Source organism: Neolamprologus brichardi, chromosome 20 (assembly GCF_056152115.1).
Source record: "Neolamprologus brichardi isolate AB-2024 chromosome 20, ASM5615211v1, whole genome shotgun sequence".
Lineage (NCBI taxonomy): Eukaryota > Metazoa > Chordata > Actinopteri > Cichliformes > Cichlidae > Neolamprologus > Neolamprologus brichardi.
This window is the reverse complement of record NC_142123.1, coordinates 12,969,959-13,042,047: the sequence shown is the minus strand read 5'-3', so window position 1 is coordinate 13,042,047 and position 72,089 is coordinate 12,969,959. Positions and strand designations below refer to the sequence as shown.

The following is a 72,089-nucleotide window of genomic DNA, read 5'->3' as shown; positions in this document are numbered from 1 at the left end:
AACTGACATACTAGCTCGCTGTTTTTTCTAAGAAAGGGCATCAGCACTTAAACTTGTAACCAAGATAAACATTTCTCACAGATTGCCTCAGATAAGTTTGATTTGAGTATGCGATTATGTAACATTGCATCAGCTGTTATTTTTAGAGGTCATTTAACTAAATATAAAAGACCTTATACCCAATTTTCCAATTAGAATGATCAAATAAAGCAGCTTCTGAAAACATTTCCGCCTTAATCTTGTGTCGTGACTGGTTGGTTTTGGATGAAGATGTAGGAAGGAATCGATTTATGTCCCAGATTAGTCGTAGCCCGATGCAGGAGAGAAGAAAAACTTTATGGGCAGCTGATGTGGAAGTGATTTCAGATTGAACATGGAGAAAAGAACTACTACAAACGCATGCAGCAGTATTAGAGCACAGGAAGTATTGGTAATTAAATATGGTTATGACATTCCAGCAACAAAAAAACACTAAATGATGCACAGCTGTTGTACTCTGTTATTTAGTTAAGCCATGGTGACACCAGTCACGGAGGGCTGCTTGTTGTTTTTTTTGCCTCTGCCCTGTTTTACAGCCTTCCATGCTTTCTGGCCTGCGTCCCTTTGGCCTGCTTCCTTCACAGCAGGCCACTGGATCTGTTAGCAAAATCAAAGACTCTCATAACAGCACTGCTGCTTGTTATCAAGCTCTCTGACTTGTCACATGCCACTAAACCCACAACAAAAACAAGAGTAAAAATTGGATTAGATCTTCTCTAATATAACTGGTGGAATGTCAAATAGTTTTGTAATATTAAAATAATGTTTTATGAAATTTCAGTTTACTTTAATACAAAATACTGACTATTTAATAACTTTAAAAATGTCTCCAAAAATAGCAGCTAGATAGAAAAATAAAATCATGTTCACTTATTTTCCTCCCTTTGCTCACTTAACTAAACCTCTGAAATTAGCTCTAACTTAATAAAATAAATATCAGTTTCATTAAATGAAATTACTACAAAACAAAAAAAGAGACACAACTTGGGGACACAGAGTTTATACACTGACAGGTAGTGGCAGATGTTACACTGTTTTTGGATAAGTATTTTTTGAATTGCTAACTAAACTAATGACTTGTTTCATGCTCTGACTAAAATGTATCCTTTTCAGTTTCAGTAATGTGCTTTATTCCTACAGAGAGAACCACAAAGTCACCTTAAATAGTAAAAGTATAGTATTAAAAAGAAAGCTGTATAGTAGGCTGCCAACCATATCTTTAAATAAATTGGTTTGCCATGTTGTTCCCTTTGAACAGGTTTTGTACTTCCTAACATAATGATAATAATATATATAGTTTTTTTGGATTCCTTTATTTATCTGTATAAAGGCCAGGAATAATACTGTAGTCTTCACTTTGATCGTAGTAGTTAATCTGTGACCAGAGTCAATATTTTGACTGACGATGGAAAAGTTCAAAACAGCCCAGTGAACAAAGTTGTGAACCCAAGATTCACTGAAGATCAATAACGTTTAAAATACAAGCATTTACTGACACTACCTTTACTTATCTATACCTGTCTTACATGCCTGTCTCGTTAAATACGTAACACAGATAAGATATTTGCGAACAAGCAAAAGAAGCAAAACATAAACGTTTAAAATTAGAAATTATGGAATTTGTAAAGGTGTCATTTATATTTAGCCCAAACCAAAGACATGATGTAACACTATCATATTCTGTTAACTGTTGTTGTTTATATTGGGTTTATCTTTTGAGTGAGGTGCCTTTTTTTTATTTGCTTGAATGATGCAGAGGTCAATGTTAAGTGGCTTTACCAAAAAAAAAAAAAAAAACCCAAAACGTCATTTTAAAAATGATCAGGACTGGAAATGAGTCAAAAGCAGCCGATGTCCAAATCATCCTTTGAAAGCCCAGAGAATGATTGCTCAACTCTGGCTTCTTGGAAGCAAAACATGAAGAAATGAGCTCAAGACTTTTTGCCCAGCACTGTACTACAGTCCCAAGTGGCAGTCCTTAAGGGATGAAATATAAGCCAATGTAGAAATGTCACAAAACTGCAGTTCCTGAGATGTCCACTAGTGGCTGGCTATTGCTACTAATAATCTCCCCATACTCCAAAATCACAGCAGAAATTGACAAAATATGCACATAACCTGGCGCAAAAACAAAATAGGACTCTGTGACTTAATCCTGCAGCTGTACTCAGAACAAATTTCGTTTTAAGCCTATGTTGTTTTGGCATGTATTTGTATAGCGCTTTACTAGTCCCTAAGGACCCCAAAGTGCTTTACACATCCAGTCATCCACCCATTGGTGATGGCAAGCTACATTGTAGCCACAGCCACCCTGGGGCACACTGACAGAGGCGAGGCTGCCGGACACAGGCGCCACCGGGCCCTCTGACCACCACCAGTAGGTGAAGTGTCTTGCCCACGGACACAACGACCGAGACTGTCCAAGCCAGGGCTCGAACCGGCAACCTTCCGATTACAAGGCGAACTCCCTACTCTTGAGCCACGATCGCCCCACATCTCATCTCATTTAACAGAACATTGAACAATGCATGCATTATCTGTGCTTTAATGTGTCAAAAACCAACATGATGAGAATGAGGTGATGCACTTTGGAGCTTGTATATTGCAAATCTCACGCCCCTGTACCACATGAACAGTGAAGTCAGCTGTAGCCTCAAAATGTTTCAAAGGGATACAACTAAAAATGACTTCCAGGAATGAGACAGAATCTGGCAAATCTAGACTAAAACGCTTGTGGTTCAAACTGACGACACTTTCTCGAAAACCATAGCAAACATTAACGCCAACAGATAGAGCTGTGGGATAAGAGCAATAATGACTGCGGTAGAAGCATTGGTAATAGCTGGAGCAGCAATGATGGCGCCACAGGGTGACATGTGAGCAACATGAGCTGCTGTTTCTGCACCTGTGTCCTCACGGCACAGTTCGACAACTGGTGGAGCCACTAAGATTTAATGTGACAGCATGTGGAAATAAATCTGACACACACATCACGGCACATAATGATCTCACTGTGAAACGAGGTTTGAATGCAATATGCTCTTTATTACAAGTAATGATACAATATAATTAGACAGTATTGTGAACCGACATTTAGAAAGGAGATGTAGACAGAAAAAAACTACAATTTAATTATTTAATTCTTTTGAGACATTTTTACACAATACTACAATATAAAAGTCCAATGCGAGATTTATCGACCATTAATTTGTGCAAGAAGATTAACAAGCAGCACCTCCTGCTCTCATGTTCAGAATAGGAAAGTGCTGGAAAAACTGAATAAGAGGTGTGGAAAGGTGCAGAAAGGAAGTACAGCAGAGCAGAGAGCCAGTACAAACAGACTGTGTGTACACAGTAAACTGATAATCTATGCTTTGATTATGACGCTCGGTTTATGAAACAGTGGGCCCCCAGGCACTGGCAAGAAAAAAGGCCCACCACTGTTCCATCTTTGTCGTTATTTTGCATCCTTTCTTCAGTAAGTCGAGAATTCTCTGGAAACCTTTTGGTCATTTTTGCCTTGTTTTTGTATTTTCTTTCTTTCAAGTTTTCCCTTTCAAGTTTTTTGGTAGCATCAATTATTGTTTCAAGCATGCGTGTTTGTTCCTCTATCTGACAGATCTAACAGAATTGCTAAAAATGTTTTGAGTGAAATAAGAAATTCGCAATCATTAAAATTTGCCTAAGATCCACCAAGGTCTTTAAGGTCAACCTAAAAATGTCAAATTTCTTCTAACCTTCAGACTCAATAGGTCAATATTGATCTGATGGTCAATGTGATAAAAATGCTATGAAGAAGTATTTACATTATTTAAAATGACAATGGGTTTTATAGTTGATTACTTTTATTTTAACTTTAATTATGGTACAGTAATGGATTATAACCATTTCAGTAAATAACAACTGGAATACATGTACAATATTCCTGAATAAGTCTTTTTTAATAAGCATTTAAACCAATTTTACTAAACAATAAATTAAACCCTTCATGTGTATTATATCTACATACATAACAAAATAATAATAATTCATAATTATTCCCATTATAATGTCAAGTATATTAAAAAAATTTTTTACTGCACTACAAACTTCTTAAAATATGAAAAGAACAAAGAAAATAAAATTAATATATAAATATCTATAATACAATAATGTTCAATTAAAAGTAAATACTGCCCAAAGAATGCTTGCTGTCTGAAGCTGTTTTATGTCTCTATGAAATCTCGGTTTAGGGGGGTTTATTTATTATGACCCCCCTATGAGCAAGCACTGTGGTGCCAGCGGGAAGGAAAAACTCCCTTTTAACAGGAAGAAACCTCCGGCAGAACGAGGCACAGGGAGGGGCGGGGCCATCTGCTGCGACCGGTTGGGGTGAGAGAAGGAAGAAAGGATAAAAAAGATGCTGTGGAACAGAGCCAGAGAGTAATGTCATTCTCTTGTAATGCAGTTTACAAGTGTCTTCACAGCTGTAGCACTGAGCTTCTCTTTCTTCGCTGCCACAGCAGAAAGCCCCACTCCAGGTGGTGATGTCATCAACACCGCCATTCTGAAAAGGTCAAATATTTTGCATGGACCCTCTCACATGATCGTTACACAGATTTTAAAACCACAGGAAAAAGAAATATAAAGAACCTTCTTTTGTAATTTTTCAGGTAAATTTTGGTTGAATTTGTTCCAACTTTATTTTGTTTTCCTTTTTGCAGTCAGTCACTTGACTTTAAAGCAAAGAATTACAGCAGACCCTTTGACCCCTTGGGTTTGCGCTCAGCAGGCTCATATAGTAACCCTCATGCCACTTCACTACTTCCCGTCAGGCTAGACCTGTAGACTGACCCCACTCACATAACCCTAGCTAACACTTTGTGCACAAAAGTCTTTGATCCCAGTGTTTGAAGTAAGTTTAAACTCTTTGCTCTTGAAGGGAGTAGATTAGTAAATGAGAGTTATCAACTGACAGTTGCAAAGGTTGGGCCATGTCTGTTTAAATAACATATAGTTGTGTGAAAAACTAGAATCACTGCATTATAAGAAACATTCTTTTATTTATTTTTTATTTCTTTACTTTAGATATAGTGAATATAGGTATCACTCAATAAAAATAATTTTTGGTATGTTTTTATTTTTATTTTTTAAATATTTTTTGTAGTTGTCTGACATGTTTATGACATCATAAACATGCTGAAATTTGATCATAGCTTGTAACTATGTAACTAACAAATACCTTTTTGTTTAAAAAATATAATTTATTGTTATTCACTGTATGAAAAAGTTCTGCAGGGAAATAAAAATTTGGTGTTCCATAAATAGGCTGTAATTGTGCAATAAGCAATGTACACTTCAGCAGGATTATGCAAAAAGTCGCACTGTAGGTACTCGACAACAACATGATGCACATGCCTACTGCACAACCCCTAGGCATACAGGGTGGGACTATACAGTATGTCTGCTATATCCTGCCAATGATTACCACGTGAGCCATGTGGCAACTGTATCTGAAGAAGCTTGAATGTGGAAGCAAGAATGATTCATTACAGTACCTCAGTGACAACAGTTTTATTTTCATATATATATCCAATCCACACATAAAAAAAAATTAAACTGTGCAATAATGACAAATGACAGTATTTAGTAAGTAAATAGTATTGATTACATGAAGGAAGGGATGCATAAAAAGGCATGACACCAGCTGAAATCTATCAGTAATTAGAAAACAATCCTCCAACTTAGTGCAAATTAATATCAGCTGGTTCAGTCCCAACTGATTGCCTGTAAAAAGGTGCCTCGTTACAAAGGTGTCACACTAGAAACATCCCATGATGGGTGAAGCAGTGAGCTCTCTCAAGACCTTCACAATCTTATTATTGTAAACGTACTGATGGCAGTGGTTACAGAAGGATTTCGAAACTACTGAAGGTTCCAGTGAGCACTGCTGGGGTCATAATGCAAAAGTGGAAAGAACATAATTTCACCATAAACCGACCACGACCAAGATTTCATACATAGGACGGAAAAGAATGATCAGAAGAGTTATCCAAGAGCTACAGAAAGACCTGGAATCTGCAGGTACAATAGTTTCAAAGAAAACAACAACTAATGGACTCACTCACCATGGCCTGCATGCACGCTCACCACTCAAGAGTCCATTGCTGCAGAAAAATCATGCTGAAGTTTGCTGATCGACATTTAGAAAAGCCTGTGAAATACTGGGAGATTATAGTCTGATCAGATGAGACCAAAACTGAACTCTTTGGATAACGTAACACACACCATGTTTGGAGGTCAAAGGGACATGCATATCAATCCAAAAGCATCATACCAACAGTGAAGTCTAGAGGTGGGTGCATCATGGTGTGGGGCTGGCACACTTAATAGCATTGAAAGAAGAAAGAATAGAAAAAATGTGCTGAGACATTCTTGATAAAAATCTGCTGCCATCTACCAGGATGATGAAGATGAAATGAGGCAGGATGTTTTTTAACAAAACAATAATCCCAAACACACAGCCACGGAAACTCTCAGCTGTTTACAGAGACAGAAAAAAAAGCTAGAATGGCCCAGCCAATCAGCTGACCAGAATCCAGGATTTGAGTGGTAGAATGGGACAAAATCACAATGCATGTGACTATTTTTTTTTATTATTATTATTCAGAAGGCATCTTGAAGCTGTCATCACCAACAAAGGCCTTTATACCAAGTATTAAAAACATTTCTGTAAGTGTGTTTAATACTTTTTCCTGTGTCAATGATCATTGTTACACATAACTTTATGGTTTATAAGTTTATGGACACATATGGTTTAGTTTCTTTGTATGTGTGGACTGGATGCACTGTTACTAAGATTTGATGAGAATATCAAGCCAATAGCACTTTGAGAAAAATATTTAATTAGAAAATTGGTGACACATTTAACACAGAGAGAGAGAGAGAAAGAGACTATTCGTTAGGCAAAATTAAGGATAACGTAAACAAACGTTAGCTCATTAGACAAGAATAAGACAGTAGGTAACAGCCTTTTTAAAGTTTTTGCTTCTTCTGCTGTCTGATGCTGCAGATTCGTGATCAGCTCACATCAACTCACCTATCCAAGGACATTCAAAGCTCTTCTTTGGATCCTGGCTGTCTTTTGTTACATTCTGTACTGGTAGACAAGAAAATTGAAATTCAGGGAGGGGGAAAAAGGAAATGAAAATGCAAAGAAAGATGCTGAAAGTATTTGTGTGTGTGTGTGTGTGTGTGTGTGTGTGTGTGTGTGTGTGTGTGTGTGTGTGTGTAAAATATTTATTTCGGTCAACAACAGCAACAACAGATTATCATTTTACATAAAAGTACTCAATCAAACAGTAACCGAAAAAGGAATAGGCTGAAGCCTTGTGGCTTATAATTATCCTATCCTTTACCCCCATAGGAATAATCAAATCCTTAACCAAGAAAATAAATAGCATTGATAAATAAGTTATATAACAGTTTGAAAAGAAATCAATGATAACTCAAGAAATTAAATCAACACAAAGTTATTCATCAAACCAAATTTCTATAACCTTGTATGATACAAATTTATCACATCTTCAGTTCATCATTAAGTCCATTCCATAATTTCACTCCCAAAACTAACACATCTATACTTAACATTGGTTCTCACTTTAGATATTTCAAACACATAAGACCCCCTCAAATCATATTTTCTATCTCTTAGTTTAAACATACTTAAAATACAAATTGGAACATTCTTTTTCATCACTCAACATATCATTTCTTTTTCTTTTTTTTTTTTTTTTTGCCTGTCCCGTTTGGCTCTTTTGCCATCAGAATTACTGTCTAAAGGCGAAGAAAGATGCCCAACGGATTTACTTTACCAAATTGACCATCCCAGCTTTGCCGTAATGGTCCATTTGATTCACCTTTTATTGTTTCTTTTATTTTCACTTGCTGAATACGGGACAGACTTGACTGGGGGAAAGAAAAGGGAGAAAGAAAGACATATCATTTCTAAAGTTTTAGAATATATAATGCCCATGAATTTTAACATAGATGATCCTACAAAAAACTGAATGGTGCACTCCCTATATCCAACTTTATTTATTATTCTAATAGCTCTTTTTTGCAATTTAAAAATTGAATCCAAATATGTTTTGTATGTGTTCCCCCAGTATACAATAAATAAAGGCAGGTCTTATTCAAAAAATCTCGTTTTATAAAGAATAGAATAGACTTGGATAATTTCTGTTTCACATGTTCTATGTGGGGCTTCCAACAAAGTTTATCATCAATAATTACTCCTAAAAATGTTGTCTCATATACTCTTTCAATTTCAACATTATTTAAATTCAATTTTACTTTAATATTACTTTTACTACTTCCAGATAACATAAATTTTGTTTTACTTTCATTCAATGATAGTTTATTAAATACAAACCATCTATTTAACTTCATGAGTTTCCACTGTTTTCAGTAATTTCTTTATGTCATTTCCAGAGTAAAATAAGTTTGTATCATCAGCAAACATCACATATTTTAAAGTATCACTGGCTGTACAAATATAATTTATATAAAGTAAAAATAACTTACATCCCAAAACAGATCCTTATGGAACTCCACAAGTTACTTTTCTAAGTTTAGATTTCATGTTATTAATACTCACATATTGGAACCTATTATTCAAGTAACTATTTAACCAAAATTGTACAACACCTCTTAAACCATACCTTTCACATTTCTGTAAAAGTAAAGAATGATCTATCGTATCAAAGGCTTTACATAAATCAATGAACACACCTATTCCAAACTGTTTTTCATCCACAGCTGTTGCAATATTTTCAATAAATTCCCATCACAGTTAGAGATGTTGAACGATTTCTTCTGAACCCATACTGATGATCATTTAATAAATCATATTTATCAATAAAAGAATCTAGTTCGTTTGCAAATTATTCAAAAATCTTCGAAAATTGAGGCAGTAAAGATACCGGTCTATAATTTGACACAATCTGTTTATCACCAGTTTTATATAATGGGATCACTTTGGCAATTTTCATTTCGTCTGGAAAAATTCCAGTTTGAAATGATTTGTTACAAATATATACAAGTATAAAGAATAAATTGTTGGAAGTCCAGAAAGCACTAGAAGAGGAGAGCTTTGAAGCGATTGGAAGCAAAAAAGAAGCAAAAACACGATGCTAAAAAAAAGAAAAAACCTAAAAGAGATGAGGAGGGCAAAAAAGCAGGATAAGAAAGCTAAGAACAAAGAGCAGCTTTGTGTCCCAGCAACACAAAGTTTGAGGTTCATCTCTACTTTTTCTTCTTCTCTATCATTCACCTACTCCAACTTTTAACGGTTTCTGCTTCCTCCCTCCTTTCATCCTCCCATTTCCATCTCTGCCCCATCCCTGCACTCCTTCACTCCTAAGTTAGATGTGAAAACTTCCTTACTTCATTTTCCCTTCTGATGCAGCTGAGACAAAACTTTCTGCAAAGAAGACAAAAAGTATAATAAACAAGGGCGCTGCTTTAGCTCAGTGCATTGAGCAGGTGGCCACATGCCATACGGCTGAGCACAGCCGACCTGGGTTCAAGTCTGACCCATGGCCCTTTGCCGTATGTCAGGGGTGTCAAACTGACATATGGCAAAATTCAAAACTAGATCAAAGTTGCGGGCTAACATTAATATTCATTGAAAAAAAATCTTCCTCCAAATATAACAAGGAACCTTTTCCTATGGACTCAAACAAGTTTTGCTGAAAAACTGAGTATGGAACAAGCAAAGCTTAATACTAAACAATTTATATAACTTATATAAACGGATATATAACTTAATATTGCACATATGCAAAATCAAAATTCCAATTAAATAACACATCAGTGGAATTAATTTCTTAAATAAAAATTGTATTTGCAGCCTTCTGAATTAAATTTTATCATTTTATCATTCATCAGATTTTCATCATATTCTCTCACCTGTCCAGAAAGCTCCTGTTTTCTGCCTTTCTTTTTGCCATTTTGGGATAGGTAGCATGGCAGTATTTGCATGGTTGCTATGACTATGGTCAACAGAGGAGATGGGTACTGTCATGACTGACGTGCCAAAACACCAACAGAGCATTCTGGGAATTGTAGTATTAGCAGTACATGAACTGTATAATACCAGCAGGCCAGCTCTAATAGTAATTTTGTATGGCTTCGCGGGCCAGATTTTGACATGTCTTCCCTCTGCTTTTCTGTCGTTTCTTCACTGTTCACAACAAAAACAGAGAGAAGAAACATCTGCAGAGAGCGTTAGCACCACACTGTGGAATTTCCATACATGGAAGATTACTCACAAAAAAAATGTTTTCTTGTATGGTCAAGAGTGCGAACGTCCAGCGAACCTTTATATAAAGCCTGAATACAAGTATTAGAAAATAAGCAAATACATTTATTTCATCCTAGTGGGTCTACATGTTGCCATTATTGCATTATTTGACAACACAGTGATGAGTACAAACACCTCAAGTCTGAGATTCTCTGGTATCTCAGTCTCTATTATTGACATGAAAGACAAATTTTTGTAGCTTTTTCCAACTAAACACAGCCCCTTGCTAATAGGTTATATTGGCTACAGTATCTATATATATGTATCCAAAATGTCTGAGAGTTATTTTCCACGTTTGGGCTGAATCATCAACTTGTTTGACTTTAGTTAAGATAGATAGCATAAACCTAGAGTTCATCGTCTCTGGGTTCAAATACAGAACTGGTGAGGTCATTATCAGAAACTCTAGCTCATGGAGTTTTACACAGTATCCAAATACAAACTAAAAACACACACACACACACACACACACACACACATAAGACCAAAGTCCTCTTAGAAACAAATCTCACCACTCCGCAAAAATTTGTGCAAAAATTGTAAATTATCACCAACGTAAGGTCATAAAAGATAGATAGAAGAAGAAATAATCAAACACTATTATTGACAGAGAACAGAGCAAAAGCAGCCATCATTCAAAGAAGAGCTTTGAATCTCCTTGAACAAGTCTGGAGAACAATTGCTGAAGACTACTTAAATTAGAAAGAGTTCAGGCTGTGTTAAAGAATAAAGGTAGTCATACCAAATATTCACTTTCAAGCTTCTTAGAATTGTACAAGTATATACCTTATATTTCAAAAATCACTGCACCATTTTCCAATTTGTCTAGCAAAATATAAAAAATGAGGGGTGGCACTGAGACTTTTGCACAGTGCTGTATGTTCCTAAAATCTTTTCAGTAATATCACAGACTAACTGTGGGATAAAAATGGGACATGGTACAACTTTATTGATACCAGTATCATCATTAATTCTGCTCATTAATCCTGTTGAATAAAAAAAAAAGCCTACGCAGTACTTTACTACTGTTAATGCTAATCTAATACTAATAATTACAGAAAATTACTTATTTTCTCAAGATTATTTGATCTTTTCCTTCCTTTCCAGAGAGAACACTCACACAGATTTAGGTTAGAAATATTAGTTGACACAAGAGCACAGTAATGTGCGTGAGTGTAAAAAGAGATGGTGATAGAGTGTATGCAGTGGGAGTTTCACAAGGCCAACAGCTGCCCGTGTGACCAGCGACAGGTGCTCCAAGGTACATCAGAGGTGCACCAGAGAGTATAAGTCAGTCAAAACGAGATGTCTTTTGTGACAGTTTCACCTACGCTGACTGCCTGCTTTAGATATAGTCTTACTCTCCAGCTGCAGCTAATATCTTCATCTTCCATTATAGTTAAAGGTTATTAGGCATTAGCATTAAAAATCATTTAGCCCAACTTAAGCCAGATAGACAGCTGAAAAACAAGTATCCCAACAAGAAAGGCAGGACAGAACACAGACAGTCTGCTGACTGACTAAAGGACTGATAGCGTGGCTGGCAACAGAGGATAGGGTCATTTATTAATAGCAACATTACGAATTTCCATGATAGTTTCCACCACACAGTCCAGGGACCCTGGAAGCACATAGCTATCTATCAACCACTGTGCATATCGTCGCGCGAGTACTAAAGCACTTCTGTCGGCAGTAGCTTATAAAACACTGCATGAACCTGAATCACACATTAGTCATTCCTTTTAATTTTCCTTGTAGATGATATCACTAGTGCAGTCAAGAGGGTTTGCATACGTATATATGGGGTACAACACTCAATATCCGCTCATGTTACAATGTCAGCATGCTTCTGGGGAATGTTACAATGTATGTAATTATCATGGTGAAATCAGCTGCTCTCTCACCAACACACTAATGGCAAATGCTGAACTATCATTCACTTGGTACAAAAATCAGATGTAGCATAGAGTATGGTATGTAAAAAGCTGCTTTGAAACACTGCAGTCTATGATGTGGTGCTGGCATGTTTGAACTGCTTTGTAATGCTTCCACCTTTGGCAAGAATATTGTGGTTTTAGTCTGTAATATTAGCCAAACTACAAAAACTAACATTTCTATAATAAGTAGGGGTGTTGCTATATACTGGTAGCAATGGTGTAGAATCATTAATTGTTGGGGGACAGGCACAATAATTGGGTAGCAAACTCACAATCATAAGGCAAAACGTCAAAAGGCATTCTTAGCAAAGATTTAGTATTAAAATCTTAATTATTTATCCACTTTCTCTTTTAAATAACTTTTTATATTTTCCATGATACTACTTTGATCATAAGTCAAAGAAAAATGCAACACCAAACATTTCTAATATTTAGCAATGCTAAAACACATTTAGCTAGGCTGGCTAAAAGCCTAGCTAGCCAGAGTAGCAAGAGCAATCTTAATCTAATGTCAGTCACGTCTGTGACTCTGGTTAAATGACTTTTTCTTATTGTTTGTTTGTTTGGTATTGTGTATTAAGCTAATAAAGTAATCAACTGAAGAAATATTTGATAAATATGTGCATTTATTTACAGTCCTGTGAAAAACTAAGCACACCCTTAATGGAGGTTTTGGCAGTTGGCTGGTCTGTGACACAATGCCACAATCTCCCAAACAAATTCCCCCCAAGGTCAGACTGTGCAATGCTCAGCTAAACTGCAAAAAACAAAAGCAAACACTTCATCTCAGACTCTACAGGCCTCAGTTAGCACGTCAAATTTCTATGACAGTACAGTTAGAAAAAAGCTGAACAACTACTGATGCTTATTTGTCCTAAAAGAGCACAGCTTAGATTTGCAATGTCACATCTGAACAAACCAGATGATTTCTGGAACAATTTCCTTTTTATAGACCAAATGTGGAAATGTTTGGCTATAAACAAACCCCCAAACAAAACAAAAAGCATATCAGCAAAAATGTTTCATACCAACTGTCATGCAAAGTGGTGATGGCTTTTACAGTCACAAGACACGTGCACCTTACAGCCATTCTGATGACAAAATTCGTCCTTACATCAACATATTATACACTTAGAAATTAGCCCATCTGTGTGACAGTTATACGTTGGCCTAAAGTGAGTCACTGAACTGGACAATGATCCCAAACACACCACACACCAATAGCATTGTGGCTGAAAAAGAAAATAATCAAGGTACTGCAGTGGCTCAATCATAGCCCAGACCTCAACCTGATAGGTGGGAGAGGTGGGACCTTAAGAGAGCTGGATCTAAATGAATGCCTGCAAACAATGAACTGAAGAAATATGAAAGACTGATAAAGTCAAAATAATTACTTTAACTCACTGAAGTACATACTGTATACCTCCTGAGGTAACTCTGCGTCCTCATCAAAGGCCAAAACACAGATACCTTTCCAAGAAGTACAAAGGTATATGACCATTTTCGGTGTGCATTATAGATTTTCTCTAGTTTCATCCCACAGTGAGTGGCTGTAGGTTTTCTAGACTCAGATGGTAGAATGGGTCATCTAACAATCAGAAGGGCAGGGGATAAATTCTCAATCGTCCAGTCTGCATGATGAAGTGTCTTTGGGCAAGATACTGAACCCAGAGTTTCCCCCTGTGCATCCATCAGACTGCGCGCGTGTGTGTAAATGTTATGAAAAGTGCTTAAGCATAGATAAAAGCACAGTGTGATTGCATGCGATTGGATGAATGAGACTTGCAGTAAAAAGTGGTCTCAGTTTAAAAAAGGTACACCATTTACTGTAATTCTGACACTTGTGTGTTAGGATAATGTGAGGTTCAAAGTTGGCTCTAGCCTCAGATTTTGGATAGATAAAGCTGTCTGAGTGGTAAGCAAGTCTAGACAAGTGCTAAACTAATCCCAATGAATGAATAACAATACAATACCTCAAGATCTCTAGCGATTCATTTTTATTGACATTACTTTAAAGTGAAAACAGTCACCAGTTTTTAAAAGTGCTTTCTGCAAAGGGTACCTTCAGGGATACAATCCATTGTATCCCTGAAGGTACAGTAAATATTTTTTTCTGAGAGAGTTTAATAAATGCATCTTTGTATGTGACTGTACTGTATGTGCATGAAGGTGTTAATGAGGTGCTGAAAAAGCCAGGGCTCACACAGCCCTGATGATCTGAAGCCAAAGAACACCACAAACCATGTGCTGTACACATTAAAAGAGCACAAAAGGCAGAACATATAGGAATGCACGTGCAAGGCGAATCTCGGCCATTTCTGGTTTCGATTATAGTTAATATGAGTTGAAAATAAACACTGAGCAACTGGAAACCATATTTCCATAACCTCCAGGGGCTTTCCACCTCTGAACAGGGACATAAAGGAATCCATAACTACAACATGGATCATATTACTATAAACTTAAATAAGACCTGGACTTAAAGGCTGTTAGAGACAGATCATCCTAACAGACCACCATGTATTTGATGCCACCAAAATCCACTGCACCTGAATGCTTTTTTTTCCTTTCTTTTTTTTGTCAGCATTTTGGAAAATTACTCTTCGTTCTTGTCAACTTTAATAAGTGGAACATTTTTACAAGCCTGCTTTGTTTTGATTGCATCAGTTGAGCCGGCCTAAAGAGAACAGAGTTTTTATAGAAACAAAGTCTCTCTGCTGGGGTCGGGTTTTAGGGTCAGCATAATTTTGCAAGTGGGTGATAAAATCTGCAAGTAGCTGCCTATTTTAGAAAGTTCTAAAAGTTCTAATGATGTGAACAAAACCTTTTGCTGTTTTGTTTCTCATTAATCCATGCTGCCACCTAGTGGTTATGTTAGGACTCCAACTTAAACTAAATGGTGTAAGTTCCTTTAAAAAAAAAACATGAAAAACTGTTTACTGTAAACTAAGGATGGTGTGTTCGGTTCTTTGGATGTCAGTCCATCTATAGCCAATGTTTTATTATGCATAATGTCAGAAGGAAGATCTGGTAATGGAGTTAACTACATAACTGAACTTTCACCACATGGTCACATATTTAATACTTTGTCGAATACTCCCTCAGACCTTTCCTGCAGACATCTTCAGCTCTTGGGTATTGTAAAGTCTGTCTGCTTTTAATCTGCACTGAATTATGAAATGTCATCCAGTGAGATTTTATGCCTCGAGCTGAAAACACAGACAGAAACCTCCTGTACACTTCTGAATTCGGTCTGCTATTTCGTTCAGCAGCGAAATCATCAATAACTGCCAGTTCCATTGGTAGCCACTTTGACAAATGAGGTCATGAGCTGTTTCTTTTTCTTTTTTTCATCCACACTTTCTTTTTTTCCATCTCTTGATTGAGGCTGATTTTTTTTCACCAGTCCCTAGAAATTTGTTTCAAAACTGGTTTCTTCTTTCAAGTTTTTGTGAATCTTTGCCTGGTTTTCTTCCCCATAAGACATAAGAGATTGGATCTTGAAGGCAATCAAGATCAAGATGACAGACAATTCTTCCGAATATTGAATTATCCTTAAAATGTCTAAAACCTCAACTGTGGCAAGTATAGACAAAGAATTTCCATAATGTAAAGCTCAGGGCAAAAGTATAACACTATGTTGCATTTAATCATTAGTTATTGTTAATGTCTAGTTCTCTTCCATAGTGTGTCTTTTGTCCTGTCCTGTTCCCCCCTCACCCCAACCCCTCCTCACGACCAATCGCAGCAGGTGGGTGGTTGTGCTGGAGGTTTCTTCATCTTAAAAGGGAGTTTTTCCTTTCCACTATTGTTAAATGCTCACTCAGAAGGAGGTCATCTGAATGTTTCTCAATATCATTGCAGGATCTTTGACTTACAATATAAAGTGCCTTAAGCCAACAGTTTTTTATCATATGGGGCTATATAAATAAGATTGAATTGAATTAGTATATTGTCTATCCTACCACATCAAACAAATGACCAAGAAGGCCTTGGTCAGGGAGGTGACCATGAACCGAGTGGCCACTGTGACAAAACTGCAACAGTCCTCTACAGATATAGTAGAGCCTGCCAGAAAGAGTCAGCGGCGCTTCATCAGTGAGGCCTGTATGGGACTAGACAGAAAAAGAATCTAAAGGAACAATGCTGCCCACTTAGAGTTTGCCAGGCAGCACTGAAAGAACTATGAGATCATGTGGAGACAAAAAAGTATACCCATGTCTTAAGAATGAAAATGCAAGCATTATGTCTGACAAACACCAGACACTGCTATCCACCCAGCTAATGTGCAACCTGAGACTGGGTGGATGACAGTGAATCAAAGAGCCAGTACAACGTTGGAATATTTTCAGAAGAGGTCTCTGGCTGTCCTTAACTGTTCCAGCCAAAAAGAACTGAAGATGGCAGTTTTTGGATGGCTGACGTCCAACCTGACCGAAATGGATCTGCCAATAATAATGGCCAGGTGTGCAAAGCTTATATTTTATCCAAGAAGACACAAAGCTGTAATTGTTGTGAAGGGACTTGTTCTGAATTATAGCTATTTGAAAATGGCAAGTCTCAGATTTATTGTTGTATTAATTAAAGCAAACCAGTTACAGATTTATCAACAACATATTAAAGTGGAAAAAAAGCAAAGTGACTGTAATGTAGTGTACTTTAAACAGAATGTACCCAGTCTAATACATTCACCGATCAGGCATAGCATTATGACCACTCACAGGTGAATAACTCTGATCATCTTTTCATCATGGCACCTGTTAGCAGGTGGGATATATTATGGAGCAAGTGAGCATTTTGTCCTCAAAGTTGATGAGTTAGAAGCAGGAAAAATGAGCAAGAGTGAGATTGACAAGGGACAAATTGTGATGGCTAGATTACTGGGTCAAAACATCCCCAAAGCAAAAGCAGCTCTTGTGAGCTGATCTGCACTGGTCAGTATCTATCAAAAGTGGTCCAAGGAATTAACAGTGGTGAATCAGTGACAGGGTCATATGCAGCCAGGGCTCACTGATGCATGCAGTGAGTGAAGGCTGGCTCATACGGTCTGACTCAACAGATGAGCTACTGTAGCTCAAATTGTCAAATTACTGCAGTTCCTGATAGACATGTGTCAGAATACACAGGGCATCACAGATTGTTGTGTATGGGGCTGCATAGCTGCAGACCAGACAGGATGTGCATCCTGACCCCTGTCCAATGGCCAAAGCACCAACAATGGACACGTGAGCATCAGAATTGGACCAGGACCAATGGAAAAAGGTGGGCTAGTCTGATGAATCACATTTCTTTTACATCAGCGTGGATGAATCTTTGGCTGTGATGTCTATTTTATTTATAACCTATAGCACATTTAAACAACAGAAGAGCTCAAAGTGCTAGTGATAGGCACATTTACATTTCAGGTCTCCAAGAAGAAGTCTCAAAATGCATGAAAAGCTAAAAGGTGCGTTTTGTTGTGATAACTAATCATTATTACTGTTGAAAGTAAAAATCACAATGATCGAGTGGTCATTAAATTATGTTCACAATTTGCAAATCACGGATGATTTGTCTCATACTGTAAGCCATGACACACTGCTATACCCTACATAAGTTGTCTTTATCTGGTATCAGATCGATACCAAAAACACAGGACTATTAGACACTGACCCCTAAGGCATTACCCAGCATGCCATCACATAACCGTAAAAAACTGCTGCATGGTGTCATATTGCAAGCAACAGTAAAGAAATAACCAGGCTGTTCAGTTTAAAACATAAATTAGTGAAGAGGGGGTGACCTAATAGTATTAAATAGTGTGTGTCTTTTAAACATGTATGATGTTTGATTGTAATGAATGGTTAGTTCCTACACAAGCTCATAAAAACCTCAGTGAGGTGTGTGTGTGTGTGTGTGTGTGTGTGTGTGTGTGTGTGTGAGTGTGGGCGCGACCCCACAAATCCTTTAGGAGGGTTTCCCTAACTGTGATGTTGCAAACTTTATTCTTTCTGTGAATGGAAAAGAGAAAATGCTGTATAGATGCCAGCCAGCCGGACAGAGATGGAAAGAGACAGGAGGAGGGGGGTGAGGGGGGGGGGGGGGGGGGGCGGGGTCATCCTTATCTGCTAATGCCATGAAATTCAAGACGGTGCCCCATGATGCATGCGCGCCAGCTCGTACCCTGCACAAACACGCACGCGCAGAGCTCAGCGCACAGACACACATAGAAAAAAGCAAATGCACGAGAGAGGAACATACACATATCCTAATTTAGACAGGCATTTCCATTCAAGCACATACACACAGCATAGCAAGGGCACACACGGTTATTCTCGGGAGCTTATTGCTTTCCCCGCAAACCTTCACGAGTTCTGGCTGGAGACAAAGGTAAGGATGATAAATCAAATCTAATATGGAAACTAACATACACTAGGCTTAATGTGGCTCTGTGGCCTTAGAGAGCACGCTGTCCAAGCAGAACTTTATGAATTTATGTTCAATGAGAGTGTGTCGTGATCAGTACAGACTCTAGAAATGGTAACACGTATTGGTTTGCTCTGTGCACTGCTATAATTAAATGTCCCGCTGGTGATTCCACTGGTGTTTCCCCCCATGCCTTCAAAGATTTTCATATTGTCGTCTATAAACTACCAGGGAGTTTGAGACAGAGAGGTTTTCTGTTTTCACATATCAACTTATTAAATCACAAGTTAAGTCACTTTGCTCAGCCGGGATGATCTGGAGGTCTAAGCGCCAGGCAAACCGCCACATAAACTGATATAAAACATTTTTCTCTGGTCTTTGAAATTAAGAAACTAAAAAATAAATCTTTTCCTCAGCCCAAACGCTTTTCAAAAATAGTTTCTACAGCTGTTTTATTCAAACGTATCATTATATATTATAATATCTACACATCCTCACAGTCGTAAAACTGTGAATTTCATTATTACAAACAGCAGCTGCTCGCACTCTTCACGCGAGGGGCGGGGCTACACGCTTACGCAGTATTTTTTTTTTTCGCTTTTACTCTTTAGTTTATCCAATCAGAAAGCACCTGGTTGTGTAACCGTGGTTACCGGTACAGATGTATTATGGGATATGCATATGGCAGCGTCCAAGTGAGGGAATGCGTGTCAACAGAAGAATTCTGCGCTGTATGTTCGGTGTGGTTTCGGGACCTTCAGATGTATTCAGACGTTTTGGGAGGTTTCCGGGACTCCGTGTCGAGCGTGTTTGTATTACTAATGTTTGAGTTTTGCTTTTTTAAAAGAAGACAAACGTTTCCCTTTCTGTGCATTCTTGTACGTTTACTCATGATAGCACTTTCTGATTTGAGACATCGTATCACACACCAGCTACTCGTCGTTTGAACTGATGATTTTAAAAACTCTCAATTAGTAATTAGTGTCATGATGAAATTTCCTGAATAAAACAGCTGAGTGAAGAGTTAAAAGAAACGATGACAGCTATTCACTCTAAAGTTTGATGCTCCAAGTAAAACTAATTTATGAAATTATTGTAAACCACAGTATGATGAGAAATGAGAAACAGTGCCAACTTATCAAAATAAAGGTTTTTATTAAAGCTGGTATATTAGCAGTGCATTACTAACTACCCTAGTGATTGCTACAGACTGTTTAACACAGCTGTCAGCTCAGTTATTTGTTTAAAAGATATAAATAATAAAAATAAAAGATATTCATGGATTAAGAAAAGAAGGGGCTGTTTGTGTGTAGTATTTACAGTTCTCTGTTATGCCCTTGTGTTTAATATGTTGATTAGCTTTCCTGAAAACAGAGCATCAGTCTATCAGAAAAAGGTGAAGCTTTAACCTATTGTCTATATAGTGTCAATTCACTGCAACAGTTGCCTCTGTGAGCTGTATATTGCAAGATAATGACTCTACAAAATTAGAAAGCGCCCAAAATCAGAGGCTCCCCTATACGCAGCACTTTGCGATGGCGGGAAGGAAGAATTCCATTTTAACAGGAAGTGACCTCTCGCAGAACCAGGCTCCGGGAGCGTCAGCCTTATGTTACGCCCAGTTGAAAGCTGAGGGGAAACAGAAGGCAAATAAAAGGAAGAGCAGAGTTTAGCTGTGATATAACCACGGCAGACCGGCAACAAGTTTCTGCTTTTCAGCATTAACTTTATTTACACAATCGGTCGCTGTTTACAAACGCAAACGGCTGCAACTTTCCAGTTGCCAGCCGAACACTAACAACAAAACTGGAATCCAGGACCCAGCACACTTTTAACCTGACGAGGCGTGACTACGGATGCCCCGCAGGTGCGTTCGCCTCCCCTGCAGCGGCACCGCCGACCACGCCCCGCCACATTAGTTTAACAGTGGTGGAAATGTGTAGAGTTTACATTTCTTGCTGTTCTATACACTTTATCCAAACTATATGGTGCTTTTCTCCCTTTGTGCAACTGAATGCTGAAGTAACATATATGTTACTTCAGCATGCTTTCCAAATAGAGCTAGATATAACAAAGTGAAGGATCACCAATAGAAACTGTTGTTTCCTTCCATGGAAAAGTATGAGAGCTAATCCTCTGTTCAGCTGATGGAAAGCATATTTGATTTGATTGGCACATCATCCTGGTGGAGTGGATGGATTCAAAAGATTGGACGCAGTTATCTCTACATTTTTAGATGGTAAAGCTGTGCCAAACTAGACCCTTACTGTCCCTATCTATTCTGTTCCCAGATTAAACTAACACAACCCTACTTGTCACAGCCACTGCTGTCATCATGCCTGGGGAGGATAAACCATCACAACAGGCCCGCCAGAGGAAAAAGACCAAGAAGTCCCGCTCCAAGGGGAAGAGTCCCACTGGGAGTCCTAGTGTCAGTGAAGCAAGCACTTTAGACGGGCAAGATGAGTTCATCTTCCCCCCAGTCGTGCAACCTCCTCCTAAAAAGCCTACGGAGGAGAGGAAGAAAGTGCCTGTTGCCAAAGTAGAGGAAGAGACATCCATAGCCATCTGTCTTCAGGTGGTTTTTCCCTACCTGCTAGCTGGAATGGGCATGGTGATGGCTGGCATGGTGCTGGACATTGTACAGGTAAGGTCCTTAGGGTAGCTTGGAGAGTGATATCACATATTGAGAGTGGAAAAGCATGAAGTATGTTAACATAATAGTGGATATTGGGGCCTACTAGCTGACAGGTAAACCTTCAGGCTGCTCATTTGAATCCCTCATCAGATGCTGGCATCACCGCTCTCCAAGATGATTTTTTGGGGGATGGTGTACAAAAACTATGATTAGATTTACCCCAGTGTAAATGTAGCAGCTATGTCAAAGGATACAATTATTAGACCCTCTTTAAACCCCCAGAATAAAACCTGACCATTTTTTTTCTTAGTGTTTAAAACACAGGTATAGTGGTGTCAAAAAGTGTTTGCCTCCTTCCTGATTTCCTGGTGTTTTGTATATTTGTCACACTTGAATGTTTCAGATCATCAAACACATTTTAATGTTAGACCACGATAACTCGAGTAAATACAAAATGCAGTTTTTTTTAATGATGATTTCACCGATTAAGGGAGAAAAGTTACCCAAAACTACCTGGTCTTGTTAAAATGGCCCCTTTTGTTAAATCATGAATTAACTGTGATTAACCACATTTTTTGGAAAGCTGAGTTCAGTTTCACTAAACACACTTGGTTACTGGACGTTAGTGGTGCAACGGTTCACGGTTGATCCGTAATCCGAACTGATCCCACGCCACGGTTCGGTACCCGCGTGATCCGAAGATTCGAAAAAGAAGAAGAAAAAAAAAGTATGTGTATGGTGCGCGTGGTGGGTCTGTCAAGCAATAGTTATGGTCAGCGCTAGCGGTCCAAGAGTTTGTGGTATTTAAGCAGCCCTTTGCTGCCCAGTCCGACCGGGCTAAAGCTATTACAAAAGCTACTGGGGTGTTTAGCTACAGACAGGAGGCCGTATTCCGTGGTGCAAAACAAGGGGTTTAAACTATGATGAACGAGCCACGCTATGATATCCCGTTCGCGTCCACTTTAGTGGCAAGATCGTTCCAAGCATGTATGAGCAGGAAAAGATTAAAGTTATGGCTGAACTGTCCCAGGCATCTTCTGTTGCCCTAACTACTACAAATGGGTGGATCTCCAGGGCAACGGAAAGCTACGTGACCGTGACAGCTCATTATATCACAGCAGAGTGCGATATAATGAGCTGTATGTATTATTGTAGGGTCTAACTTACAATATAAAGCACCTTGAGGCGACTGTTGTTGTGATTTGGCGCTTTATAAATAAAATTGAATTGAATTGAGTGGTAGATACAAAGCCCTGTACTGCCCTATATTGTACCATAATTTTTTTTTATAATCGCGTGGAATGAGTCTTGAGTTGAATGTTTTTAACAGGCAAAAAATACTTCAATAAGTAAATAAGTAAATGTTAAAGTTTTGTCTTTTTTCTTTTTTTGCTGATCCAAAAATTGATCCAATCTGTGACTTAAAACCGCGATCCGGTCCGAACCGTGAGATTTTTGATCCGTTGCACCACTACTGGACGTCCAGTTGAATCAAGAAATCACTTAAATAGAAACCGTCTGACAAAGTCAAGCAGGTTAAAAGACCTTAAAATCATAGCACATTTCTAAGGTTTTGGGACTCCAGTGAACCACGGCGAGAGCCATTATACATAAATGGTGAAAACATGGAACAGTGGTGAAGCTTCCCAGGAGTGACTGGCTGACCAAAATGAGAAAAGAGCACGTCTAAGAGCACATCGCGGACTCATCCTGGGTGTCACAAAAGGATCCAGAAGAACATTAAAGAACTGCAGGCTTCACATATCTAAGTTAACCGAGTATTAAACTTTTAAGTGTGACAAACATACAAAAAAATCGGAAATCGTGAAGGGGGAAAACATCAAAATTTGTCTCCCTTCATTTTACATATAAAGTACTTCATAAGTAAGTGTTTATTGTACAGGGAAATTATTTTCACGTTGTCTGGCATGTAATGTACAACAGAATATTAAGGCGTCTCTTAGCAGACAGTAAATCTATGCACACAGTGGCAGGCTCTTTTCCGGTAAGGAAAGATCTCTGACAGATTTAAGAGCTAGGAGACCAGAGGCACAGCAAAATACGTCAGTAATGACCCAGATGGTTACTCTTTCTCGTTAAACGTGTTAACGTAAGGAGAGAGAGCGTCACAATAATGAAAAACTGGACAGTACACAGAGACTTTATGGTATTGAATAAATAACAACATGAGCAACATAGTGACTCATCTGCACCGGTTAAAACAGGTTGTTCGTCTAAGTGTGTATTTTTGTTTGTTTTTGTTACAGGAGGTGGGACTGTGTGTATGCTTGTGTGTACTTGTTACCTATAGTCTTCTGGCTCAGAGCAATAAAGCCATCTTCTTCTGACTTAAGTATTATCGTATCTCTGATCATGTTAACATGATGTACACTGGGCCAGTTCTGTCAGGAGTTATAAACTGACTGGATGGGCAAAATGGCCTTTTGAGTGAGTTGAATGCACCCCAGGGCATAGCTGCTGCTGTCCCTGGTGAATATGTTGATACTATTACATCTAGAGTAGCATGTAACAAGGTAGATCAATAGTTAAGAGATAGCAGCCGGTGTGTGGGCTAATATTATTACATGTTGTATGTGCATCAAACATAATGTCCTACCCAAATTTATGAGATCCACGTTGCACAATGTGATTTGCAGTGAACTTAGAAGCCTGCTATAACTTAATAGTACCCCTCTTTATAGTTATTATAAAATCTTTCTGTGCTAGATGTCAGTGTATTGCAGTTCGGTTTTCTTACCTCTCCCAATTCAAGTGCATAATCCTTGCTACATTGGCTCCTGTAGGACAAACATGTTTTAGTCAGCTAAGAGAGATCAAAACATTACACTATGTTCAAAAACCTAACGTCATGTTTTAGGGTACATTATATCATAACTGCCACGACTACACAACAGCTTATGCCTATAATCGAGATTTTTCCTTTCTGTGGAAGGCAATCAGACCTCTGTTTATCTCAGCTGCCAATGCTGGGTGAGAAGCATCCATGTGTAGCTGTAAAACTGTAAAAGGAGTTCAATACAGGTGAGTCAGTCAGTAAAGCTCACCTCTGACTGATGACAGCCATACTAAGGTGAGGATATCCTGATAGATAGTTTTAGTTTGTGCTAGTGAATCTAATGTGGATTTAACATTGTTGGACTCGTACAGTTAGGGAATAAACGCTCATAGACTGTGTGAATGTAATCAAAATGTTTATCAGAGGAAAAGTGTGATTTTTTTTTTTTTTATTTATTTATTTATTTTTTTATATGACACTTGAGTCTAACATTAGCTGGCATAATGTTACCTTAAAATCAGCTGTTGTTGTTCACCCGGCTCGTTGTCAACTCTCCAGAGAGGAAAGCCGCATGTCTGATCTACTGGCAATATGTCACTGCCACAGTATTGGGAATAAATAAGCATGTTTATGGAAGTTTTCATGTCTTAGAGTGCGAGTTCTGTTTAGGAGATTAATGTTGAGGTGAGGAGGAACAGGATGAAGATTTATTTAGGTGTGGTGCTATCTCTTTGATGAAGGGGGTCCATTCTCAGATGATAAAACAAGTTCTCTTCTAGTCCCCATTTGGCATACTACATACATGGCCTGTCTCTACCATTTATGTAAAACACCATTAGTTGGAAGAAAATGATGACTTCCAGAAACTGCAAACTCACTCCTATATATTATTAATAGATTAATTACATGTTTATGACAATGCAGTTTATTTGAGAATGTAGTTACACACTGCTGTACATGTACATAGACTATAAGTATACTTTTTTCTATTAAATGACCTCAAAAATTTGTGACTATACCTTTAACCTTCCCATCAGTTCTTAATGAAATGTCAGTAATATCCTTGGTCAAAATACCTCAAGAATATAACTGACTGATGGCTGTGTTTTCTACACAATGGTATAGAATCATACTGTAGGATATAGTATAGGAATATAAGGTGGGAATAGTGAGATAGTACATTTAATAATGAGTTTGAGCTAGTCGTGTCTGTCCTGTGCCAGGTGTCCCTGGCATTTAGTCTGCAGCCATCTGAGCTTAGGGAAATCAGACAGATTGCTGTCTGCTCTATGATGAGCTCTCTCTCTCTTCCCCTCCGTCTTCCACTGATAAGCATACGTCCGTCCTCATATGGCTACTTCCCTTTACTCCATCTGTAGCTCATCAGTATTTCTTCCCACTCTGCAGTCTACAGTATCAGTTTCCCTCCTGCATCAGATGGAAGATTAGTCATGAGCTTGGCTGGGAGCTGTGTCTCAAAACACAGCGGACACACAAGGACGTGGAGAGTAGCCGATCTAAAATGGCGATAAAGACCGCAACACTACACTATCAGCAAAAACGATTGTTACTGTGGCCTGTGATGGTAGCTATTGTCTAAACAACCACATCCTGTTGGCCTGTCTTTCAATTACATCCTACATGCAATTTGTTGGGGTCTTGTTCACAAGTGACGGGAGAGGGGAATGGGTGACTGACAGATGGATTGGTGCTGCGCCTGCAGTGATGTCTGTCGCTGTAAAGAGAGAACGAGGCGTAAAAGCGAAGCTCCCGATTGTCTGGCTGATCTACGTCCCCACCCTCACCTATGAGGGGACAAGCAGTGGAAATGAGCGTTCTCCAAAGGGTGGCTGGCCTCTCCCTTAGAGATGGGGTGAGGACTTCGACCGTCCGAGAGGAGCTCTGAGTAGAGCCGCTGCTCCTCCACATCGAAAGGAGCCAGTTGAGGTGGTTCGGGCTTCTACAAGGATGCGTCCTATATGCCTCCTCAGTAAGGTGTTCTGGCCTGGTCCCACTGGGAGGAGGCCCTAGGGCCAAGACACGTTGAAAAGATTATATCTCTTGGCTGGCGTAGGAATGCCTTGACATTGCCCCAGATAACCTGGAGGAGGTGGCCAGGGAGAGGGAGGTCTACCGCCACCACCCGGCCATGGATAAGCAGAAGAAGATGAATAGATGGATGGACAGACGGAGGCAGTGCCATTTGTGTCAGCTTCTCTTTGTTCTGTTGGTTGGCTTCCAAATTAGAGCTCTATAAAAGCAAGTCCATACATTAGACTATTGCAAACATGCAATATTTGACTTCTTTAAATTACAGTTATGGTGGTTAAATGAGACTTAAATGTTAGTTGGACAGGCTCCCAGAAACTGTTATAGTTATAAATTCTTTGAATACTTGAAGCAAACAAATGGGCCAGTGATGCATCAGTCGTGTTGATATCTAGCAGTATTTAGGCTAAGAGTTTACCATTAGCAGTCATTACAAGTCTTACCCAGTGTCTTACCCCTGCTGTGTAAGTGCAAGTGTCTTTTATCTTCTGAGCAAATACACTGAAACCCATCCCACTGCTGTTTTAGTTGTCACTGTAATTCAATCCAAATGTTCACATAAAGATATGTATATAAAAAAAGAACATATCTTGGTAGATTTGTAATGAATACACATTACAAAAGTAACTGAGTATCCTTAGCATTTGTGTTTAAACACTCATTTTTATAAGTTCAAGATATTTAAAAATTAGATCATAATTCTGTATTTAATGCTAGTGTTTAAGATTCTAATTTTCACTGGGTCGTATTTTCTTTGATTTGGGGTTGTCTGAGTTTCTCATCAGCCAATCCATGACTATTCCTTATGAGACTTCAATGATGAGTGAAGGAAGCAACTGAGGGGTCAGCATCTCTCAGGTCCTGTGCTGGATTGTTCCTGTTCTATAAGGACTTGATTTTCACATGTTGTTCATCTGCTGTAAATAAAATTTAGGTTTGCCACTTCTTTTTGTCCTCCAACTGACCAGTTTCCTCAAATTTCTTAAGTACACACTGCACACCATGCTGAGAGATTTCGGCTAATAGAACTTTGTAAAACACCTTGCTGTAATAAAAATATTTTGTTATATCTATCAGACTGCATTATCTGTGGGATTTTTCACAGATTTGGCTAAAGAAATGAGAACAGTTGATGAGTTTCTGTAAAAGGCTGCTAGTAACAAAGTGACTAAAGACACAATTTAAAATTGGTTCAGTCTCTAAGTTGTCTTATGTGTAGATACAATGCTGGTTTATTCATTGGTAAGCAGTTCAATAATAACAAATAACAAAAAAATTGCCTCGAAAATGGTCCTCTGAAAAAGGGCTGGACCGAAAATAAATGATAAGACAGCCAATGTCTGAAGGAAAACTTTGAAAGACCTTCACAAAGCTTGGAGAACTATTGCTTAAGACCACCTTAAAAAATAAGTGTCTGGCTCCTTGGAAGCAAAATATAAAGAAATGGGGCTCAAGACCTTTGCAAAGTAATGTACATCCTATAAGAAGAATTATAAGCTTTTGACATTGTTGCTGCTAATCAGTTGCCTTGCTTGTCAAATCAACCTCAGCAGTTTCCAGAAGAAACACATCAGTGTTATTACACAATGTCGAAGTGAGACTATAGCGACGGCAATTTATTTAATTCTATTTAGCCAATCCAAAACCTTATTTCTTGTATTCAAATGATGTAATCTTATTGTTAATGTGGCACTTTATAGATTTTACATGTAAAGTTTTTTTTTACATGTCATTAATTAATATTTTGTGTATGAAAACATTTTCTTTTATTTTTTTGTGAACACTATGCATTGAGAGGAATGATTTTTAGTTTAAGACCTGAAAGATGCCTGGAAATCAGTAGTTGTACAGTATGTTTGTTTGCTCTTAAATACGGTGTTCCAAAATGATTATAGCAGCTAGAACAGAGGTACAAGTCGAAGGAAAAGATGGAGGGAAAGAATGAGTCACGATACAGAGATATGGAAACAACTGAAAGAGAGACGTGAAATGCAGCAAGACTGTTCGACGTAGAACGATGGATGCCATACGCGGGAGGGAGGGAGGATAAGAGGCAGACACGCAGCAAAAAATAGCTTAGAGGGAGAGTGCGTGGCAGAAAGCCGGTCGTTTCTCTCGTGAGTTTGCACAGTGCAGACAGCCCTGCCTCTTTCTGTGCTACATCACAGCAGAGCTGAGTGAGCAGGACTACCCTGATGCTGAAAGGAGGAGAGGAACACTTTAGTCTGCTCAAGTGGTACTGTGTGCTGCATCTCATCTGTGGATCTCCTATTGACATCACAGAGCTCACCTCGCCAAATAAGAGATTAGGCTCGTATATCAAAGATATAAAGTCTTCCTCCTGCTTCTAAACTCTCAAGACCTTTTGGACTGTCCTTCATCTTTTTGCTCCTGTCACTCATTCAGCTGTCACTCCGAGCTCTGGGTTCACACGATACAGCTGTGCCTTTTACACTGGAGGTCAAGTAGATTTAAAGCTGGATCTTATCAACTGAGGACTCCATCCAACAAACAAGAAACTCAACCAGAGGATTTATTTTGATTCTAGAGTTGTGGAGTTCTGGAGGACCACTGAGCTATTCAGCATTAATTTACTGGCATAAAACAGTCTTATTTTTAATGTTAGTTTTTGCAGGTTGCTGGGTAAACTTAAGACTTTGACTGCAGATGTGGATCATCTGTGCTTCTGGAACATTTTGACTGATGAATCAGAAATCGTGTTAATGATTGTTTTTCCCCAGAGGTGCTGACAAATGGATACCTCATTACTGCTGACTCACCACTGGTCCAAAGATGCCATGCTCCAGCTCCCTCAAGTTGGAGTTAAAGCTTATACATTTGATTCTGCCTGGGAAAACATATCATTGATTGGAAGGAATGAAAACATGACGAATGTCTCGCTTGCTTGAATAGATATCGGATCTCCAGTTTGGTTCAAAGGGATGCTGAATGTTTATCTTGTGTACTGCCAAGAATGATGCAAGAAGTAGCTGTCATCTTTGGGTCATCCCTTGAGAGCGGAACATATATATGCTCCCAAATGCTGCCTCTCATTTCTTCAGGAAGAGCCTTAGGAACTGCTTGAAACATTTCCCCTGTTTTAAACCAAGGACAAACTCATTGATTATTTTCATCTTTGGTATTTCACTTCCTTACATTATTTTGACCCCTCAGACCTTTTTTATTTTTAATCCGAGTTTTTTTTTTCCTTTGGAATGAAGTTACACTTACCATGGGATAACTAAACATCAAACTAAGTGCTTTGATTAATCCCCTGTGCAACATGGTTGTGACTCGTCTGGAGTTGGAGCTACGCTACCAAGGCAAGAAGTTACGTGGCGTGACCTGGAAGCTGACTCGATCAGAACATGGTTTCCTACCAGAGAGCTCTTGGCTCATTGGGGCGCAGGTTATCGTACCATACCTCATATCAGGACTTGGAATGGTCTCTGCGGGTATCGTTATGGACCTTATACAAGTAATTATCCACGAATAATGTGAATAGATGTGTAGAGTTGGGTACCATCGGAAGTATTTTGATTATCGTGTCATGATTGTTGCTCGAGGGCACCACCTTCACATCATACTTCACTCTTTCTATAAAGAGGTGATCTTTCGTAGGTTAACCTGAAAGTGGTGTTGTATTGGAGTAGGTGGAATAACTTTTGAATATCAAAGAGATCAAAGAATATTTGAGCAAGCTCCCTACTTCACTAATTTTGATTCCCAGTGCTGAAAAACAAGCAGTGAAATTTGAGACCCAGTCCTGTTAATGGATGTTTGGGAGAAATGGACTGACCTCACTTATAGATTCTGATTGTGGGATGTTGTGGAAAGGTGGGTGGGTATTTGCATACCGAGTACAGACACGTATTGACAACTGTTGCTATGAAGAATAGATAAACGGTCTAGTCGGAGAAAAAGACCTTTTTGTTTTCCTGCCCCTCAGGTATTCACAAGCTTGAATTAGTTCAGACTAATGCTGGCCTTAGTTAAATATAAGATATTTGTCTCATCTACCTTTTTTGTGACTTGGCCTGCTTTCTGAACTCAGTCCGTGTTGTTGAGAGCCTTAAAAGAAAAACCCTGAACTGGTTAAACAAGAAATGCGTGTGTTGTGATTGCACATGCGTGCACAGCTCTGCCGGTTCACCGTTGACAGTGCTTTTTTCTGATTAACAGATGGAGTCTTGTGTTACATCCACCTTTCTGAGCTTTCTAAATCAGATTTAGACCAGAGAGAGAGACGAGAGCCTTGGGATTGCATTGAACAGTTAATTCAATAAGTGGTTTGGAGATGAGAGAGAGAAAAAGAAGGCCAGAGAGGGAGACTTTGTATATACACTGCATCTCCCTTGAAATTGTCACCAAGTTCTTTACTTAAAAAGGAAAAAACAAAAGTAAAGGGCATATGTCATAGTAATTTAATGATGAGAGGTGAAACATCTTCAAGAAACTTAAAGAAGGCCAGTCGCTTTTCTTTCCAAGCTCCTTAAAAGTAAAGAACATTGTCACAGTTGAAGTGTTCCTCATGCATTGCTTTGAAGCTGATGGGTAGTAGTTCTGGTTACCTAGGTAACCCTCCAGTGTATTCACTGCCCTGTCATATGTCCATCCCTGGTATTCTGTACTGTTATGGGAATTCCCCTCAGTCATTCTATGTTCAGACTTGGAACGTACCAGCTTTGCATCACCAGCATTTTGCAGCATAAATAAAGAATGGTTCAGGGTCACTTGATCCAGACACATAACTGGTATGGCAGTCCATTCTCCATGCAGTACGGACTACACTGCCCATGAGGCTACATTCTTTAGGGCGATGCCTGTAACACTCTGCCTATTGCCTTCATATTAAATTCTTTTTAATAATATTTTTTTAAAATATTCCTTCACGTCATTATGCGGGCTGCAAGTAGGGGTGACATGGGCCATGAGATTGACACACAGGCATTAGAATCTCTTAATTGGTGTTTTGTTTGGGTTTCCACCGGCGTGGAATTACCAAAAATAGAAAGAGCATAGTCTAACATATGAAACAGGAAAAGACCGCCGTGTAATCCATTCATTTCAACAAATAATAATAATAATAATAATAATACATTTTATTTGAGGGCGCCTTTCAAAAGCCCAAGGTCACCTTACAAAAGAACAACATTAATAAAAGAAGCAATAGTCATAAAATAAGTTAAAATTGCAAAGCAGAACTTGACAACAGGTAAAATCAGCACCAAAGCGAATAAGCCAGTTTGAACAGATGTGTTTTGAGCTGTGACTTAAATGCGGGAAGAGAGTCTAGATTTCTTATGGCTGGAGGAAGAGAGTTCCAGAGCCAAGGAGCAGAGCGACTGAAGGCTCTGTTCCCCATAATGGTAAAAAAATGGTAAGATGGTAAGACGTGCGGACGTAAGATGAATAGCAGATGAGGATCGGAGAGGGCGGGAAACACTGGTGATATGGAGCAGGTCACACAAATAGGAAGGAGCAGATTTATGGATATACTTGTACGTGAGAAGTAAGATTTTAAAGTTTATCCTGGCTTCTATGGGCAACCAGTGAAGCTGCTGAAGAACTGGGGTAATATGAGCTCTTGACGGAGTGCAAGTTATGACACGAGCTGCGGAATTTTGAAGAAGTTGGAGTTTGTGAAGGGACCTTTTAGGGAGACCAAATAAGAGGGAATCGCAGTAATCAATGCGGGACATAATAAGACTATGGACAAGGATGGCAGCAGCATGGGGAGTAAGGAAGGGGTGGAGTCGGTTAATATTATGTAAGTGGAAGTATGCAGTCTGGGTTATGTAATTAATGTGGGACTGGAATGAGAGAGTATTATCAAGTATGACACCCAAACTCTTAACCTGAGGGGAGGGAAGGGTGGGAAAAGCTGAGAGGCGACAACTTTTTCAAGAATTTTTGAAATAAAGGGGAGATTTGATATAGGGCGAAGATTATCAAAGTTATTGGGGTCCGCACCAGGCTTTTTGAGAGTTGGAATAACAGAAGCCTTTTTCAGTGATTCAGGAACGATTCCAGTGTTCAGGGAGGAATGGATAATACTGGTTATGAGAGGAGCTAACGAGGGAAGACAGGCTTTAACTAACACAGTGGGGAGAGGGTCAAGGTGACAGGTGGATGATTTAGATTTTATAATAAGATTAGATACATCAGATTGAAAAGTAACTGTAATGGAATACAGTTACTCATATTTTGTATTTTAAATACGTAACGCTGGTACATGTATTCCGTTACTCCCCAACACTGCAGATAGTTCATAATAATACCCCCAGAAATACATGTGCAATAGAATCGGTCACAAAAAAAACACCTGAGCTTCCTCCTTTTTGTCACTGCGGGCTCTTTAAAAATACAGACTGTACTTTTTAAAATGTCACTATTGTTTTTAAAGACTATAACCCAGTTTGTCATTAATGGTCACAGTGGTGAGGGGACCATAAAAAAACTATAGAGTACAACATTAATAGCAAAACATGAGCAACCAGACTTTTAATGTAATGAAGCAAACTTAACACATTACAATTCCCCAGCAAATATTTGGCTTGAGACCTGGCTTGTAATTGGCTAAAAGAAGTGTATTTGTTACACAGAGATGCTGTTAGTAAAGAAAAAACCTGTTATTATAGACCGAGCATAAAATACTGAATTCTTCTTGAGTGTAAAACTTTCTGAAAATATCATTTTTGTGTGTCTGAGGTATCTGAATCAGTCAGCGACAGCACCAACATTAGAAAGTCCCTGGAAGTCTACAGTAGCACTGAGCTGGCTTATGTTGGCTTTTGCCCCATCACACTCGCACTCACAGTCGAGCAGCAGTAGCAGCAGTATTATAGCAGAAGTGGGACATGTCCCAAGATAGCCTCCGTGTATGACAGACGTCAGCCAGATTTAGCAATCCAGAACCTGAGAGGAATTGGTATGAATAGAGATGCACTCACACCAGCACACACACTCCTCTACCATTGACAAGACTGACATTCAGTTCTCTTATTCCCTTGTTTGGATCCATTCACCTTCATCACCTGTTCACTATTGTTTAAATAGGTCAGGAGGCAGAAATGATCCAATTGGTTGCAAACACTAGAGAGTGCAGAATATTTAACAGAGCAATAGTTAGCACGTTCATAATGGTTAAATTTTTTTTAAAATGTGTTCGGGTCATTCTTGTATGTGACAAACCACTGGCTCTGGTTAACTAAGCTAGCTAACTGGCACACAGTAATCAGTAACTGATGGGTCAATTAATATTTGTGTTCCAGGAGTTGGAAACAGGAGAGATAATGAATTACTGCTCATCAATATGTAGCTCCATTTGTAGGGTTCAGAACATCATGGAAATGATTCATAACCCTTAAGAATGGAAAGGGCATGATATTTAGATTGACCTGTACTGAAATGACAAAGTGTGAAGAAGGCAGGTCATAAACATACTTCATCACTTATGAAACAAGTCAGAGGCAGTGATGGACATGCATAACTTACAGCCAGAGAATTCAGAGGAATATAAAAAAAAAGCTCTGCTAGAACAGGGTCAGTCGAATAAAGGTTAAATTCATTCTTATATTAAGTCTTGTCACTGCGCTTTCTTTGTAAATACTGACAACACATATCAAAATCCTAAATCTAATAGGCACTAGGTTATTACTCACAAATCCCGAAACCCCAACATTCAGACGACCCCTTTGATCAAGTACTTGGCAACAGCAGGAAAGAAAAACTCCCTTTTAACAGAAAGAAAACTCTGGCAGAACCAGGCTCGGGGGGGGGCAGACATCTGCTGTTACCTGCTGGAAGTGAGGAGAGAGAGAAGAGGATAAAGGAAAGAATAGAAAGATATAAGCTATATGAGCATTTTCTAAAAGGAAGGTTTGAAGCCTAATCTTAAAAGTAGAGTAGGTGTCTGTCTCCTGAATCCAAACGAGGAGCTAGTTCCACAGAATCGAGGTCTGAAAGCTGAAAACTCTGCTCTCAGACTGCAGGTTTACTAAGTTTCTAAAAGTAGAATTGGAGGAAAAGTGCTGTATTAGAATATTGTGGTACTATGAGGTATTTAAGATGTGATGGGGACCGATTGGTTTGGATTTTGCGTCTGAGAAGAAAGAATTAAAATAAATTTCTGGATATTTTTTGTGCTTATTGTGCTCTGTCCTTTGAACCCAGTCCTCTGTAAAAGCCTCGTACCACAGAGAGACAACCATTCAAGCTTAATCATACTCTTTGCTGCCAATTTAGAATCTGTTGGCTCCATGTAACTCTGAATTCAAGTTGACTTTAGGCTTTGCAAGGTTTATTATAGGAATGCGATCCCCACTATATATAAGAGCTAAAGACTGTGGCTCTGAGTACATCTGAAGTTTAAAAGCAAGAGAGAGAAATTCTATAACTTCTCTGTTTTCTTCAACATGCCATCCAGGATCAGCTGAGTCAGCTAGTTAAGAAGCGAATGTAGGTGGTTGTACACCTGCATAGGTTTTTTCTTCCCTCTGACGGGAGCTATATTTGCTGCAGAAATTAATCTTTTGAAGTTCACACAAGGATGTATTTGCTATAAAACAATAGAGTCTTCACTGAGCACAAGCTGTTATTTTAAACATGCTAGCAATAAATAATATATTATGTCTAGCTCCTGTTATATTATATTTTATAATTGACTACGTCACCTATAAAACATCTTATCAAACTTTTACTGACCTACTTTGTCAGTCCCCTCCACTCTTCCTTCCTTCCCTCCCTACGTGGCTGTCACATCTTCACATCATTCTGCTCTTTGTAGCTGTGTTCTTGTATAATCGCATTTATTTAAAGATCTAAACCATCATGAGGCGGACTCTGTGAACTGCACGTCTTCTAAACCCAGTGAACCTGCACGGTATGGCGTGGCGGCGAATGCTCAAAGGAGTGGAAACAGAAAGTAGGCTACTGGGTTAGTCTAGAATATCTGATTGTCTTTCGTAATTCCATAAAGAAGTTTAATCAGGGGAAGTTGTTTTTAGAATAGGAATATGTCAGGCATAATTAGTAGGAATGTTTGCTTTGGTTTTGTATTTTTTGCATTGCTCTGTAATTCAGTATCTCATTACACAATGTGTGTGTTCCAGCACTGGGAGGTGTTTAAGGTGATCACAGAAGTTTTCATCCTGGTTCCAGCTCTGGTTGGACTCAAAGGAAACCTGGAGATGACCTTGGCTGCTCGCCTCTCTACCGCTGTAAGAAAGTCTAAGGGTTATGTTATAAATTATCTTATGTTATCTGTGGTATGAGCATAAATCGAATTGAACATTTAACCTCATAATCCCCTCATCCTCTAGCTCAGAGTAGCTCCTCAGAAATACAATGCCTCTAGAACATCTACAGTGGCTTGCAGCTTGAGCTTTCAATATCCATTCAGATTTTTTCAACCTATTTTTCTAATGTACATTTAAAAGCTATTCAGCTACTTTCCAACCTTGAAACTTCTTCTGTGTGAACAGCTTTCAGCAGTTCTGCACTTTGGCTTTCAGGTGAATAATTATGTGTATTTCTGCTCATTCAACAGTTTTTTCACCAAAGATTCAGCAATTATAAAAATTCTACTCAAATCCCTCAACTGTCAGCATTCACACTGCACTAACATTTCTATGCTTCACTTTATTAATACCATTTGTTGGCACAGAGGTCTCACAGAGGTTTAGGGGAGAAGCTACATGGTTCCAAAGGCACCATTCACAACATATTTTGATAATAAATGTTCTGCCCATCTTCTGAAGCTTACACCACTACCTAAATCTCAGAAATGCTAATTTATTATGATACTGAGGTGACTCATATACAGTGGCTTGCAAAAGTATTCGGCCCCCTTGAACTTTCCCACATTTTTCACATTACAGCCACAAACATGAATCAATTTTATTGGAATTCCATGTGAAACACCAATACAAAGTGGTGTACACGTGAGAAGTGGAACGAAAATCATACATGATTCCAAACATTTTTTACAAATAAATAACTGAAAAGTGGGGTGTGCGTAATTATTCAGAGTCAATACTTTGTAGAACCACCTTTTGCTGCAATTACAGCTGCCAGTCTTTTAGGGTGTGTCTCTACCAGCTTTGCACATCTAGCGACTGAAATTCTTGCCCATTCTTCTTTGCAAAACAACTCCAGCTCAGTCAGATTAGATGGACAGCGTTTGTAAACAGCATTTGTCAGATCTTGCCACAGATTCTCGATTGGATTTAGACACCAGACAGGTCAGGGATAAAGTTATTGAGAAATTTAAAGCAGGCTTAGGCTATTTCAAAAATAGGTTGAAAAAATCTGAATGGATATTGAAAGCTCATATTCTTTAAATCCCTTGGGGAAAAAAATGACTCATTTTAAATGTCTAAACCGAAGAACCGCAAATGAAAAACTAGAATATTTGCAGAATATCTGCTGTGTGTGTGTGTGGTAATGGTGTTGAATGGTGTTTAAAGAAAGATTCGGATCTCAGTACTGTGAATGCTTAATCAGCAGTCACACTAATGAGCTGGCCACAGGAGGAAGTAGATGCCAAATCCAAACAAAGAATCCTTATAACTTATAGATGTCTCCACCCAAAGTCCAGCACCCTAAGGCTTTACAAACAACGATGAGAGAGAGAGTCAGAGCCATAATCCAGAATATGTTAGATGAGCTGCTACAAGAAAGTTTCAGGCAGCTAAAGACAGAAGTTGGTGAGGTAAAGGAGGAGGAACCATCATGAATGACCCTGCCTAGGATGCACCCTCGTCAGATAGAGAAAGTGGCTAACATTAAAAAGTCCTATCAATGGCTAGAAAAGGCTATCTTAAAGGACAGCACAGAACAAGTCCTAAGGACCAGATCCATAGAGGCAGGAGTCACACACACAGCTGGACCCAAGTTCCAGATTGTGCAATGTGGACCCAGAGACATCCAACACACATTAGAAGGTTGTAGCCAATTGTAGTGTAGTGATTGGGACAGTGTACAGAAATAATTGTACCGTAAATGAAATAAAAGTCCCCAACTTGAGGTTGGTTGAGAACAATATGAGTAAGGTCGTGTTGGACTTTTGAGTTCTGGATGGACCAGCAGCTCCTGGCAAACGAGATGGATATAGTGATGCTTGACAAGCAGCAGAAGACAGCAGTTGTGATAGATGTGGCAATCCCAGCACACAGCAACAATAGAGGAGTAGAGGGGCTGAAGGAGTAACTGGGGCAGACGTAGAGGGTGAAGTCGAAAGTGGTCCCAGTAGTAATAGGAGCATTAGGAGCTGTAACCCCCCCAAACTGGAAGAGTGCTTCCATCAGATTCTTTGCACAACATCAGAGGTTTCTGTCTAGAAGAGTGCAGTCCTAGGAACAACGAGACACTGCACAGGACCCTCAAACTCCCAGGCCTCTGGTGGAGAGGCTTTAGAACTGGGGTGAGCAACTCCAGGCCTCAACAGCCGGTGTCCTGCAGGTTTTAGATGTGTCTTTGATCCAACACAGCTGATTTAAATGGCTAAATTACCTCCTCAACATGTCTTGAAGTTCACGAGAGCCCTGGTAATGGACTAATCATTTGATTCAGGTGTGTTCACTCAGGGTGAGATCTAAAACCTGCAGGACACCGGCCCTTGAGGCCTGGAGTTGGACACCCCTGCGTTGGAAACACACACTTACCACTAGGGCTACGATGGATACATTGGGTAATTAAAACATCTACCTTTTCATATTTTACTCTATCATTTATGTCATGCTGTTGCAAAACACACTGTTTATTGCAAGATATTTTTCATTGCCTATGAAATTATGCCGCAAATTGGTCCCTGCCAGTCACCAAAAACTACAAGCCTGTTCTGCCATCAACGCAAGTATCATGTGAAAGAGTATGGAGAGAGTTTATGAATAAGAAGCAAAAAGCTGTCAGGTGCTAACAATAAACCACAAACCCAAACGTTAGAACAGGCTTTTCCCCACAGCACGCCATATGTGTGTATATATATATATATATATATATATATATATATATATATATAATAAAGACTAACAAAGACCCATTTATCTGTCTTAAAAAAAACTTCATTCTTTCAGACCTGTGTTATTTGAGCGAGAGCCTTTGCCTCAACATATGAATCATGACTCCATGTTTGCAGGCTAACACAGGCCAAATGGATGACCCTGATAAACAATGGACCATGGTGTGCAGCAATCTGGCACTTATTCAGGTAAGGTATGCCGGGGAGAAATTTACACACAAAATATGAAAAGAGTAAATAATGGGCTGGACTGTCACTGTTCAACAGTTCAGGACTCCTGTCTTCAGTTTGCTCTCTGCATTGTGTTTAAGTACAAACTCACTCCACTTCAATTTTTTAGGCTAAACAATTCCTGAAGCCATTTTTCTGAGAAAAATGTGCCAAAAAATATTCACTCATAAAAATTGCTGCTTCCTACATCTGTCCATCAGTGTTCTGAATGTTAAATTCACTATCCTACTGTAGCCGGGGCCTGACGCTGCTGTGCGCTGTCCTGTTTCGGCAGGTCCAGGCCACAGTGGTAGGATTCCTCGCCGCAGTGGCAGCAATTTGTTTAGGGGCGATTTCCAGAGGAGGTATTGAACTGGAACAAGCAGCTGTCCTGTGCGCCAGCAGTATCACCACCGCCTTTGTAGCTGCTCTGTCTTTAGGTAAGTAAGCTGCTGGGATGCTCTTTATTTGGAAATTCGAATAACAGTCAGTTATTCCAGCATATAGTCGCCCAAGCATACAGTTTCGTTTAGGGGTCAAATCGGAAGCTGTAACTATAGAAGAACCAGATGAAGCATTCACTCCAGAGTACCAGCTGTACTCACATTCTTCATGATGTTATGATAGTCAAACTAGACACATAAAAAAGGCACCATCAGTACCTCCTGACAGAGGAACTTTCTGATTGGATGTTTTTAACTCACCTCAGTAAGATACATAGTTCTAAATAGCTCTATATAGCTTTATTATCACTTTGACCTTCAGATCAATCTGTTGAACTTGAGGTCAGAGGTCAAATGTGTCATGATACTTTAATCTTTATACAGGACTTTCTATATGTGGGCAATACACACCACACATGTAATAATCATAGTTTCTATGTTATAAGGCTTTCTGCCAATTGTCAACCAATAAATAAAGTTGACTTTGAAGACCTCGGTGGATTTAATAGGTTGTTAACATGACCCCACTCCACACTCCCACAAGGTTTTCTCAGAATTCACAAAAAACTTTTCAAGCTGTCGTGTTGACAGACAGAACGACACACACCCATGCAGATGCTACCGTTTTTACGGTCTTAATTTAAGATAACAAACTCTTATTTAAGCTGCTAGGTGTGAATGTGATTCATTGTAACTATAACAAACAATATGTAACAGTTTGACAGTTATACAAGCTAATGTTATTATTCTGACAGTGTTTTAGGGTGGCTTCTCAATGTTGTGAAACAAATTTCAATCAAACAGTTTTCATCTGTGCGCCTGTCCTTATGTTACCCGTCTCAGCATGCACTCCCTGAATAATCCATAATTCATGCTCACCTTACGTGTTCTGGTGTTAAGCAGGACTGATGCGTGAAGGAACAAAACTGTCCTTGTTTCATTTTCTGCTCTGCAGGGGAAAACCTCATCGCTGTCTCTCTTTACACTGTCATTTCAGTTTCTCTGTAATTCGTTTTTTACTCATACTCTTTTGTTTTTCTTTTCTTTTCTCTTTCCAGGCCAGCTATCACTCTGTGAGACAGGTTTGCGTGTTGACAGTTGTCTTTATTGATATAGAAAAACTAACAAATTCCAGCTAAAAGCTTCTGTCAGCATTCTGTTGTCTCGCAAACATGATGAAAGAAGCTGAATTGGCTCTTTCTTTCTACAGTTGTGTTTTCCCCGTATGTTGATAGAAAGTGTAAGCGTCTCACGTCTTTTGTGTTTCTGTCCCTTCACACTCTGTTGTGCAGGCCTGGTGATGATTGGAGTGATCATCGGCTCGAGGAAAGTGGGAATCAACCCTGACAATGTGGCCACTCCCATTGCTGCGAGTCTGGGGGATTTGATCACCCTGTCCCTGCTGGCTGGGGTCAGCAGCACGCTCTATGAGTATAAAGGTGAGGAAAAAGCCAAGATGTCAGTAGCAACCATATGATCTCAAGCTTATTGGGTTTCACTAAAGTTCCTTGCTTTTTTTTACTTTAACTGTGCGTAAGAGGTCACATGACTAGTTCAGTTCTATTTTTCCTTATATTCACAAACCTATGGCTGGATTATAAATTTCATTTTTCACACAGCTTAGAATTGACCTTTGGAGTATGTCCAGATCAGCATCCAGAATTTACAAAAAAATTAAATAAAAATAATAAGATTTTATTATAAGTAGTTTCTAATATTACAAATCACTAGCACTGCTTGATCTGTTTTGGTTGCATGTTTTCTTTTTTTTGTTTTTTGTTAATAAATGACATCTCTCAGAAAGTAAATGGGTGTTGTGTTACAAGCCATGGCCTTAACACAGTTTATTGTTTGAGATAACTGTTGTGGCCCCGGAGCTGCATAGCACGGTGCTTCAAACGAGGCAACACAGGCTTTTTAAATTCATCCCATTGGTGCTGCTACTAAAAATCTTAGATGAGGTGAAATCTTGGACAAGGTCAGAGGTCAGTTTTTCTGATAGTCTTGTGAGTGTAATAACCGAGGAAGGAAATCGCCTAGGTTTTCAAATTTATACCATAGATGCCCTCTGCTGGGAGGCTGAGGGGTAGCACTCGTGGCTGCCAGTGACAACCAATAACAACCCTTAAATGTGAAAAACAAGTGATACAGGGTCTTTTGGTGCCCTTGAAATTTGGAAGGAAAAATTTAACTGACTTTTTTCTGCCAGAAGATGGCAGCAAAAGGCAGATTTTTCCATACACACTGTGAGAATGCACTGTGTATACACAACACACACTGTATTGTGTGTGCACTGTGTATCAAAATGACACCCTGAGACATTTTGATACACAAAAAAAGGGTGATTATAGATGTGTTTCTCTGCATCTAGTTATTTGGCATATGTGATGTAAATGTATATATGTATGAAAACCCCGGAGGAAGCCTCCCGATGGTTTAATAAAGTTTTATTTAATCTATTCTAATCTAATAACTTTAATCTCAGCCAAACCGATTTACTCAGGAACAAATAAAACTGACTGGATTTGTCTCCTTTTTTCTTTCTTTCTTTGGAGACCTTCAGTATAATGTCTTTGTCTCTCTGTCTCTCTTTCTTTTAGACATATGGTACCTGTCACCTATGGTGTGTCTGGTCTTTCTCTGTCTCATCCCGGTCTGGGTGTTGGTGGCCCGACAAAGCCCTCAGATCAGAGAGGTTCTCCGTTCAGGATGGCAGCCCGTAATAGTGGCCATGTCCATTAGCAGGTAGACACTCAAACACTTAATCTAGAATAATAATAAACAGCACTTTATATGTGAATAGATTTGTTTGTTTATGGCTCTTGCACATATACAGGCCTATTAAAAAGTATTTTTTCACAGGACGTATGAAGTCTACTCTTACTTCTCCTATAAGAATTAACAGGCTAAGCAGCAGCCAGGGGCTGCTAATCAAATGTACTTGATTGATTGATAATCAGCAAGTGTGAGCAACTCTATAGAGATCTGGATCATTCATGTGTGTTTTAACACAATGTCAAAGTGGAAAGACATTAACAATTATCTGAGAAGAGCTATTGTTGCTGCCCATCAATCTGGGAAATACTATAAGGTCATTTCCACAGCAACTTGATGTCCATCATTTAACTGCCAATCTTCCCAGAAGTGGAGTGAAGAAGCTGCAAAACCTCAACAAGCAACACATCTTGTCCTGATCTAAAGAAACAGCTGAGCAACAAAATCAATGACATATATCCAGTGGCAGTCTGGAAAGGGTTACAAAGCCATTTCTAAGACTTTGGGACTTTGACAGAATGAAGGTGACTGTGAGAGCCATTGTCCACAAATGGAGGACATTTGGACCAGTGGTGAACTTTCACAGAAGTGGCTGGCCTACCAAAGCTAGTGCAATAGATCAACGTCTCATCACGGAAATAACCCGGAACAATATCTAAAGAACCGCTGATCTCAGTTTAGGACAGAATTCATGACTCAACAATAAAAAAAGACGCTTGACAAAAAGTTCCAGGGAGAAAACCACTGCTGACAAACAAGAGCACAAAGGCTCATCTCACATTTGCCAAAAACCATCTTGATGATCGCTGACACTTTTGGAAAAATATACTTTTTGGAAAGTTTGAGTCCCGTTACGATTGGCATAAAACTAACAAAGCATTTAATAAAAAAGAACGGTATACCAAGTGTAGTGTGACGGTCTGGGATTGCTTTGCTGCTTCAGGATTTGGATGACTGATGGAAATGATGGAACCATGAATTCTGCTCTCTACCAGAAAATCCCGAAGGAGAATGTCTGGCCATCAGTTTGTGCCCTGAAGCTCAAGGGCACTCAAATTATACAGTAGGACAATGATCTAAAACACAACAGCAACTCCACTTCGGAATGGCTTAAACTGACAAAATGAAGGTTTTGGAGTGGTGTAGTGACTCAAATCCTAAAAGCAAAAGAAGAGAGAGCCAAAATTCCTCCACAACGATGGGAACGAGTCACTGCCAGTTACCAGCCAATGGTGGCACAGCTGCTTATTAGAATTAGTGGCTGTTACTTTTGTCTGTAGGTTTGGAGAGCTTTTCATTTAAAAACAGCATCTTTGTTGACTGGGGTTACGTTGGTCTAATAACATTTGCTTGATGATGTGAACTCTGTAAGTGTGACAAATATGGACCAAAACTAAGAAATCACGCATCACGCTGTATGTACAGCATATGAGTACATAGGTTGTATTGCTGTGTTGTGATTGCCTTTGTGTTTGTGCTGTCCAGCTTTGGAGGCCTTATACTGGACAAGACAGTGAGTGATCCCAACTTCGAGGGTATGGCTATCTTCACTCCTGTCATTAATGGTAAGCAGGTCTCTAAAATGAAACGGTGCCACATATAATTACTTGAACATGTCTGTACAAATGCCTGTGCGGTAGTTGATGACAGTGAGTTTCTGTGTATCAGCCAGCTCAAAGATGTGGGAAGTTGAGATCTGTGTCACATGGGTATAGTAATAAAGTGCTGCAGTTAAATCAAATGAGCTTAAAATTTAATGTCAAACTCTCATTTGATTTAGAAATAGTGATAGCTGCTCATGTTCGGGTTTGTTGTGCATGAGCACGACAGTAAGCACAGATTTAACAGCACAGTCCACCTCTCGGGGTACGGCTGAAATATTTAATTTTACCATGATTTGAGTGCATCTAAAATCCCCATCCAAATACTTTGACTTGATCAAAGGATTTTTCTTTATTGATTTCCTTCCAAGTAACTGGAAACGCTTCTATTTTGTGTGTTTCACAGCTCTGACGTCTGACATTAAAAAGCTGTAAACACGGAAGAAAAATATAAATGTGGTCGGTGGATGACCCATCCAGACTGGCTGGATATCAGCGTTCAGTGTTTTTCTACATAATCCTATTTGATTTGAAAACTGAAGCCATATTTCTCATAATATTAAAATCTTGTCTAAACACAGGAAGCAGGACAAGAACTTTGCTGAAGTAAAATTTTGAATTTGGCAACAATTTTGTTTATATTCACCGCCAAAGCACTAAGAACATATTATGTAATACCAATTGGGGGCATTCAGAACAGTCTAAGGCTATGTCCACACGTACACGGGTATTTTTGAAAACGGAGATTTTCCGTTTTAAAAAATAATCATGTCCACATGTAAACGCAGAAATGAAGCAAAACGCTGCTAGGAACATGCCAAAGCAACAGGTGGCGATATATTCCTAACCGTGCAGAAATGTTGGCCAATCAGAAGTCTAGAAGCCTCGGTGGGAAAAAGTAAACAAAGCTGGGGCATAGAAGCAGAACTGAGTAGTATGTGTGGAGGGACAGTAACTGTGTGTGTATATGTAAGCATTTAAACACTGCAGAGAGTACAATTAACAGTAACAGTATTGTAGAAATTCATTTCACCGAAACAATAACGTGGCGCACAGTGTGACGTCAAAAAAGGCGCACCCCTTTGACACTGCGTTTTCTCCGATTTTCTTGTCCACACGTAAATGCAAAAACTGAGTTTTCGAAAATATCCACCCTGGCAGGCGTTTTTAGAAATCTCCGTTTTCAGTGACCGAAAACGCCGTTTACATTTGGACGAAAGGTGCAAACGCATAGAAAAATCTGCGTTTTCAAAAATACCCGGGATCGTGTGGACGTAGCCTTTATTACCATGCATGATGACCTCTCCTCAAGTACTTGAGCCTTTTTTTTTTCCAAGTGGATGTTAATTGCCATTGTGAAATGAACTGAAACCAGCTGCTAGCGGGAAACCAGTCTAAAATCATATGTGATGCTTCGGAAAATGTTCAGCCCTAATGTTAAAGTACACATGATTTGAAGTTAATGGGCTAAAACCTGAAGAACTGCCAAAATGTCCTGTAAATGAAGCCTTAAAACCACTGGAACATTTGAGAAGAACCAACTTTTTCCTTATGCACCAGAGCCATGATGTAAGGGCATCAAACTGCTTTCATGCATCTTTTGGAAACTCAATTTTTATGTTGTATTTTGCTTAAAATCAGAGTTCTTCTTTTACCAAAATATAATCACTTGTACCTAAAATGCAATATTTTGTGATTTAAAAATGGAAAAGAATGAAGAATAAATCTAGTTTCTCACCTATTTGACCAACTATTGAAAGCGAAGCAGCCAAACAGGGATATGGTTCTAAATTATAGACTGCAGATAAAAGATGGACCTAGCCAGCATGACATCAACTACTGGTTTGTGGACGACTGTTTTAAAGTTTGAAGTTTGGTTTCTTGACTCTAGCTTTTTTTTAATATTTGGAAAAGGGTTAGCATGCTAAGTCATCAGCTAACCATTTGGGAAGACCTAGCAGGCACTTAGTACCGTATAACTGCCTACAGTATAAATATTGTTTGTTTTATTTTGTTTTTTTATACCTGGCTATGAACATATTATTTCTGCTTTAAAATCAGCCATTTTAACATCAGTGTTGGAGCCTGCCATAACTGGACAGGAACTACAGTTTCTTCATTCCCATATTGTTTGACTTAATACTATTATCTTTACAATAAAATAAAATAAATGCTCTTTTGATGTGACTGCTAGCTTCTACTTAGGTTGTTTACTTTTGAGGATGCTGACTTTATCTACATCACCTTTGCTGTTGTGTCAAATAAGAAGAGAATAAGAAGAACCAACTGTCAGAGTAGCTGCAATCACAAACAAAACAGCCACAGACAAAATTTGAAAAGGCCGAGCGTTGCAACAGCAAACTTGGCAAACTATTTGTGGTCGATTCGATTGTGCCATTATAATGATGCAAATACATGAGTAATAAGATGCAGCAAGTCAAGCTACTCTTTCAGAGGCAAACATAAAAAATAAACAAAAATTTAAAAATGAAGCTAAAAATTGCAGTTCATCTAGTGGCCACTTGGTGTTGGTTCCCAAAGCCAATCGGTTCCCATAGTACCCATGTGTCCAACTTACCAGCATTAAAAAGCATCCCAAAAATCATTAGAAAATCTCCTGAGATCAATAAAAAAAAAGCAGGATTTACAGTACAGGAATGTCCAGCTTCTGAAATGTATGTTTCTTTAAAATGTTAATACTTGGTCGGGAGCTCCATCACCACAAATTACTGCATAAATGTAGCGTGGCACGGAGGCAGTCAGTTTGTGGAACTGCTGAGGTGTTATTTTGACAGCAGCCTTCAGCTCTGCCTGCGTGTTTTTCATCTTCCTCTTCACAATACCTTCAAGATTCTTTATGGAGTTTAGATGAGGTGAGTTGGCAGGACAGTAATAACATGGTCAGTGAACCATTTGGTAGCAGTTTTAACACTGTTCATCCATATACATTTTTTGAGACGCAGTAGTACAGTGTGTACCACAAACCTGTCAAATAAACATAAGGACGAGCAGAGAGATCGTCACACTGTGCTTATAGAGACCTGATCGTCATCTTTAATGTGTGTCAAACTTATGCCTTAATGAAAACTGCATCATGACATAGAGAAGAGGAAGCAAAAAAGAAGCAGCCCTAAGGCCGAGTGGTTTGGCTGTGAGGTGATGCGTGCAGAGAGCCGATGAGTATAGGAGAGAAGTCAATGTAAACCACTAATGATGCACAGCCAGTGTGCTGGCACAGCTCATAGGGCCTTGAATAACCACAGATCCTCCCTGTCACTGTTTCTCATTTTGATTCTGCCCATCCTCTGGCTGTTTCATAATTCGTCCGCTCTTTGCGCCACGCTGATAATTTCTAAATTTCCCATCTGGTTTAAATGTCCTATTCTGGCTTGCAAAATATAACCAGCATTATGTTTTCCTCACAAAACACCCCTCTCCCTATCCTAATGGCAACTGTGCCTCTTTTTTTTTTGTTTGGTTTTTTTTTTTGTGGGGCTAAGTACTTGGAAGGGTGCTTGACGTAACCGAGTTAGTCACAGATATCACTGTCAACACCAGATGAAAATGGACTGTGAAAAGCAGTGGGATCTGCAAAAGCTGTCCCTGATTGTGTCGAAATACGACTTTGAAGAGGCGAACAAATTCATTTCACCCAGAATCTTATCTTCCACTTTGATTGTGTAACCCACCTGGAGCACATTAGAAATCAGAAAATGGCTCATCAAACAGTTCACGGTCAACCAGTATTGACACAATATTCCACGTGCATGTGCGACTAGTCTCCACACTTGGCAGTGCTCTTTTGTACTCATCTCTCTTATGTTTTAGTTACTGTGACTCGAGTGGTCAGGCTTTAGCGTTGCTCTGGCTTGCGTCTTTCTGCAGACCCTGTCCAGATCACAGCTGTGCCAAGAGTGTGTCATTATTTGGCCTAATTTGTGTGCCGGCAGCAATAAATAATATTAAGCATCACTTAAGCTGTGTTTACTGTTCTTTGTGGGAGAGAACTTTGATAACCACCCTGTAGTTTCTCTTGCTTTGTTTACATCATCTTTGACTCAGCTCGTTCATCCTCTTGCCTTCTCTTCCCATGCATAGGAGTGGGGGGCAACTTGGTAGCCATCCAGGCCAGCAGGATCTCTACCTATCTGCACTTTTGGAGCATCCCAGGGGTGCTACCCTACAAGATGAGGCAGCACTGGCCCAATCCCTGCATCACCTTCTTCTCCTCAGGTAATGCTGCCATGCGGTTGAAGCTCTCTAAACCAGAAATTTAAACGATTTAAGGAAACTGACTTTTAACAGGCGTTGGTAAAAAACAAATTCTACTAATGAGGGGATGGGATCAAGCATTCTAGACACACAATCAGCCCACCCCAACCTGCCTGAACCCCAGGAAGAGCCAGCCTCTTCACGAAATTCAAACCCAAGAGTTACAGCCCCACGGCCACCCAACAGGCCCCGCCACACCATAGTTTTAAACTCACTGTCTCACCACCATCATCGTCATTTTCAGCCAGAGACAAACGGCCAGCTCGTGTGAATGTGGGACTTGATCTATTAGCTGACTGCAAATAAGACTTCCAAATATGCTGATGTCAATCAGAGTCTGCAGAATGTGTAAAAAGTCAGCTGTTGATGTCAGATTAACTATAAGTGGTGACAATATTGACAATGTGGAGCTTGTAAAATAACTCAGATTATGTTACATCATACAATCACAGTAAAGTTTAGACTAGAAGTTGGAGTCAAAAGATTGGTGATACAGATCAGTGGTTGATAACAAAAGGCACTATTTTCTTACATTTTCTGTCTCCCAGGGGTCAACTCAAAGTCAGCACGGGTGCTGCTGATGCTCGTTATACCCGGTCACCTGGTCTTCCTTTACGCCATCTCTCTGCTACAAGGAGAGGAGGCACCTATCTCCATAGCCTTCACTGTCTGCTACCTGTGTGCTGCTTTGGTACAGGTACACTGATTCAGCCCCATGCCACATACACTGTAAGAAATCATTTGGGTTTTCCTGTTGATGGTAGCCAACACTGAGTGGTTTCTCATGAACTCGTTGGCTCTCAGCTGACCCTCAAGTTTCCAATGACAGTCTGACAGAGACTGTGAAAACCAGTCATCAGAAGGTACATTATAGACTTAGACTTCGTACAGTCTGATCAAAATGGCCGCAACCACCTGTTACCAAAGTGTGAAATGACCTGTACCAGGTGTGTGTTTGAGCAGCTCACTGGGATAAAGAGTTGCTCCAGGATAGAGCAGAATGTACACCACAATCCCCAGCATAGCATCATCTATCATGTGTTTGCAAAGTCTGTGTTACTGAACAGAATTCTGTGTTTTGTCCTTTGATACCAAGTCAATAATAGTTTGGCACTCTCGGTAATCTCCCAGAGGTTCCAGATGTCAAATTTCCTAACAGCCCAAATCCAGGAAAGTTGATTCCATTTCTAGAAAGCTTCATAGGACACTGCCACGGATCACTGATTATACAGCTGATAATCAAATACTTAAAACAATCAATATGGACCATGTAACCATTTAACCATCACTTTTAGATATACATTCTAATCATCTGCTCCAACTATTCATCCACTAGGTTTCATATTTTTCTCTCCAACAGCTGTCTTTTCTTTCTTTCTTTTTTATAAACAACTGTTAGAAAGCTGTTTACTTTTAGTTGTTTTAAACCACTTATCTTATCTTGTTTATTTAAAGTCAGCTCTACTTCTACCACTTTAGGCATTAGTCACACCGGCCTAGAGACCGGTTGAAAACCCTGTCGCTCCCTCAGGTCGGTCTCAGGGGAAAATGCACGTTCTCCGACCGACTGGTGCGTGATCACCCGAGGTTGCTGGTTCAAATCTGTCTCAGAGAGTGTGGTGCACCAAAAATGTCCTGTTGCTTACTTTGGTCACTAGCACATTGCCACGGTCGCCCAGTGTGCACGCTTGTAAATGCCGCACGTGTTTAGATGCCAGACTAATCACAGAATGATACTGAAACTTTCATTCACTATAAAAGTTAGAGCTGCGTCTTAAGCTGCATCTGAACTAGAAGCAAAGTGCCAAACAGAGACCACAGACGGAGAATGACATTGGGCAACTAAAAGGAACTACGCATGACATAAGCATTAGTGATGGGAAGTGATCAGGACCCAGAATACATTTTTCACAAGTTCCAGGGAAGCACTGATTGGCACATAACTTGATAGTAAATGTTTTAGAGGACCACCTAGGCAACTGGATCACTAACTGATTATTCAGTTACTTTCTGTTCCAGCAGTTGATGATGTGCATTTAAAAATCTCATATGTTTGGTAATTACCTCAAACCATTGTTTTTGTCCAACAGCTTAAGCTAACATTTAATACTTAAGCCATTGCTTATTAGTTTGAATTGTTTCAACAGTTTGCCCTTGCCTTTTTACTTCTCCTGAATCTTAATAATGTTACAGTTACTATTTAAATCATTTGCTTTACTTTTCGCTGACATTTCCTGATTTCAACCATTGTCCATTTCTTTTAGGGACAGATTTAACCATACTTTAACTATTAGCCATTTTTACAACTTACCCATAACCTTTAGAAAAGTCTAAGAGCTTGGAAAGAAAAACCTCTGGACTTCTTTAAATTCTTCAAGACGCTTTTCTTTCTAAGCTCCTTAGACTGACCTGGATGACTGAGAACCTTCACAGACAACCTTTAGAAAACTATTCAAATTCCCCATCATTTTATTTTCAGTTGCTAAATATTACTATACTGTTACAACAGGTCTTTCAGTTTCGACAGTTGGGCCATTACATTCACCAACTTTATTCATTTAGCCATACTTTCAACCGCCCATCTTTTCCTTTTAGCTGCTTAAATCATGTATATCATTAGATTATTTGTCCATTACTGGCAGCTAATAGTTAGAAAAGAAGCTAACTTTACAAGTACTCTAACGTTTGATGCTAATTTTGACATTCACAGCCCAGTTGTCTTCTCTCTTCAGGTGGCTATCCTCCTTTATGTTGCTGACCTAATTGTCCGTTTGATGTGGAGACGGAGTCTGGACCCTGACAACTTCTCCATCCCGTACCTGACTGCCCTGGGAGACCTGCTCGGCACTGGTTTCCTGGCTCTCTGTTTCCGCTGCGTGTCAGTGGTTCAAAGCCTGGGTCTATAAACTGATTTTTTTTTTCCATTAAGAACTGAACTCTTAGCCTGCCACCATCATATTGAACCCGATTTTGTTGCATTAACAAAAATGCTTTTGATTGGACAATAAAGCATTTTTTGGATCTTTCCAACTGCGCCTGAGAAATCCGTATTTGTCACAAATTCAAACCTTTACACTGATGGGAGGTACAGCACTGGTGACATCCACCCATTTACATCCATCCATCTGGATAGGTTATTCTGCTTGGACACATCCACTTTAAGCCTAGCAAACAATCAATCTTTTTTTTTTATTTTTGCCTAGCCAGAATGATGTCCTTCATTTTGAATTAATGTTGACTGTCATTCCTCTGTTTCTTGGTCCTTATGTGGTTACCCTGCGTGGAATATGTAGCAACTTATCATAGTGGCATGACGGCAAGATTTTGTTTTGTCTTTTTAAATCTAAGGGATAGAACAGACTTAAAGCAGCCCGTGTTTGGGTGCACTGCACTATGCATTGATTTTGGAGGATAGAGAGGATGATATATGTCACCGTATAAATGACATATGTCATACACTAACTCAGCAGTCCCCAAACCCCGGGCCACCGACTGGAATCGTTCGGTACAGGCCACGTGAGTTGAGGCTAAGGTGTGAAATGTATTGTTAACTCAGTGTCCCTGGGTCTTTTCCCATGTTTTAATTGTGAGACTTATTTTCAAAGAAATATTTATGTGTTACCATAGCGACCAGAGAGCATTAAGGGGCAGAGAGGAGGATGTTACTCTCAATGTTGTTGGCCCATTTCAGGAGGATGCTGCTAATAAAGTTACACAATTACACAGTGAATTCGCGTTTATTATTATATTTACAAAATACCACCGTTTTTATCTTGGTCATATTATTTTATTTTGTTGTATTTATCCGCGACACCTTAAAGGCCGATCCGTGAAAACATTGTCTGACACTAAACTGGTCCGTGGCACCAAAAAGGTTGGGGACTGCTGCACTAACTGGAATATAAAGTAATGGGGAATGTTCTCATGATAACCTTCTTATCTTTATCATAATCCACAGAATGTACTTTACAAGGATTCTAACAACCAAAATAGACACCAGTCTTTGTGCGGATTTATAATGTTGAGATACTGAGACAGATGGACGGACAGAAATAATAACTGTTAAATGTTTGACATCTGTAAATGAATTTTTTTCTCTTGTCCACAGTGCACAGCGCTCTCCTGAATATCTAATGTTCAGATTATGTAGAGCTTCTTGTTGGACATTCACTAGATAAATGTACAGTATCGTTAGCGTGCACATTAGGTCAATAAGCTAATGATTACGAGAAAGGAGATTGTTGTTCAGATTTCACATCATACTAGAAATTGTTAAAAATGTGTTTCTAAACACTGAAGTGTGAAAATGTGTGTGCACCTCTCACCTTGTGCGTCACGATCTCAATGTTCAGAAAGCGTTCTGCAATATTTTGATAGTTGTGAACTTTGTGCTGCCACTTGATGATTTTAAAAAACCAGACAGCTGCCTCTGGAATTCTCTCGCTACTTGATATTACATCCCTTTAATGGAGGGTTAACAAAGCCTTACTATTCATAGTGATGTTTTTCAGAACCAGAAGACCTCATCATTACAGCAGTGAGTGCATACTTATTTTGTCTGTTATGGAAAGTCTTTGCACATATTGGATTTTAAGGTTTTAGCTCAGCTCTTGACCAAATCCAAAGCTTACCTTTAACCCCAGTTCTTGGTCATAGTCTGTCTTGATATCCTTGATTTTCTTTGTCTTGTCTTAAAACCCCAAAATAGTAGAGTTCAGAAATATCCCACTCTTGTGGACACGTTTAATCCACGCTGGTATAATTTGCATCTGGTGTCACATTCTGCCTGTGTTCACTGTGCCCTTTTTTAATTCACGTAACAGTTAAAGTCATGTTTAAGCTGCTTTATATTCAGACTTTGCACATTCAGATGTTCAATAAAACACAAAGGATAGAATCGGTAAAAGTTCATGACAGCATTTGGGTGACTAAATCAGACTGGCCCAAACTATGTCCTTGTCTTTCTGTTTGAGTTTACATGATGTTTCAAAATAACACTGAAACACGAATGTGTGTGTACATGCACTCATTAAACACAAGGAGAGTTTCTCATTTTTCACGTGCATGCACTTTTCGAGTAAACCTCAGACATAAATGCGTTTCTGTCAACAACCTGTCTTCTCAGTAAACATTTATGTGAGGTACTGCAGTGTTAATAGGTCTTTGCTAAAAGCTTTTATTGTAACACTGTTAAGCACTAGATGCATAAGAACAATAGACGTGTACTACTTGAATTCCAGGTTAGTCATCTGAGATTAGTGTATTAACTGTGATACTGTGAGATTTTAGACCACAGCTAAGATTGTGTTGTACCAGCACACAAGTGAGTCGTAACCAGTGTGGGTGAAGGGGCTGGATGATACAATTTAAAATTTGTCATTCGCATAACAATTAAGGTTAATATGACAGTTTTAGGAAATTAGTTATTTAGACTATTATGATTGTTTGACTGTGGATTGTCTGCTGTTTGAATTTTTGACAGTGATCCAAATTAGACGCACATTTAATTTAAAACTGTTAAAAGGAAAAGTTTAGTGTTTTAATAAATTTTTATTTTCAACTGCCATTTCTAAAAATGCAAGTAACTAAATTACTCTGAGTAAAATGTTTGGATAAGAAGGCCAATAAATGGATGTTGCTGGTAAAGCCAGAGTTGTTGTAGTAGTCCCCCCGCTTCATTCATGTTCACATGGACGACATATAAAATGATGTTCTTGTAGTCTACCGTAGGTGGCGTGATGTCTGCCAGGTTATAACACATTAGAGGGTATTTGCATTGGGCCTCACTTAAGGGTCACCCTATAACTACAAAATGTTCTGATCCAAAGTGGAGTCTCGCATACCTGCAGACCACTACACCAAATGGTTAAAAGAGAACAATCACAGATAAAAACATGGGAACATTACTTGAGCATTTAATTTGGTAATTTTATAAACATGGACCCAAGTTCTAGTGATGGCAATAACTTGTTCACAGTGCTGCCTTTTATCCCAGTTAAATAACTGGTTTCTCTGTATTGTGTGCAGTCTCTAGCATGAAAATGATTGCAGAAAGGTATATGGTACTGCACCAAAAACCTCCTTGAAATTGCTTTAGTCACTAGCAGATTGCTGCGGTCTTCAGTAAATTGTCCAGAAGATGCTGACTTTTAAAAACTATTCGACAGGTGGTAGTGAAACTGGGAAGACAGGGTTGTCCACTAGTCTCTAGGCTTGTGTGAGTGAGGCCTAAAAATCTACAAGCTATAAACAATGAAAACGAACATTAACTCCTAATTCAATACCTGCTAGCTATTAGCTCAACTTAGCTCACTGCTAAATGGCTTTTAATTGAGAGTGGTCAGTCTTTGCATCTAGCTTTTTGCAAGAAAGCAAACATCTATTTTATTTCTTTGTTTAGTGTATCATCCAGCCCTATTGGACAGTATGGAGTGCAACTGGAACAAAAACATCTGACTGCAAACTTGCACTGTGTTTTATTAGTAGTCTGAAGTTGCCTTGAAAGCAAAAATGTCAACCATGTTGTAACTAAAATCTCGTCTACAAGCATCTCAATGTTAAAAAAAAAACAATCTGTATTTAAATGTTGCAACAGTTCTTTGTCTTTTGCTTTACCTTTGTCAGAGCTTGTACTGTACTTCAGTGTTGACACTGCCACGTTATGACGTTAGGGCCTTTTTAAAGCGCCTTTATTTTCTAGCTGTGTTCAGTTCTTCAAGCTTCCATACCTACACTGTGCTGTCTTATGTGTCTGGAGATTAAAGCAAAATTGTTGGTGAGTGTTAATGTGACTTTGTGGCTATGAACAGTTCTATTTTAATAAAAAAACTAACAGACTAGTTTCCGATTGTCTGTGGCATTATCATACAAATAAGAAAAAAAAAAAAGTCCTGCTACTCGAGCATGTGTATGGTTTTTAAAGTTTGGGGCAGTTTTACTATTCCTACTGCTGAAAGTGTAAAGAATGCACGAACAGTGATTTTTGCACGAGTTGCAAAAAAAACACACAAAATACAGTTTCTGCACAGCTGTGTTCAAATGGCGTTCAACTATATGACAACTGTCATAATAATAAAGCAGACACACACAGTGCTGTCATTGTGGGTTTATATTTTTTTTTAAAACTTCAAGGTAACCAGTCATTCACTATCACATCAGCAAGTGCACTACAGTTATCAGATTCACAGCTTGGTGTCACAAGTGCATGAGAGATTCTTTCAGATTGTGCTCTGTTTGCCGTTTCACAATGACTCACCATGACAAAGATCTGACTCAAAGAACATTTCTACAGAAAATGGTTTCTTTGGCTAGCTGTGTCCCACACAGCAGCGTCAGGGCATCTGAGATGAAAACTTAGCAGATTCTAAATTAAAAGGTGAAACATACATTTTGTGCAGTAGATCATAAAACAGAAGAAAAAAATAAAGTGTGTAATCAGGTTGCAGCTTCTTACAAATTACGACTTAAATTACAAACTGCTATGCAGGAAAGCATTGGAAAGGAACACCCTGTAATCCATGGCTGGAATAGAAAAATAAAATATGGCACAAAATTAAGGCTTGAATAAAGACACAGCTTTTAACACGTACTAATATTGCACTTTTCAAAGCGTAATTACAGGAAAATAATAAGAAAGGTTGGCACGTGTCTGACTAAATTAAACATACTTTATAAAAGAAACAGAAGGATGTGCAGATAAGAATAAACAGCCAAAGCTTCAGTGTACACTGAGCAAACCGTGGGTGTGTTTTTTATGGAAACGTTCGTGTCTGTTGTTTTGAGATCATGTCTCAAATATCTTCAAAGACTAAGTAATCCCAGCTCTTAATCTTGATAAACTGTGTAGCACTGAGATATTCAGATTATTGTAAGGAATCAAAGCACTGTTTGGTTTGATTTCAGTTTATTCGTCTAAGAGAAATCCAAATCTCTTATCTTGTGCCCAATTATTGTTGGTTAAAGGCACCTTGAAATGCCTTTGGGAGTTATTTTTAAAGCATAATCTAATCTTCCTATAATTTAAGTGGATGCTGGGATATAAAAAGATATGTATGATACAAACTGTCTCTCACTTATGGTGCTTGCAAGGAAATATCTGAGGTAATATGAATTTTAAACAAGTTATTTTTATCTTTGGCAAATATTTCAAGTCCATCTTAAATGCATATTTTGTCTTCAAAGAGTTAATGAAGGTCAAACAGTGTATTGATCATATTTACTGAACGAGGCCTGTTTGGTGACCGTAGTTGGATTAAACCTTGGTGTGCTTGCCTACAGCCCAACAAGGGGAGCTCTGACCAGGGCTAGTCCTGGGCTGGACGCAGCCCTGACCACAGCTATGTGGTTGTTTGTTCAGCCTACCTGCTCAGAGCTAAATACAGGCACACGATAGATGAGGGACGGCAACACACTTTTACTGGAATGAGGGAGCGTCTACGACTGGAAATCACTCTGGGATCTGTGGGAGCCGGTGTGAACAAGAACTGCGAGATTTGTGCAGTTTTAAAGCAGGAGGCTGATGTGGTACGCTCTGACGGTTTTCTGTTATAGCATCGGTTAATGTGCAAAAGCTGACACGGCAAAAAGATATTGACTCTGAAAGAGAAAAGCTTTTTGTTCTTTAAGAAAAGAAAATCATTTCCTCTGGGGAAAAAAATGAGCCCGACATCCTTGCTTTCCAAAACAATAAATACTGACATAAATAAAGGCCTTCCTAAGAGACGGCAACACTGTGCTCAGTTTCACAGTCAGCACATTTACCTGTGAGAAGAGAACCTGCTCCTCTCAAGTTTCATTTCTGGCTCACTACCTCTCAGAAGATGCAAAAACAAAGAAAAGAAATCTGTAGTGAGAGCTGCAGAAAAATGCTGATGAGGCACATTTCACCAGCTCTACAACACTCAAACTAAAGTCAAAGCAAGGCTTGCTAAATTTGATGAAGCAAAACTTTGGCAAGAAATTGCAACAAACACAAAAAGGATCTGTTTGTAAAGAGATGATGTGTCACCTGCAGTCTGCTGTGCTAAAGACAAACTCCATCCTCACTCAGTAGATCACAGCACACACACCATCTGTCTTCTTCTTAGGCAGTTTTTAGTTTCACTTACTGAAACCAGAAAATCCAGTCACTCTCCATAGCCATTAACTGTTTTCCTTGGAGAGTCCCAGTGTCAAGTCTCTGCTTGTGGTGGACCACTCCGAGGCAGGGAGCGACACAAAAGTGCCTGAAAGGACAAGTGATGCTCATCAAGTCCTGAGATACTCTGGTGTGGAGTAGTTGAAGAGCATGAAGTCCATGCGATACAGGTTGAACAGTTTTTTCTGATAGAAAGGACTGATGTGCTTAAAGTAACGCCCCGCCATGTGGCCATCTGTCCTGGTCGTCTTGCCGGACGTTGGAAATTGAAGCGTCCCCTCCACTCCGGCCAATCTGAGCACGGCCTGAGCATCGGGCTCCAGAGTCTCGTATTTCCCCACCACGTCGTAGTGGATCAGGCAGGGGTGGCAGAGGGAGTGCACCCGCTCCCAGTGCTCGTTGAAAGGTTCCTCCCGTTGCGTCCGAGGGTCCACAAGATACTGGACAAACTCAGGGAAAGTCACATCATCTCCTTTCTCGAGGGCTTCTGGCTTGGCGTTGGGCCTGTGTCGGCGGATGATTTTAGTTCCGTAGCGTTTGTGGAAGGCAGTGTTGTACCTGCGCGTGAATTTGTTTCTGTAGGCTGACACCAGCCGCTCAAAGGGCTCCCGCACAAAGATGAACTTGAGGTAGCTGCGAAGGCGCTGGTTGATCTCCGTGACCGAGAACTCCGAAAGCGTGCGGAGGTTACCTGCGACGTGGGCCTCATTAGCGGGGATGGCGAGGGGGTCGGTGTAGCGGCCGTCGCTGGTGAGGACCATGAGGACACGCTTCCAGTTAGTGCAGGCTACCTGCAAGTCAGAAAAGGAAACACCTGTGAAATAAAAACATGCACCTGTCTCCCTCTATCATCATCCATTCCTCTCACATTCTCTCAAACCTCTTTCATTTCATCTGTAAGTGCTTACCAACCTTGGGTACATAGCAGTAAATAAGGCCGTGCATGTCGTCAACAATGAGGTGTTTGAGATCCTCGGGCGAGAGCACGCGGCGCTTCCTCGTGTGGCTCAGACATGCCTGCTCCAGCAGCTCCCTGCGGCCTTGGAGGGACTTGTGAGCTGCCAACAGCTCCAGCTGCTTGTGATGAGGACGATGCAGAGAGAGAAAGAGAGGCACAAACAACTTTCAACAAAAGCCCTTTAAAAACTGCTGAAGGCCAGCTGTCAGTACAGAGTTTAACTCCTTCAAGGATTTTTGAATGTTTGAATGTTAATAAGCAGCTTGATACAAATTTAAAGTGTTTTAACTAAATGCAGCATCTCGTCAGAGACTGGAAGCCTGAGCCTAAGTGTTCATTTTGCATTATGTTTAATAGTACAGTGTGTTAAGTACTGAGCTTTAGATGTTGCAGTTAGTACAGTCTGTACAGTGAAAGTGAAACTTGTTACCTACTAGCTGTAGCCTTCAAGTCACACTATGTGTGTGCGATTGTGTGTGTGCGTGTGTGTGTGGTGGGACAATATGTGCCATTGCTCTCACCTGGTCTCCATTATAAAGTGTCTGCAGCGGACTTGTCCTGCTTTTCCCTGGTCTGGTGACAGCCTTCAAAGCAGCTTCTGCTTTTAAACAACAAACGTGTTTTACTAAAATGGACACTGAAACCTCTGAGACGTGAAGTGGACAAAACTGATCATCTCGCTGATCACATACTTCACATAAAACGAGCGCCTCTGCTCCCAGTGGTGCCTTAAACCTGCACTAAATAATATTCAGCATTGAGAAAACTCATTTGGGTGCAAAACAAAGAATGACTGTGTAGAAGTGTATGTGGAAACAGCCTGTGAAAGCTCTCTTTTGGGTGATCTGAGTAAAGTATTTCCTGACTGAATTTTAATGGAGGACGTTCATTTCTGCCTCTGCAGAGTCACAAAGGAGGACAAAGCAGTGAGCGCTTCAAAGCATTAACGGCTATGAGTACTGAAAAGTGCGTTAATGTTGCTTAACACTCCCCGAGGCTGTGGTCTCTCCTAGCTCCACCACGCAACAGAAATTGTCCAAATAAGCAATGAAGCCTAGAAAAAATGCCAAAGCCTTTGATTATAAACTCCAAACTCACCATACACCGCTCTGATAAATGCACTGGAACGAACCCAATCCATGAAGGTCCTGCCCCATAACCCACAGGACCCGCTCTGCACCACAGGACACCTCCAGAGGTCCTGCATTCATTCTGATGGATCAGAGTTGTTCTGCAGCAAGTCTGCTGCATGGTGTGTCATATATCCACAACCACTGATTTAAGTGTAACCACTTCACTGTTATTTTTTCAAAATTCGGTCTGCATGTAGGTGACTAATGAGAAACAGCGTCTCATACATTTGCACAAGTTTAAATTTCGCCGTAAAGATGTCCAAATGGAGTTACGGACAGAGCCAACTTTCCACCCATCTGCTGGTCCCGTTCAGTCATGACGTGATCTCCCACCATTCATTTATACTGTAGATTCTATAAAACTCCAACACCTACATTATTAACACATCTCTTTTAGCCTCTCTTTGCTTTAAGAAGACCTTTACCTGCTCACAAACACACACAACAGTTAGCTGTGGACGCGAATGATGTTAGGCTGAACTGGACGATCTGCGAGAGTCTAGATACTTGTGCCCTTCCTCCTTCTTCAGCCTCTGTAAACACATCTGTCTTCTTCTTCCATTCCTCTATGCCACCCTCCACACCCCCCTCCCTGCAAACACAGTGTTAGTGTTTAGGTCTGCAGCTAATGGCACTAAAGTGAGAACAGAAATTTGTTTTGCACATGTGGTTAAATGATGCAGAGGGCTGCTTTATATCAGGCACAACGCCAGAGTAAGACAGAGGTAAGTAGATGTGGGAAGTGTGCTTTATGCAGTTTAGCATTTTGGGGGGAGGGGTGTCTCCATACCATCATATGGAAAGAATATTAAGCAGCAAGGTGAATGGCTATGCTGTAAGTATGGAATCCAGATGGAGACGGAGGCCATTTTCCTCCTACTGTGTCTCTTCTTTTCTGCTGAACTACATCAAACAAATAAAACCGAACCCCTGCTGTTCTAAAATATTTAAAAACCCATCAGCTGTGCATTCTGTTCTGACAAAAACACTGTCACATGTTCCAGATTGACACGAAGCTGTAAATCATAACTGCTTCCTTCCATTTTGAGGAAGAAGCAAACACAAAAAGGAGAACAAATGGTGACAGAGCAAATGTGTAATGTGCACTCACACGACAAGAAGACGGCGTATCTCAAGTCAAGGCAGGCAGAGGCTGTGGAGACACAACCTCTGCCTGGGCCACAGCCTCTCTGCGTGAGCTCACATGAACCATCAAAATCCTCCACTTCCTCTGGGTAATCTGTGCCACATCATCAGCAACACGCACAGATAGACATCAAGTCTTCCTGGACTCACTGGATACATAACAAAAATCCACACAAGGCCAAAAAAAAGAACATGTCCTTTCTGATATGATTTTGTCTAAACCAGTAAAGATGTTTTTTGTCAGCACTCAGGCTAAAAGTCACACTAACTGCAAAGTGGCATCCTGTAGATGTGAAACACTAAGGCATAGGTGTCAAACTCTGGCCCGCCTAATTACATTTGGCCTGAGAAGCCATACCAAATTACTATTAGAGCTGGCCTACTGGTATTATACAGCTAATATATATATTGTTTAGTATTAAGCTTTGCTTGTTCCATAATCAGTTTTTCAGCAAAACGTGTTTGAGTCCATAAGAAAAGATTCATTCTTATATCTGGAGGAATAAATATATTTCAATAAATATTAACGTTAGCCCGCGACTTTGTTCCAGTTTTGAATTTTGGCCCACCGTGTATTTGAGTTTGACACCCCTGCACTAAGGCTTTAAAATAAGACGGCAACTTCGAGAGGTTTCTAATTAAAATACATGAGGCATGTGAGCTCTCAGTCTACAGCACAGGTCCACAATTATTAAGCAGACAAGCCTTTAGCAAACCCAGGACACTTCCTCAGGAAGCTGGAAAGTAGGTCAAGAGACACTTGTGGAGGGTTTGTTAATAGTTTACTGTCTGTTTTGAGCATAAACGCTACATGGACATGAAATGTTTGGGTTTTCTATCCATGCCAAAGTCACGAGGAAAGCTCAGGAAATGGCAAATATAGGCCACAATCCACTATAAACAACTGGATCATCAGCTCCACTCAAAACATGACACAAGTGTCTGAGGAGATGCACTCAGTGAGACTGAAAGCAGGGAAAGGGGAAACTAGCATGGCCATAAATGGCAGTAGTATGCAATAGGCACTCTCAAGCCTACACTCTGTTGCTGACACAGACACAGTCACTGTCTGATGATGAAATTTATGTCACACAAGCCCAAGTGGACTCGTGGATGTGGAAACTAAAAACCCACTTCACACTGTGCTCAAGTGAGACAACAGCAAATAACTCAGTTAAATAATGTTAATGTGTGTTTTATTATTTCAATAAAACACACATGACCTTTTTATATCACCTTTTTTAGATTACCTTTTTATAATAATTTTGTATTTATTTAAAAATATTAGGCAATCAACATTCAGTGGACTCTGATGCTGCCATACACACACCTGAATGATTACTGGTCTCAGAGCAAGGAGCATAGCTATTATAATTTAACACTGGTATTAGATCACTGCTCACATATCTACTCAGAAAAACACACTTAGCAGATATCCACAGTCAAGGTATCACTATCATGGCAGAACTGGAAATGTCAGATATCTGAATATCAAATTATAAAACTTTTAGCTGGGCTACAGGCTGTGAGTCAGTCAGTCAGTGTTGAATGTTTAAAGAGCTACTCGATGGATAATCGTGACATGTTGTATAAATCATTGTGGATCCCATAAATCTATTCACCAGCCTGTCAAACACAGGACTCGGGCTGTTATTTATTTCCTCTTCGTGCCAAGGACGCATTTGTTTCTTGATTCTTTTTCTATTATTAAGACAGACTCTTAATATTCACTGACTGCCAAATTGATGTGAACAGATAAACCCCGGTCACTGCTATCTCTGCAGCCAAAAAATATCATTTCCCTCAATACGTTAGTTTGTTTTTGTGGTTTGCAGCTGATAAGCACAGTTGCAATATCTAAGTCAAGTTTGTAGTCAACAAGACACATACTTTACTTGCATTACTTCTAAATATGGGTGTATACGGTCCAGTGGTGTGTATTACCAATACAAATGGCTCTAAATCGTTCAATCACAAATTCCTCTATCAGGCCAACTTTTCTGATATTTTATAATACATCACATGACCACGAATACATCTGTGGTTACTATGCTCTGATCATTGTGAAGCTTAGTTTCTTTTTTTCTTTTTTTATGTGTATGTGTGTGTAGAGTGTTCTATCACATCCACCAGAAAACCACCACTTCCTCTCATATCAGGAAGTGACAACATACCCATAGCTGAAGAGGAGCAAAAGAGGCCCCAGTCTCATTACATGCAAAAAGCCCTTGTGGGACTTGGAATGACGGCTGTTTTGTCCCCACTCTACAAAGGCAAATCACAGCCCTGCTTTACTGGCAAAGAAGCTGCTTCCCCTTTTGGAAACCTGTTCACCTCTATGATCATAATGCATACAAGGCACAGAAAATTATGCTGCATCACTTGTACTGCATGGGTGTATAATTCAGCTTAATTGCACTTCAAAAGAAGGCCTATCTTTATTAGTTTCCATGAGCTGTAAGAAAGGGGAAATGTAATGTATTTTATGTGAAGTAAATAAAAGTTTGGCTCACCAGCAGCTGACAAAGGCAGGGCAGACTACAGCATTATCAAGACTAACGTGTCACCAGGCAGAGCCCGATTCACGGTGTCACAACATTCATGTGCTACAGACTGCAGATGTTGGTGATTACACAAACTAGATCTGGTAGTTTTACAATAAGTGACACTAGCGAGCTGGCAGCCGCTTTCCATTTTACTCTTATTCTTCTTACTTTTACTTGCACACCTCTTACAAACATTCAGCAGATGCACTGACTAACCAGTTCCTGTAAGTCATCACATCCTTTTTCACCTGAAAAACCTGAAAAATCTGATGTCTGACTTGAGGTTCGCTTGAAATTTATCTTCTCTGAAACAACATGTAGCGTGTAATGAACTGATCTATCTGAGACATCACTGCAGCTAACAGTCTGTCGATGCATCTGCCTTTATTATTTCTACACCTCTGCCCATCTGTGTTTCAGCACGGTTCATTCAGTGAAAACCTCACATCGTTCAAAATCCATCTCCAGCAACCGTCAGCTCGGCTTTGTCAGTATTCTTACACAAGAAGAAGCTGAACACGTCTGATTCATAATTACAGAGCAGCACAGTTGTGTAAAACATGTCAGATAAAGTGAGGCATACTTCAGTACAACTCCAGTTTGAACTAATTTTCTGTCTCCTGGTGAAACTGTTGAGAAAATGTTCAGACGCTAAGATGACAATGTGTTTTTTATAAACTCGAACAGTTCATAAAAAACACAATTTAAGGTTTGGGTACACGCACTGCTGCCACAAACAGAATCCAATCCTGTGTGAACCTCTGCATTTATCACCAGTGCACTCCGGTCTCTTACACAGATCTAAATGTTACAAACACATGAGCGCTAAAAAGCTAAAAACATAGCACCAATGCTATTTTTGCAGTTTAAGCTGACTATAAATAACTTCATCTTTATGTACTTAAGACACTAGCCTTATTAACCATATTAACACCTTTTACATTACAATACTAACACAGTACAAACTGCCAACAGGTGTAGCACATGGTGTGATGTGCTCTCTAATGAGCTGTTGGCTCTGTTGGAGACCTTAAAGACATCACTTGTTGCGTCATAGCAGCTGCACTGTTATCAGTGTCAGTGGCTAGTGATAAGTGGCGGTGTGCACACATGCAAATGAAGAGTGTACTTAGTTTATTGGATTAAGCTACATGTATAAATAGATATGCACAGGTTGTGTCTGTATATGTGTTTAATGACAAAGGTTTACAGTGGGTGTCTACAATATGTTTAGGTGAAAAACAATCCCCACCGTCTGTGATGGGTGAGATGACAGAGTGGGCCCTGATGATGCTGTTTAGAGCTTTGATGAGGAATCCATCACTGTCACAAGACCCAGAGAGGATTCGGCCTGTGTGGAGCATCAATGATGGCTGTCAAAACAGCCTTCAAAACTCTGTCATTCATGGCTGACAGTTTGCTTTTTCACATTCGGTGAATTCAGTTTCCTGTGTGTGGTGGCAGCTATAACAGTCCACTCCAGACTTAAAACGTAAATCAGAACAGCTCATATTGTTCAGATGCCACGGGCACATCACTGTTGAGCAGACAGTTTGCTATTGTCTCCCATAGCTAGGGAACACAGACACAGAGGCTTTACCACCCTACAGCAGGAAAAGTTGCATACAGCTGTCAAGCAAATGAAGTGGAATAAAACTGGCGAGGGTGAATGCAGAGCAAACAGCACTGTGAGCGGAGAAAATATTCATGTTCAGAAATGATGATTCTAGCAAATCCCATGACAAAAAAAATCAAAACCCTATATGAACTATGGCAGGACGACTGACGTGGCCACACAAAATGATGCTTTGCATCTTTTAATTGGACCAAACTGTAAATTTTACGCTGATGAAAGAAAATGGTTTCCTGTGTCAAACTGAAAGAGCACAAAACCTTTTAAATTAGCGCAGCCACAGAAGCAGTTCAAAGCACTTTTAAAGGTGACACATGTACTCCGGGTTTGACAACACACACGTTTAGATGCTCAAAGGACACTTGCATAGTGACACTGAGGCAGCTCAGCTGGGTCAGAGCAGCCACATGAAAGAAGAACGAGTGACAAAAGATTCAATTCTATTTTTGTACAAACAGTGATGTGTTTGATCAAAAAGGCCGGGTGGAAACAGGTTACGTCAGGGAAATTTCAACAGTGTCACAAATCTTTTTGTTTGACTTTTGGGGGAGAGCTAACAGTAAAATATAAGTGGGAATGGTAATGTTGCTTCTGGAACCAATCAAACCAATTTACTGTTCACACTTTAAAGTGGAATGATGAATATAGACTTCCTCTGCCTAACAGATCTTGGTGAGATTGCTCACTGAGTGATATTCCAGACCGTGTATGTTAGCACAAGTATTTCAAATTCATTTCTGGATTCAACAGGGAGTCAATGAAGAGAAGAAGTATGAGATATATGATCTCTTTCTACTCCCTGTCCGTACTCTCACTGCTCCATTCTGGATCAACTGAAGGCTTTTTCAGAAACTTTTAGACCAACCTGATAACAATAGCAAAGTAATGAATGTAGGAACAAGCATCACTCTGAGTGAGGATGTTTCTAAAAGTGACCCCAAGGTTCCTCACAGTTTTACTAGAGGCCAACCCAATGCAATCTAGAGTAAGTATCTTAAATGTTGCTTATTTTCTTTAAAAATTATATCATATTCAATTTTGTGTCCCTTCATATTAATCTCCTGGTTGTCCAAGCATCCCCCTGCAGTGGTTGCATGGACACTGCATGTTGTCAATCTAAACTGCCTGACCATAGTTCACTGCTGATCGAAAATTAGACACACAATATATTCATTGATGTCAAAGGGTCAGTCATAACATATCACTAAGCCTCTTGTAATATACATCACAATCTCATTTCAGTCAAATTCCTAACTAAGTGAGCATTTAATGGCGTAACACATGACATGACTTGGGTAAATGAGTTCATAAGACCACTCTGGACAGGACTTTGTGTTACTTTCTTAAACTCCAAACCGAGGGTGTTGTTTTAGGAAGTCAGACAATAGAACCACAACAATTATATGCACCATGCTTCCTGTCGCTGCTGGGACTACTGTACTGTACTTTCTTGAATCATGTGGTTGGAACAAAGTTGGAAATAAGTCTTTGGGTTGACAAACACAGGACAGAGCACTGGAGGAGCAGTCGGCAGCAGCACATGTGCTAATGTTTGGGCTGCTGCATACTGCATATTTAATGGTCGGGCATTGCACAGCTACAAGCATTTCACCCCCATGTCATACTGTGTATGGTTGTGTGTGTGTGACAAATAAAATTTGAATTTGAATTTGAATACTGGTTCATCAGGAGTGTAAGCGAGACAAAAGACAAAATGACAACCGAAAATGTGAACTTTGAGTGTTTAGATAATGTACAAGTCACACAACTGACCCATGCATGAGTGTCACCGCCCACTTCACTGAGACTATACTGCCTTTCATGAGCCCTCAGTAGATTCTCCCAAGGAGAATTCAGCAAATATGTCACTTTGGTTTATGTTCACCTTATGGAAATTGTCCTGAGGATACTGCAGAAAATTATCAATGTTTTTTAATTTGTGGGATTATTTCCCAACAATTTAAAACAGTTTGACTGCAGTTCAAAGGCAGTTTTTGTAATAATTGAAGTTTTTGCCAGAATTTAGATTTTAGTTCATTATACGTACCCATGGTATTTATTTAAATTTTCTTGTCCAGTGTTATAGTACATTTATCATGTTCAACTTCTGATAGAAAATATTTAAACCAAGATTCACCATATATTTTCCTAATCCCACTTAGGAGTCAAAAATGAAGCTTCAGGTTTGTCAGATGTAGTGATTTTAGTGATTCAATCTTCATCATGATACAAATGTATAGTACTGATTGAAATGACAAAAAAAATGATGACTTTTATCCATATTGCTCAGACCTGCCAATAATCTTGTATGCAGCTGTAGAGATCAAGTATTATTTTTGTACTGGGATGGCAAAGTGTTACAGAATTCAAAAGGCTGTGAGTGTGACGAAAACACCACAGTGAAGCAACACCAACCATACACAACTGTCCACACTGTTGACACTGATTACCTAATCCTTCACCAACAGTCACACTCTCTTATTGGAAGTGATTTCCACTGCAGCTAAGACCTGGTTACTCCCACAAGGAAGTTTGTCACTTGTAAGTCTTGGTTTTATTAGGGCATCATCCAGATCCAGCTTTGGTTTGATATGATAACCTTGGCTTAAGGTAACAAATGTATCTGCCTTTTGCTGTGATAAATGAATCAGTCTTTTGTGTGTAAGGCAGCATCAGACTCGACTTAAAAATTAATTTCCTAACTTAATAAAACTAGAAAAGCAAATAAATCCGACAGCATCAATTACTGGAACTTGAATTTATTAATAAGATAATAAATGACAAAAGGACAACAACAAATATATTACAAATAGTCTTTTCACAACTCTGTTAGACTGGCTGCTTACACATGCCACATGTGTGGCATGTGTGATAATCAATGGCATATTGTCTCACGTTAAAACACATGCCTGCAAGTGTTTTCAGAGCTGTGCTGTTATCAGCTGCTCCAAAAACGAAGGGAAAACGCAAAAATAGTGAGGCTAAATACAGAAGCTGTGTGGTTTGTTTCCTGACTGACATCCCACTTTGGCTCTATTATTGGTGATTTATTGATTTATTTCTGCAAAGGAATTCATTCCAAGGTATCACACAGCAGCTACCATTTCAGAGTGTAACATGTCAAACAGCCAGACAAACGGCATCTTTTCAGGAACTTTCAAACATCAAACAAATAAAACCTGGACAAAGAAAAGCACCTGCATTGTATTTTACGCAGCTGTAGCAAATATCCCAAATACTTTAATAAAAGTGATCCCAAGGTTCCTCACAGCCGCTCCTGCGCTGACACAGGAGTGGCGAGTCCGGCAACCAGGCTGTTTCATCTTTGCCGAAAGCACAGCATTGCAAATAAGAGCAGAACTTAAAGAATCAATCTCACCAGGCTAGTAACGATCCGATACCGATGACGACTTGGTGTCTATAAAATCGATATTTGGATCGATCCGCCTACCACTAGTGTAAAATGTATTAACACATCTAAATAGTTTTTTTGACTGGAGAAGAAGAGCATTATAGACAAGTTACAAATGAACCTTTGATGAATTATGGAATTAGTAATGTTAAAACGAAGAAGCTTTAAAAAAATAAAATAAAACATAGTGCATACTGTAAAAGGCTGAACCGCTCACTACCTGCATTTTAAAATTGACGTCATAGCTGGCTACAACAAAATAATAAATAAATTCAAAGAAATTATTGTAAAAACAGAAGAGTTAAAGTTTATCATTTTGTCCACATCTCCCGGCATCCAGCGTTCACACTGCTCAACCTCAGTTTTCAGCTCTTTACATCCTCAGCTCTGCTCTTCACACCTGAAACCATCTGATTCTACTGCTCTATTCTCAATTTCACTCTTTATTTGCTCGGATTAGTTCTCCACACTCAGAACTCTATTGCTCCCAAACAGCCAAGTGGCTGACCAGTGTATCTGCCACTGCTCAATATCCTATCTGCGACTCACATACTGCTAGCCCCTACTTTAATGATAACAGATGGCTAATGTGGCTAACAGGTAATTGCTAATAAACTGCTAATGTTAACGTGTGGCCAGGTTAAGCTTGCTTAACCTGCTAAAATAGAAGCTTTGCCTCTTTAAATTCCCCCTGCAGTACATGAACGTTAATTACTTCAGCTGTTAATGAAAAAAGAAGCCATGTGCAAGTCTGCCTGCAGTGGTTGCAATTTAATATTGTAATTGAATATTCATTTTAGTATCAAATTACTATTAATACCTGAGTACTGATTCTTTTAAACCCTAGTACTGGGTGTATGTTACTTTGTGCTTGTGCTTCAGTACAGATAAACTCAGTTAGCTTTCTGTTAGCTGTTTACAATTGTTTGTGTTTCTTCTGCTGTCTTACCTCAATTATCCAACATTTTCACACAGTTTAACTCCCAATAAATCTGTTCTTCGATACATATTATTAAGTCACAAAACAGAACAACTTTGAAACATGGCAAATTAACTACGGGGCAAAGCTGCTAACATATTTAAGCTCTTTCTCAACCCGTTGTTACACATCTGAAGTCTGTTTGTAATCATGACGTTGTCAAAAAAAACTCTACATTCACAAGTAGAGAAACTTAAAAAGAAGTACGATGATAACCTAATGCAGACTAAACACCTACACAACTGAGAAGGACAGTAGTAGGAGTAGACAGGAGTAGTGCTCAACTGGGGATCCAAGTGATCTGAGCAGATATGAAAATGTGACGTCAACAGAATGCATGCCACTGATTAGCTAGTCTCAATCAATGATTAAATTCAGTGATGATGAGAGCATGTCCTTCACAAAAATCCAAGTCTGACAAAAAGCCACCAATGAGCAGCAGGTACCATCACCTCGACGTCCTCCATTGTTTCGGCATTCGTGTCACATACAAATGACATCACTGGTATTTTGACCATGTTGCTATAACAACAACACACACATTAGGTGGTACTTGATTGTAATGGAAAATGTTGAGTTGAGCTGCATTATGTCAAGCCGAGAAGGTACCAGTGGAAAAGCCCTTATATGGAACTAACCTTCATTTTTAACAGGGACACGCTGTACACTGAAAGGGAGACCAAGAACATACTCAAACAAAAAAACAACTATACACAGACAAGGAACTGAAATGGAAACCAGCACAAAGATAAAACTATTAACTGATTTGTCAGAAATCACGGGGATGATCCAGGACACCATGACACACGACTTTATGGTCAGTGTAACTGCACCAAAGCCACAATGGAAATCCCATTAACTGTCTGCAACATTTGTGTTGATCATCACATTTTCAGGTCTTAAATCCATTTTTTTCTCTACTTAAGCATCTGCAGGAAAAACAGTTCTTTAAGGTTACTCATCACAAAATCCTTCGTGACACCAGGGCTTATGGAACGAGTTCTGGATAGAACCACAGATCTGAACTATGGAAAAATGCAATACCTTATAAATATATAAAGGGAGTAGGCTGAAAAGTATCTAAAGATGCTAAAGATTGTGCCCTGTTTCATTTCAGAACAATTTAAAGGAGAGCAGAAGCTAGGAATGGGAAAAAAAAGTAAATTAAACAACGCTTGGATCTCGGTTTTTAAATTCACGCTAAGTAGATGTTCTGCTCCAACCTGCTTTTCATGTGGTTTTCATTTGCTACTAGCGGGTTCTAATGCAGCCAAGCCTCAATGGGTCAACCAGTGAGGGTATATAATCTGTAGATGGAAGGGGGAGGTCAATGAAAGTGCTTTAATGTGCAGCTTGTGGAGTTGGCAACATGTGGTCTGTGTGTCTGCTACTGAAAGCTATAAAATGTGATTTCAAGGTTTTTTTGGTTTTTGTTTCAGGTGTGTGTTTTTTGATATTCAGGGGGGTGCATGTGATTATTTCTTTTGCCATTTCCTTAATATGTGCAGTGTTACCCTGAATACTGTTCAAAAACAAACAAAAACAATAAACAAAAAACCCCCACACCTACTGATGGAAAATCCTCTTGCACAAAAATATCGCTTACAGCTGATTTGTCTGGTTTCTGTGCTCTGCTGCTTTTTCTCTCCTTGACAAACCAATTTAAATATTTGTTCTTCCTCTTCTCTAAGCGCATGTGCTGCTTCACTTCAGTATGCATGGCAAGGCACAAACCCATCATCTGGACATCTCTTTCACCCCCTACTCCTCACCCTGGAGGTCTGCAGTCCTTTTTCTCTGTGCTGCCCAGCAAACAAAGGCAGAGGAGAGTAGAGGTAAAAGGAGGAGAGGAGGGTCACGGTGGAGGAATATGTATGTGTATACGTCTGTATGTTGTATGAATGTGTGTATATGTGTGTATATGTGTGTGTGTGTGTGTGGGGGGGGGGGGGGGGGGGGGCTACCACCTTTTCCATGTGAGCTTATTCACGCTTCATTATGCCACCGTTAAAACTTCACAGTTTTGCAAAATTGCCTGCCAAGGATGCACACTCTAGCAAGACCACAAGACCAAAAAGCACGAAGAGCTTTATAACTTATATTTTCCCCGCTATTAATTAGTCATTCGCTTGCCCTAAACCCTAAATCCAGTGTGTGTGCCTAATTATCTGTAGTTTCTTTCACTCGTTACACCAGCGTGTATTTTCCACGACTGCGAATGAGAAGAAGAGCTAGCTTAGCTAACGTCAATAAAGTGCGGACCCTCTGCTTTCTCCTTCCTTGTGATAACCACACAATATATCGTTTTATTTGCCGTATTTAAATACATTTGAAAAATGTTCGTTAAATAGTACCCGAATCGCGTGAGTGTATCACTGTTTCCCCAGTGAGTGGAATATATATGTGTGGGCTTACCTGGTTTAGTGATGCTCTGAAAGTACAGCACGAGAACGAACAGCGAGCCGAGGCACGTCGCCAGAAACAAGCGTCCTCCCCGAGGCATCTTCATCCTGAAGCCCGGCTCTGCTGACGGAGCCTCCGACCCCACGTCGCTGCCTCTACGCAGTTCATGCGAGACCGCCCGATGGCAGATACGAGACACTTGAAAGCGATATGGACCTAATCATTAATTACGGGAAGCAAACGCCCAACCAGAGAGAAACAACAGCGCAGTAATAAAGCCGTTAATTGTAACGTCACGGGTATAAATCCACTTCGCTCTGGTCGCTACTTAAAAAAACAAAACAACAACAACTATATTAATTTTAATGGCACTTTAGATAACACTGGAAATAATGTCATGTTGATATTACAGTCCCCCCAAAAGTTGTTAACAGCCCTGTTTCTTCTTAGCTCTATTTGCTACCCCCGCCTGTGGTGTGTAGAGTTTGTCGAAGCTACACAAACTTCTCCTCCGCCAAACTGGAGACCGGGCACCCTTGCCATGACGTCACACCCCCCTTCTCCTCACGCGTACTCTCCCACATCAATGCTGCATTCAGGGACAACAGGACAATTTGGTCATGATGGTTTTTTGAGTTAATGTAATGTAGTTATACTTGTCCCAGTATTGTGTATTGTATGAAAAGGAAGAAGTGTCATCCCACTGTTGTAAAAAAAAATAAAAGGCAGGCAGAAAAAAGTACAGTCGCATTAAACTTTATAGACTTTTTTTAATTAGCAGAATGTTTCTATTCGGCTTGCGAACAGCATTTGAAGGCAACATCTCACTACAGCCATGGCATGTCCTGTCTTTGACTACAACTAGTGTATAAATGGCAACAGTTCAATGAAGTATTTGGATAAAACAAGTAAAGCTTCAATGGGCTTTTTAGCAAAATAAAAAATCACTAAACTTACATAAATAAAAGAATACGTAAATGCTCAGATAATAAACATACAAAACAGATAGTGAAGAGGCTGAGTTGTATTTTGCCATCACTTCACCAGGAATAACAACTGTGTTATTAACTTCCTTGTAATTATTTCTTTTTTTTAATCCTCTTCTTGAACCTCAAGATTTGAATATCTAGAGTTCCGTAAATTGCAATTTTTGCACCAGTTTTTTTTTTCACACTCTAGTTAAACTTCCCTTCTGAACATACACATACTT

General features: G+C 39.5%; 2 protein-coding genes across 5 annotated transcripts; one reads left to right on the top strand and one right to left on the bottom strand.

Annotated features, from left to right (window-relative positions):
• Window positions 1-18,508: 18,508 nt before the first annotated feature.
• Window positions 18,509-54,372, top strand: LOC102777709 (solute carrier family 41 member 1-like). Its single transcript, XM_087834340.1, has 11 exons — window positions 18,509-18,690; window positions 21,018-21,373; window positions 35,324-35,431; window positions 38,350-38,421; window positions 38,738-38,882; window positions 40,178-40,324; window positions 41,486-41,630; window positions 43,146-43,225; window positions 47,360-47,494; window positions 48,082-48,230; window positions 50,266-54,372. Exons 2-11 carry the CDS (start codon window positions 21,062-21,064, stop codon window positions 50,437-50,439), a joined length of 1,467 nt encoding a protein of 488 aa, XP_087690466.1. The 5' UTR covers window positions 18,509-18,690; window positions 21,018-21,061; the 3' UTR covers window positions 50,440-54,372.
• Window positions 54,373-54,626: 254 nt separating this feature from the next.
• Window positions 54,627-71,401, bottom strand: LOC102778202 (carbohydrate sulfotransferase 11-like). Of its 4 annotated transcripts, none has more exons than XM_035905727.2 (4): window positions 70,892-71,401; window positions 58,149-58,228; window positions 57,582-57,746; window positions 54,627-57,460 (listed from the first exon to the last, which is right to left on the bottom strand). In XM_035905727.2, exons 1-4 carry the CDS (start codon window positions 70,983-70,985, stop codon window positions 56,780-56,782), a joined length of 1,020 nt encoding a protein of 339 aa, XP_035761620.1. In that variant the 5' UTR covers window positions 70,986-71,401; the 3' UTR covers window positions 54,627-56,779. The 4 variants fall into 4 exon arrangements, with proteins under 4 accessions (XP_035761620.1, XP_006785333.1, XP_035761621.1 ...); XM_006785270.3 differs by having other exon boundaries at window positions 57,582-57,743; XM_035905728.2 differs by having other exon boundaries at window positions 58,149-58,225.
• Between the last annotated feature and the right edge of the window lie 688 nt (window positions 71,402-72,089).

Excerpts from the sequence above, each read along its gene's own strand:
- LOC102777709 (XM_087834340.1), top strand. The coding sequence starts at position 21,062 with ATGCCTGGGGAGGATAAACCATCACAACAGGCCCGCCAGAGGAAAAAG. Across the intron at positions 43,226-47,359 it reads CTTCACTCCTGTCATTAATG|GAGTGGGGGGCAACTTGGTA; the intron begins GTAAGCAGGTCT and ends TCCCATGCATAG. Across the intron at positions 47,495-48,081 it reads CATCACCTTCTTCTCCTCAG|GGGTCAACTCAAAGTCAGCA; the intron begins GTAATGCTGCCA and ends TCTGTCTCCCAG.
- LOC102778202 (XM_035905727.2), bottom strand. The coding sequence starts at position 70,985 with ATGAAGATGCCTCGGGGAGGACGCTTGTTTCTGGCGACGTGCCTCGGC. Across the intron at positions 58,229-70,891 it reads TCAGAGCATCACTAAACCAG|CAGAAGCTGCTTTGAAGGCT; the intron begins GTAAGCCCACAC and ends GTTGTTTAAAAG. Across the intron at positions 57,461-57,581 it reads TTTACTGCTATGTACCCAAG|GTAGCCTGCACTAACTGGAA; the intron begins GTTGGTAAGCAC and ends TCTGACTTGCAG.